The sequence below is a fragment of the Mangifera indica genome, chromosome 8 (assembly GCF_011075055.1).
Source record: "Mangifera indica cultivar Alphonso chromosome 8, CATAS_Mindica_2.1, whole genome shotgun sequence".
NCBI lineage: Eukaryota > Viridiplantae > Streptophyta > Magnoliopsida > Sapindales > Anacardiaceae > Mangifera > Mangifera indica.
Window position 1 is genome coordinate 12,501 of NC_058144.1, and position 62,500 is coordinate 75,000.

Below are 62,500 nucleotides of genomic sequence, written 5' to 3' on the forward strand. Positions count from 1 at the left end.
TTAAATAACTCAAGACACAAATCTATGCATCTTTAAATCATTACATTCATCTTTCAATAACTATGCACACACAAGATCTCCTATAAGTATCCTTTATTTTTTATTTCTACACTTCATTAAATTCATCCCAAAGTCTTTCATTAATCTAACAATCTATTAAAAATTTTGAAGTAATGTTAGTTTTTAAATATTTAATATTAAAAAATAAAATATGTAATACAATTCAAAAGAGATTTCGTGGATAGGAATTTGTTTTTTCAAATTTAAGTGGTCAGAATTTACCAGTTTAACAAATCTTAGATGGGAAATAATCTCTTCGCCTTTTTAAAATTATAAAACATGCTAGTGTTACTTGTGTAAGTGGGGATGGTTTGTGGCTCCGCTATTGCAAAGAATTAACGGGTGATTGGCTATAAATTTGGTAAATACGTATATAATGATAGCATTTTAATCATTTTACAAATATTTAAATAAATAATACAAAAACAAATATTAAAGGCGAGTTTCATTCGGTGTGAAAAAGTTCGATTTATGTGTCTAGAGTGGTGGAAAAATGTTTTTGGCCTATGCTGAGTGAGAAAATGTTAATTACACCGTATGGATCCTTATCCAGTCTTGGTCTATCTCACACAAACCTGTGCAAGAATTAGGACAATGTTATGTCATGCTTTAAACGTTCAAACTTCACTTTCCCAAAGCAGGGGAAGAAATGGTGAGCATCAGTAATTTTCAACAGCTCTCTCTTCTTCACAAACTGGAATCATCAAATTCTGTTGACGAGCTTAAACAAATCCATGCCTTAATCATCAGAACAGGCTTTCCCCAAACTGAACTCTTGTGTGATAAAATCGTGTCATTCCTGGATTCTCCTCGCAATGAAACGCTGCACTACGCTGGCTCGCTCATCAAGCACTTGAAAAATCCGAAAGTCCACCAGTATAATTCAATAATTAAATGCCTTTGCAGGTCTAGTTCCAAGTCATCAGAAGCAATTGCGTTATATAAAGAAATGCTGGGAAAAGACCTTCTTCCTAACTCTTATACCATACCCTATGTCCTCAAGGCGTGTGCGCAATCTCGGGCTCTTAGAGTAGGCCAGCAGATTCACGCATATTCTATCAAGACGCTTCTGCTATCCAATGTGTACGTGTTCAACACTCTGATGAGGCTATATGCTGTTTGTGGGCTTATCGGAGCTGTTCACAATTTGTTCCACTTCCACCAAGGTCCTCAAAGAGATGTGGTATCATGGACTACTTTTATCCAGGCTTACGTCAAGATGGGATATCCTAGAGAAGCGATTCAGACATTCTTTGACATGTGCCAAGCCAACCTAAGACCCGACGGGATGATATTGGTCATCGTGCTCTCCGCCTGCTCTAAATTGGGAGATATAATTTTGGGTACAAAAATACATACATATGTCCATGATGATGGACTCGATCTCAGTCGAGATGTTTTTGTGGGAAATGCATTAGTCGACATGTACTTGAAATGTGGGAATGCCTATTTAGCTTGTAAGGTGTTTGATGAGATGCCTGTTAAAAATGTTGTTTCATGGAATTCTATGATAGGGGGACTAGCTCAGCTAGGTGAATTTAAGGAAGCATTGGAAAAGTTCCAGAGAATGCAAGTTGTAGGTCTTAAGCCAGATGATGTTACATTAGTTTGCATTCTGAATTGTTGTGCTAATCTTGGCTTGCTCGAATTGGGCCAGTGGGTTCATGCATACGCAGATAAAAATCATATCAGAGCAGATGGTTTTATAGGGAATGCTCTGGTTGATATGTATGCCAAATGTGGAAGCATAGACCGGGCCTCTTGGGTGTTTCAGAACATGAACTGCAGAGATGTCTATTCATACACTGCTATGATAGTTGGGTTAGCAATGCACGGTGAAGCTGAGAAAGTTCTCCATATTTTCTCCAGGATGTCTACAATAGGAATAGAACCGGATGAAGTAACATTTGTTGGTGTCCTCTCTGCATGTAGTCATGTGGGGTTAGTGGAGGAAGGCCGCAAGTATTTTGCAGACATGTCAAGGGTTTACAACCTGAAACCTCAAACTGAGCACTATGCTTGTATGGTTGACCTCTTTGGTCGTGCTGGACTAATAGATGAGGCAGTTGAGCTTATAAAAGATATGCCAATCATGCCTGATGCCTTTGTTTGGGGTGCGTTACTTGGAGCTTGTAAAATTCATGCAAAGGTGGAGCTTGGGGAAATTGTTATGGAAGAACTGGTGAAAGTTGAACCTGAGAGAGATGGCGCATATATGCTCATGTCAAACATATATTCCTCTGCAAACAGATGGGAGGAAGCATTGAAGTTGAGAAAGACAATGAAAGAAAGGAACATGAAGAAAACCCCTGGTTGTAGTACAGTTGAAGTTGCTGGTGAGGTTCATGAATTCAGAAAGGGAGACAAATCACACCCCAAAAGCATGGAGATTTACAAGCTCCTGGAAGAAATGATGAGCATTTTAAAAAATTATGGGTACTTAGCCCACAACAGTGAATTCATTCCACTAAATATTGAAATGGAGTGATCTGACAAATGTCCTCAGCTTGTTCACCCCTTCTATTACATAAAGGAGTCCGAGGGCTTTCTGCACTATTTGAGAGCTTGTAAAAGAGGATTGTGATCAATTATGTCACTCACATCAAAGGCGATGTTCAGCTCAATATTCATCTGATGAGTCAACTTGATTGGTTGAGTTTTCCTCGTCAAAACTTGTATTTCATTAACGTCACTACATATTGTAACTGTAAAAAGATTTCAGGTTGAAATCATTTAATCCAGTTTGAAATGTTAAGACGCATTTGCATATTGATGTCGGAATCAATGGTGATGCAACTATATTTATGCATTGAAATTATTGTTTTTAAAAAATTGTGAAATCCTTTGATTATTGTAAAGATTAAGATCAAGGGTAGTTTTTGCTACCAGCTGAGCTAAAAATGAAACACATTTGTGCAGGATATTTGTTATTCACTATGAATTCAATTTTAATGTATCATACTATAGTTGAAGAATTGGAGTTGAAAATAAATAACATACAAGGGGATAAAAAATCTAGATGTGATAATTTGTAGCAACGCTGAGGGAAAACTCCCAAGGGCTCTAAATTTCCATTATAACATTAACACTTGCAATCGGGCATTCCCATTTACAATATGCAAAAGACTGCAGCCCTTCTGAAAATTGACTTCTCGCATAATTCTGCTTAAAGAAACCAACCAACAGCCATGAGACGAGTTTGAATTCTGACACTGGATGTCCTAGGTATAGCAGGTTGGATGAGAAGAAGACAGTTTGATTTACAATGAATTCCCAATTTAAGTTTTTGGTTGACGTAAAAACCATCCTTCACTACCAAAAAAAAAAAATAAACAAGGTTTTAATAAGGAAAAAATGATAATTAAAAGTAAATATCTCATTGTTAAAAAGTTTTAGTAATTAAAAAAATTTTATCGTCACCCGTCACTATAATCTCTACTGCTAAAGGTGTTATTAAATATGATAATAACGATTAATATACTTATCATGAAAACAATATTTTTATTCATTACAAATAATAATAATGATGAATATCTATGTAGTTGTAACAATATTTACTGATCATTAATCATAATATCAACAATGTCCATTTCCATTGTTATATTATTATTTATTTATCATTAAACATAATATCAATAATAAATATTTCTATCATTGATAAATATTTACGTTACAATAGCTATATTTAGCAATCATCAAAATAGTAATAAACGTTTTATCATTATGATAAGAGGAATATTGATAATGTAAATTTGATTCTCAAAATATGAGCATTGACATTGATTATATACTAATTAAAGTTATCTTAAAATCTCCACATAATTCACAATCATAAAAAATGAAAAAAAAGAAAAACTATAAGTTTCCTATTAGGATAATTTCTCCTTATAATCAGAAGTAAAAAATTGTTACAAGTACCATACAAATCCATCCATTATGCACACTCAAGTGTTTCATACTTGACTTGTATCCTCATGTATCTACAAATTGTGAAGAGAGAAGATATGATTAAAATGTGCATAACATAAATACAAACACACACACACAACATACATAATTCCAATACTTAGACTTTTGTTCAGGGCAAAGGACTATTTCCCACCCATGTTTTAGCCGTTTCTCAATCACATATCCACGCCAGATGAAAAACCCAATCACCCACCCAAAATTTAATCTGTTTGTTTTCACCCACATTTTTTCAGTTAGATTAAGGGGCAAATTAGTAATTTCATCAATAAATTAAATAATTAAAATTTTATCTCATTTTTCCCCCTTTAATTTAAAAAACTAATATTTTCCCCTTAATTAAGTTTTAAAAAATTCACTTTTCCCCCCTAAAATGCAGCCACTTTTTTCGACAACGGCTGAGAAGATTTCGTTCAGAGGTCGACCACCTCTGGACGACGATTGTCGTCCAGAACGGTCGACGCTTCGTCCAGATTTGGACGACGCTTCGTCGTCCAGATCTCGACGACGAATCGTCGTCCATTCTGGACAACGAAGCATCGTCCAGTCTGGAAGACGAATCGTCGTCTATTCTGGACGACCGAGTGTCGTCGAGAGAATGGACGACGAGCGTCGTCCACAGAATGGACGATGCTCCGTCGTCCATAGAATGGACGATCGTAGTCCATTCCAGGGACGAGCGTCGTCCAGAGAATGGACGAGCCCTCGTCACTCTCCCTCCAGCCACATCGTCGCCGGTGGTCGGAGAGAAAATGAAAAAAAAATTAGGGATTTGAGAGGGTGAAAGTTACTTTTTAAAGTTTAAGGATGGGGGTAAAGTGAAACTTTTAAAATCGGAGGGGGAAAAGGCGATAGAATTAAATCAGTGGAATATAAACAGTAAATTGACGGTTTTACCCCTCTATTTAATGAAAAATTTAACGGCAGATGTGGGTGGATGCAAACAGATTAAACTTTGGGTGGGTTTTTGGGTTTTTCATCTAGTGTGGGTATGCTTTTAAGATTCAACTAAACAATGGGTGGGAAATAGTCCTTTCCCCTTTTGTTCATTATATTACTTAATACCATCTAATATACTTGCTACATAATATCCCACTCGAAAATATGTGAATCTGTCCTTGATGGAAGTGTGTAAAAAGGTTCTGAAATAAAAATCTCAAAATAGCTATGAATTCGTAAAGTGATGAAAAAAATAACAGTAGTAGGTAGTATCATATCAGTTTGTACACAAGATATGCAAATATGTAAACAATTGAGGAATCAGAAGTTCATCGAGAAAATGGCAACATCAAGGAAGGTTTAGAATAAATATCTCATTACAGCTATAAATTCATATTGTGATAAAAAAGGGCTAACCTCAAAGCATTTCAATACATAGTGTCGCTGCTAAGATGGATTTCAATAGGTATCAGTTTCGCTCATACATGTTACAGTCCAGAGAATATGACTACAATAAGTAGAGCTTACCCATGGTTAATACGAAATTGGTATATGTTAGGTACCTGGAGGATGCAGGAGCTGGTTCAGCCAAGTTACCTGGCCTCGTCAACCAAAAACCAAAAGAGTTGGTAAATCACAAATATTTGTGTTGCTAGCAGTTTATTAATGTATATTGAACCGACAATGAAACAACAAACTCTTTGTATAAATTATATTATAAAAGCAAAAACAAACAATTTGCATTTAAACGTTGTTTCTCTAATATTCATAACAAAGAACATGTAACTTGGAATATAACTACTAACTGAAATCCCTTACGGAGATGTTCATGACACAAAAACAAAACAAAACAATAACAAAAGATGAATTAAATCCATAACACAAAACTCAGACGCATCTTCTAGCTTTCAAGAGGTTGATTCTCTCCTCAGACCCTTTCTTCTTCAAATGATTTTCTCTCCTCCTCTATGCTCTCCAGGCCTTTTTTTCTCCCTTTGCTCCTCACTATTGCCCTTCCAATCTTGATACGCCAACTCAGCATACAATGCATCTATGGTTCCCTCTTTTTTCTGCATACTCCTAATTTTTTGCCGATGGTTTGCAACTTCTGTTGTCTCTGCAATGTTGTCATCTATTGATTTCTCAACATGTCCACCTGTATTAACATTATTGGTGTCATATATCAACTTCTCAACTCCACCTATGTTGACATCATTGGTTATCATCTTCTTACCTTAATTGCATTAACGTTTCTCTTGACTATCTTCTTTACATAAACACGAGCTCTAACATTACCCCTCCCATCCAGAGGCACCTTGTCCTCAAGGTGTAAATGGGGAAAAGTCTGAATGAGGTTCTTGTACAATTCCCACGAGTTCTCATAATCCAGTAAGCCATGCCATTTAATAAGCAACTCTAAATCCCTTTGTGGCGAGTATCTAAAATTCAACACATCTTCAAGTTTGGCTACCAACTCAGCCTCCTCATTTAAGCAACTCGAAAGGGGTAGACTCAGGACCAGGGGTCTCACACACTTCTTCAGTTGTGATACGTGAAAAACAGGGTAGATTCTTGTTGTGGCGGGGAGTTTTAACCTATAAGCAATAGATCCAATCTTCTCCTCAATTTCTAAAGGACCATAGAAACAAAGACTAAGTTTTTCATTAGGTCTCATAGCCAAAGATCAAAATTGATATGGTTGCAGCTTCAACAAAACTTGATCGTCCACTGAAAATTCTAAGGCCAAACGACTATTTCCCACCCAAGGTTTAGCGTTTTCTCAAAAGTCCCCCCTTTAACTATGGAAACACCAAACACCCACCCATGGCCAGTTAGATTTAACCAAACCCTAACGGTGGTAGGGGTAAAATCGTCATTTTAGCTATAATATTAAAAATAAACTAAAATAGAATCTATTTTGCCCCCCTAAACTTTAAAAACTGAAATTTTCCCCCCGCCTAAGTTTTAAAAAATGGCAGTTTCACCCTAGGGTTTGGTTTTGAAATCTCCGGCGACCTCTCCGGCTCCGTTGCCGACGGCCGCTCCCTCCGGAAGCAACCTCTCCTTCCGGCGATCTCTTTCCTCCCATTTGGAGGTCCGATCGGCGCCCGGAGACGCCGTGGGAGACGAAGACTTCGTCGGGAAGACGAAGAACTTCGTCTTCCCGACGAAGTCTTCGTCTCCTACGGCGTCTCCGGGCGCCGATCGGACCTCCAAATGGGAGGAAAGAGATCGCCGGAAGGAGAGGTTGCTTCCGGAGGGAGCGGCCGTCGGCAACGGAGCCGGAGAGGTCGCCGGAGATTTCAAAACCAAACCCTAGGGTGAAACTGCCATTTTTTAAAACTTAGGCGGGGGGAAAATTTCAGTTTTTAAAGTTTAGGGGGGCAAAATAGATTCTATTTTAGTTTATTTTTAATATTATAGCTAAAATGACGATTTTACCCCTACCACCGTTAGGGTTTGGTTAAATCTAACTGGCCATGGGTGGGTGTTTGGTGTTTCCATAGTTAAAGGGGGGACTTTTGAGAAAACGCTAAACCTTGGGTGGGAAATAGTCGTTTGGCCAAATTCTAATTCCCTACGATTCTTGTCTGCCATTTTTTTCATTCATTCTTGTGTAAGATAGAGGTTCTGCTTTAATCTGTCCAGGATTTCATTCTACTGTCAAATTAGTGCATCTACCTCCTCTATTTTTTAAGGCTCCTCCACCAACCTTAAAAGAGGCAAGGGATCTCTCCCATAAACAGCCTTGAATGGTGACATGCCTACCGACGCACTAAAGGTGGTGTTGTACCAATACTCAACCCAGGGTAACCAATTAGGCTATGATCGTTTCTATTGAAAACAGAAACATCGAAGATAAGTCTCTAGGCTTCGATTTACAACCTCAGTTTGCCCATCAATTTGGGGATGGTAGATCTAGCTAAAGCTAAGTGTCGTATCCGATACGGCCAAACGACTATTTCCCACCCAAGGTTTGTCGTTTTCTCATGTTTTCACCTTTTAACTATGAAAATATCAAACACCCACCCATAGCCCGTTAGATTTAACAAAACCTTAACAGTGGTAAGGGTAAAATCGTTATTTTCTCTATAATATTAAAAATAAACTAAAATAAAACCTTTTTTGCCCCCCTAAACTTTAAAAACTAAAATTTTCTCTCAGCCTAAGTTTTAAAAAATCGCAGTTTCATCCTAGGGTTTCGTTTTGAAATCTACGGAGACATCTCCAGCTCCATTGCCGACAGTCTCTCCCTCCCGAAGCATCCTCTCCTTTCGGCGATCTTTTTTCTCCTATTTGGACGCCCGATCGACGTCGGAGAAACCGTGGAAGACGAAGAACTTCATCGGGAAAGACAAAGTTCTTCGTCTTCCCAGTCGTCGTCGTCATCTGGGAAGACGATTTCTCTTCCCAAACGATATCTCTCTGCGTCGAATGGGTTAAGGTGGAGTTGAAGGGGGCCGTCGGTGGAAGAGAAACCGTCGAGAGGGGGAGACGACCGGCGATGGCGTCGGAGAAAGTGAAAGGGTTTGGAAATAAATCCTAAGGGAAAAATGCGATCTTTTCAAACTTAGCTTAGGGAAAAATATTAGTTTTTAAACTTTTAGGAGAGAAAATGAGATTAAATTTACCACCGTTAGAGTTTTGTTAAATCTAACCAGTCATGGGTAGGTGTTTGGTGTTTCCATAGTTAAAGGGTGGAAACTTGAAAAAATGGCAAACCTTGGGTGGGAAATAGTCATTTGGCCTACCCGATGCCATAAATATTTCAGACCAGAAGCTACTCATGAAAACATAATCTCGATTAGAAACAATAGAGCGAGAAAACCAGTGCAACCATACGATCTCTCTGACGAAGATACCGACAATATCTCTCGCTGTATAAGGGTGACGTACAGTGATAAAATGCTCGTATTTTGTTAATCAATCCACCACCATAAGTATAGTGTCGAATCCTTTCACTTTAAACAACCCCGTAATGAAATCTATAGATAAGTCCTCCTAAATTTTTGAAGGAATGGGGAAAGGTTGTAGTAAATCGACAAGAGAAGTTGCTTCGTATTTGGCTCGTTGGCCAACCTTACATTCGACAACAAATTGTTTAATGTCATTCTTCATCCCTTCCCAATAAAGAATTGAAGAAACTCTTTTGTACGTTCTAAGGAACCCAAAATGCCCACCCATTGGAGAGGAATGAAAAACTGTTAGAAAAAGTGAAACCAACCTGGAATCACATGGCACTACCATTCAACCTTTGTACAACAGACTCTCATTCTTTAAATCATATCCACTATGAGAATTAAAACCCCTTAGTAAGTCCTGCATGATCTGACAAAGTTCATCATCTTTAACCACTTCTTCATGTATTTCATCTACACTAGCTAATTTTGTTGTTCATGCCCAATTAAGTTTTGCTCAGTAGGAACTTAACGCTTCTTTGGTCTATTCTCACCTGAAAACGTTGTCCCAGTAAATAGTGTCACCCTTTCTAGAAAGCCATAACAACATTAGCTCACGTTCATAAACTGATTTTCCTCTATTCTGAGGCCTTACTTAAATAAGAGGTAGGTCTTTCAGCTTGCATAAAGACAACCCCTAACCTCAATTCAGATACATCAGTCTCGACAACAAACTCCTTTGAGAAGTCAAGCAGTGCCAAAACGGGGACAGTCACCATGACCTTTTTTAGGTCTTCATGTACTTCATTACTCCACTTAAAAGAATTTTTCTTTAATAAATTAGTCAGAGGCTCCACAACTTTCCCATATCTGTGCACAAATCTCCTATAATACCCGATCAAGCCTAAGAAACCCCTCAAGTCTCGCAAGTCACGGGGTCGTGGCCAATTTTGGATATCACTGATTTTTCTGGGATCGACTTCAACTCATTCTTTTGACACAATGTGACCTAAATAATTCATCCTATCCCTGCCAAATTGACATTTCTTTTTATTGCCCACAAGCTGATAAGCTCGTAACAACCCTAATAATTCTCAGAGATGTTATTGATGATCATCGATCCTCTACTATAGATTAAAATGTAATCGAAAAAGACTAACACAAACTTACGCAAATAAGGGCGAAATATGTCGTTCATCAAACTTTTGAAGGTCACACGCGCGTTAGACAATTCGAATGGCATAAGGAATTCATAATGGTCGTCATGCATTCAAAAAACCGTTTTTTCTATGTCTTATTCCTTAACTCGAATATGGTGGAACCCCGATCATAAATCTAACTTGCTAAAAATGTCTACGCCAACTAACTCATCAAGAAGTTCATCAATCATCGAAATAGGAAATTTATCAAGTATGATAATTCTATTCAATGCCCAATAGTCAACGCAGAATCTCCAACTCTCGTCTTTTCTTCTTACCAACAACACCAGACTTGAGTATGGGCCCACACTAGATTATATTATACTTGCCATTAACATCTCCTTTACAATTCTCTCAATCTCCTTTTTTTGGAAATATGGGTAACGATAAGGTCTCAGATTCGATGATTGCGCTCTTTCTACTAATCGGATAGCATGATCCCTCCCCCTTTTCGGGGGTAAGCCATAGGGCTCTCTAAACAAGTCCTCAAATTCACTTAGCAAAGGTATCAAGGCATGCATAATTTCTTCAACTTTGGCATCCAAAATTTTGGTCTTATACTCTGATTTTAAGCAAAACCCGTCACTCCCATTGGTGATAAGTTTCAGCACAGTCCCCACATATGATTCAAGCATAGGCAGTGAGACATCTACTCTTATCTCTGCTTTTTATCCATTCTATTCGAACCTCATGATTTGCTTTCCCCAATTTGATTTCACCTCGCCGAGTCGACTAAGCCAATCAATTCCAAGTATTACGTCCACTCCTCCAAATTTGAAGGGAAAAAAGTTTTGAATTATTCGAACCCCCTGAATCATTAACTCCACTTCCTTACATCTCTCTAGCCCCTTCACTCTCCAGTTATCCTCGAGTACTACTGAGAATCTGGCAGGTCGAATGGGAATCTGTAATTCAGTTACCACTTTGTCTGAAATGAAGTTATGGGTTGCACCACTATCTAACAATACCATCACCTATTTCCCTTTTACAGTCTTTATGAACTTCATAGTTTTGGGTGAATCAATTCCTACTATTGAGTTGGAATTTAAATTCGTCTCTAGCTCCCCCTTTTCTTTCATCTCTCCTTCCATTACCCCCACTCCTTCCTCCTCCTCTGTCTCTTCCTCGCAAGATATCATCACTCGAAGCTATTTAAATCGACAAAGATGTCCTGGAGTGTACTTCTCATCACACCTAAAACATAACCTCTTCTTTATTTTGGAGCGATACTCTTCATCAGATAGTCGACGTGAGTTGTTATCCCAACGTTGATTGGAGGATGAAGCCATAGAGTTGATTGGAGCCCTAGATGTTAATGCTACATTTGTGTAAGGGAAAGCACTTTCTATTTTATTTTGGTTGAATGGACGAAGGTTAAGTGGAGGACAGTTTGGGCCAATTGGTGGAGCTCGGGGCAAGTTAAAGACTGGACGGGTGGGTTAGTTAAAAGAAGTGTTAAGGGAGTTAGAGTTAAGGGAAATATTAGGCCGAAAGTTTGCATATGGAGTTGGGCTAGTGGAAGCTGACATTGGGCTGGAATGTGATGGAAAGGAAAGGCGGGTTGTTGGGTGTTGGGCTTTTGGGTAGGACTTTTCGAGTCGAGTACCTGTTTTTACCTCTATCACTGTGTTCTTTCTCTCAATCTCCTACGCCCTCTCCATAGCTTCTTCCAACATTGTCAGGCAGAACAGTCCCACTTCCTCCCTAAATTCCTCTATCAAACCATTCATAAAAATAACCATCAGTGTGTTTTCTGTCAACTCCTTAACCTCCGTTAATAGCAACTCGAATTGGTATTTGTATTCCTTAACTAAGTCAATTAGGTGGATGGAGAATAGCTCCTCTTGAGCTGTGTGTTCGTCATCTGGCTTGAAATGCTTGAGAGTTACACTACGAAATCCCCCTAATTGGCAAATGGTCGTCTTCTCCTCCTTCAGCAGAACCAATGAAATGTTGCTCCCTTCATACACACCCCCATGACTGTAAGTCTCTCTCACTCCGATATTCTATTAACGTCAAAATAGCGTTCAATCTTCTCTAGCCATTCTAACGTTTTCTCTCCATCAAACAATGGTAAATCTAGTCATCGAAATTGGACATCTCTTCGAGTGCCTACCTAGTAAACTTTCTCTTCTCTTCCATTTTTAATGGCGTCTTCGTCTTTGCCTATCTCCTTCATTCTTATCCGCGAAGGTGTTGGCGTTTCCCCTATAGGTGGGTGACGATATGGAGATGGTTCTCTTTCAACAGGTGTTGTCTTCTCTTGGTTCAGAGTTTGCAACAGAGAGGGTCCAGTGTTCATCGGAGCTTTCCCTCTGTCACCTCCATCCTTCCCGCCCATGGCTTCTTTAAGATCTCGGAGATATCTTTTCATGATACCTACACTATTCTCTAACCCTTCTAATCGGGTCTGGTTATCGTCCATCTTAGCCCTTACATCTCTGTTAATCTCTTCCAGTCGATCACCCATTTTTGTCATCTTCTCATAGACCATAACCATTTCCTTCTTAAGTCCATCTACTCGGTTTTCCATTCTCGTCATGCTCTGATACCAAATGTTAGGTACCTAGATGAGGTAGAGCTGATCCGGCCAAGTTACCTAGCCTCGTCAACCAAAAATCGAAAGAGTTGGCAAATCACAGATGAAGCTCGTAAGGATATTTGTATTGCTAGCAGTTTATTAATGTCTATTGCAACGACAATGAAACAACAAACTCTTTGTATAAATTATATTATAAAAGTATAAACAAACAATTTGCATTTAAACATTGTTCCTCTAATATTCATAACAGAGAACATGTAACTTGGAATATAACTGCTAACTGAAATCCCTTAAGGAGATGTTCATGACACAAAAACAAAACAAAACAATAACAAAAGATGAATTAAATCCATAACACAAAACCCAGACGCATCTTCTAGCTTTCGAGAGGCTGGTTCTCTCCTCAAACCCTTTCTTCTTCAAATGATTTTCTCTCCTCCTCTATGCTCTCCAAGCCTTTTTTTCTCCCTTTGCTCCTCACTGTTGCCCTTCCAATCCTGATATGCCAACTCAGCATACAATGCATCCATGGTTCCCTCTTTTTTCCGCATACTCCTAATTTCTTGTCGATGCTTTGCAACTTCTGTTGTCTCTGCAACGTTGTCATCTATTGATTTCTCAACATGTCCAATTGTATTAACATTATTGGTGCCATATATCAACTTCTCAGCTCCACCTGTGTTGACATCATTGGTTATCATCTTGTCACCTTACTCAATTGCATTAACGTTTCTCCTGCCTCTCTTCTTTACATAAACACGAGCTCTAACAGTATAAAATCAAAGAGATAAAATTTAAAGAAAAAGCACTTCGGATTAGGATACACTATCTAAGGATTTCAAGATATTATGCAAGTTACTATAAAAGAATTTAAACATTTGAAGTTCATAGTGCATTCCAAGGTTGTCAAAATGAATCCAACCAAAGTACTTAATTAAAGATCAAGAGAATGCAAGATTTCATGTGATGCAAAAAGCAGTTGAATGTAGTATTGACTAGGCAGTCCAAGATACATGGTGCTCTTTCCACTTTAAAAAAATATACTGGTATAACTACAAAGATAAAAAAAATTTCAACAAAGAAATAAATACAAGCTACTACAGTATTAAGAATAAACATCGTACCATCCTATGTTAGTCAATATCCATTTCCGGAATGCAGCGAAAAACTATATCAGCCATTCCATCACCTTCGACACCAATAAATTCCTCAAAGAAGAAAGTATTCCTAAGTTTCACAAATTAAACCCATTTATATTTAATACATAGTGCAATAGTATGGCCACATAGTTCTTTGATGGAAGTAAATCATATTAAATCAGGTCATTCATTACTATATAAACCGCTTGTGCTAAAATTCTGCAACTTATTAAAATTCATAAAAAGGGTTCAAAAAAGAACTGGCTTTGCACAAACCTATAGCACATGACATAATCTTTTATATTTGCTCTTAAGGAATTAAAATGTCATGGTAGTTTGATTTGTAATTATGGATTCAAATATTTTTTAACTTCTTTCCATTATTGAAATTTACTGTTCTTCATCCAAAAAGGAGTAGCATATGATAAAATGATCTGAGAACCAAGCCATTTCAATTAAACTCCCAATGCAATACATCCAGCATTCTGGAACAGGCTAACATGCTAAGAATTAAGATATCATGCAATACATAGCATTGAATAAATTCACAGTATAATTCGTAACCAGAAGGGTGGTTTCAAAGCCCAATTGATATTCCCTTTTGTAATCATAACTGCAGTAAGATAAAACAGACATTAAATCATCATGCAACAAGTTCCACAAAATCAATCCACTGCATGAAATTTTGAATTCACCTTATATTGCAGAGCTCTCTTTGATTTGACTAACAGTCTCAAAATCAGAAGTCTTACTCATTGCATACCTACAGGACAAAAATTCAGTACTCAATAAAAGTATAATATGAATTGTAATTTTATTGCTAAATTATTTGACAAAGTATTGAACCTTACCCTCTTCGTGAGAGTAATCAACAAAATAAGATGTTTATGTGCTAACCACTCACCAGCTACATTCATTCGCTTGGTAAGATGAGGGTATGAGTAGCCATCAACTGTTGGAACCTAGGGAGGAACATTATAGAATTTATGGTTTAGGATTACCCTTATGGGTGTCAGCAAAGCACTCTACATTGTCATATTGCCAATAATTAATTTTCCATTTTTCATTTTTTGAAATTTCGTTCTGTTTATATCCAAAAACAATGACAAGTACTTACAGGTGCCAAGCTGAAGCCTGATTGAGTGCACAAAAAGGGTCAAGAAAAACAAATTTGAAGAGCCAATTCAGTATACACGTTCTCAGTTATGTATATACGTTAAAAAAAAATCCATATGCAATTAAGAAATGAAAAGGCAAATGTCAAGAAATGAGTCAATAAAATTCCAAGTGTAGAAAGGATATAATATGATTGGAGGAAACAAAATCAGGAAGAAGAAATCCTTGTGGAAATTGAACCATTCGCTGCCAAAGTCAAACAAGCTATGAAAGCTGCTGTTTAACTGCCAGTGGAGGAGAATAAAAAAAATGGAATAGAATTGAAATGAATTAAAAACCTATGACAAGAGAAGCGCTGGCTTCGGGGAGATAACAGAAGTGATGACGACGGAGGACGTGACCGAGGAGGCAAGAGAGAACAAGCACCATGATCTGAAGGAGTATCCCGACTCCGGGTGCTTGCTGCTCTTTAACTGGACCTCCTCGGGGATCGTCGGCTGGAGATATATGCAATGCCTCCACACTCGTCGATTGCGATTCCATTACCTGCTTGACCTAATCGACGGAGGATTGATTGTTTCTGATTTGCGTTTGACTATTGCGTCACTTCGTAAATTATACTTATTTCCGATGAGTCCCTCAAATGTTTATTACTTTTGGGACGAAACAGAAATTGTCCGTAAATAGAAATGCTAAGATTTGTTGAACGAATTCAATTTGAATAGAATCAAACATTTCTTAATTTAAATTTGATTTAATTTTAAAAAAGGATTAATTTTTTTAGTTCAAATTCAGTTTAAATTCGAATCAAATAAATTTTAATCGAGTTAAAATAGATCGAGTCAATTTTCAAGATCGAATTGATTAGTTTAGATTTAACCTTAATCACAAATTAGAGTCACATATTTGAATTATATATTTACGTTTAAATATAATCGAATTTAGCTGAATAATTTATTATTTAAATAAAACTCGATTCGTTCTTAATTTTAATTTGACAAACTTAAATCAAATATAAACCTAATTATTTTTTATTTAAGCAAAATTCGGATGTTTTGTTCACCCTTATAAATAAAGGCATTAGGGATGAGGGAGGTTTTTTTTATTTGACTTTTTTTTATGTTTATTGTATATTTTAGATAAGTAATGTGGTATAAAAAATGTTCTCATTAAATATTAGTCTAATAATGAGGGATTTATAAATTTATTTAATTTTAATGAGAAATATAGATAATTAATCACTAAAATTATGAAAAGATATTTACAATGATGTAATAGTTATACCCTCATTATTTTTTTCTTGCTAAAACTATGTTTTTTTTTTTTTTTTTTTTTTTTCTAATGGCTTGTTATTCACATTTGAGGGCTATCTGCAAAATGTTAAAAAAAAATAAAATTGAGGGGGTTCATAAGGGGGGACAAAAGATAAATGTCAGCGGGGGACTCGTTCTCAATGGCAGTGTACTGAGGGAATAATGCAACAGGGAGACTGTCATTGGTGGTGGAATGAGGCGGTGGCAAGAAAAAATGAATGAAATGAAACGAGAGAAGAATGGAGAAGTTTATAAAAGACCAACGAGATTCAATTCCAACTATTGACAAGAGGGGTAACGGGGAGAAATTGTTAATTGCATTTAGTAAGGGTAACATGGTGAATTCTGGAAAAGTGAAACAATTAAGGTTAATAATAATAATAATAATAATAAATAACGTTTCAATTTTCACATATAGCTCTGGAGTTTGATTTGCTCAGGAATTCATAAATTTTCCGAACATTTGTATTCCAAGTTTCGAAGGTAGTGGTAAGACATGGAATATGGAATGTTGAGGTTCTCGAGTTCTAGTATTCAAGACAAAAACGATAATTCCACCCACGGAAAATGTCTAAGTTATATTCACAAAACTTCTTTAGAATTGTCCTAGTCTCATCAATTGTTTGAACTGTCAACTTATTTCACTTTGTTCCTTTGTTACGTTTTCAGGTGTGCCAAACAACAACATATTGTTGCAATGACATCTTGATTCATGTCCCTGTAGCGAGGACGTCTATATGAGCCCAACATTTGCAGATGACCTTATATGCGGTTGTCCTGTATCCTGTTGCTCACTTCTATTATGTGTCACTTCTGTTTTATACTTGCTCATGAACTTCGCTATAAACTCTGTGAAAGAGAGAAATTTTAACGTTAGAAAATTTACTGCAGAAGACCATTTTCTCTCTTTTTTTATTATATAATTATCATTTTTGAAATAATGATTTTTATATAGAAACAGAGGTAATAATGTAGAAACGGGCAATCGGTGTTAAAAATGAAACCTCAAACTTCAACTAAAGTGGTTTCGAAGTTGGACTTCGTAACTTTCACTTTAGTTGCTAAAGGTAGTTGTGGAATGTCACAATCTATTTTCGATGAATAAGAAAAGTAAGGTTTATATGGAGGTTGGTTGCTGTCCAGTGATAAACAGAATCTGGTCTTAGATTGTTTTACCTTCGATCTTAAAAAAATGTTCAGCATTCTTTCTCACTGGGTCGTTTAACCTCTTTCCAATTTCCTCATGTCGACTACTGCGTGCAAAGACAAATGGCTTCTCGTCGTCAAACATCCTTCTATCGTCTATCTGGAATGAAAGAGCACAAAATGTAGCCGTCATGATACCTTTTGCATTTAATACGAGGAAAATACGAAGGATATCAACCTGATAATTTAAACTAGAATTTTACTATATCTTGAGGGTAACATTGGTGTTCATAATCATACATTGTAATCACCGTATAAATTGTCAATACAATTGTGTAATCCCACATCCAAATGCTTTTTTAGTTCTTCAACAAGAGACTACATGGAAAAGGAATATGTTATTTTCATTGAGAGGAAAATTTAACTAGCTACACTAACAGAGCCATTTATCAAAATTGAATTAAACTTACCTTGAAAATGAATTCAGGAGAAACGTCGTGCTCTATTAGATTTTGAAGCTTCCCCCGGATAATATATAACCTACGAGAAAGACTTAATGACTAGTGACTAATTTATATGAAAGTTCACAAGTTTTGCAGTTACCCAAATGGAAAAATCGGCAGCTTTTATGCATATATGATCGTTCATGAAATGCGTACGTGCAACATGCACATAACAATTAGGGAAATTGCGCGCTTATCGTGAAACTTACTGTTTTGGGCTTTGCTCTTGAATAATTTTCTTGGCAATATTTGTAATGACATCTTCCCAGCCAGTTAATATTTGTTGGTCATCCTTAAACGGATAACTGCACTTATGTCATTGCATATCACGTTTAAAATAAAATACACATAGTTAAAGAAGAAATGAAAGAAAGAATCTTTATAAACTGCAGTACTTTATTTCCTTACTTCATCTGCCAAGAGGCCTCAAATGAGCGAATAGCTTGACGAAGATTATTCTTGGATTTGTTAGCAAAATTTTCAGCAAATTTTTGTTGTAATTCTACGCCTTCTTGCTTAGCTATAAATTCCAGAACTTTAACTATCTAAACATGTAAGAGAAAACTAATCAGACTACCTATGTATGCGTATAACTTATTTATACACTAGAGACCTAACCTCTTCGTCCGAAGGAGGAAAAAGCTGAACAACAGTGCAAAGCGACTTAATGGGTTGAAGCTTTGAGGCATCAGAGCAGCAGAAAAAAACCTTATTTAACCCTTTATACCTTTCTAATAACCACCTGATGTATAGCAAGGTATCTGTTGATAGCTTGTCTGCTTCACATAAAATAATTGCTGCAAAAGTAATTAGCAAAATGATACATGCATCATTTGTACGTTTACATTGTTAAAAAGCAATTTTAAATTTATACCCAAGTCAGATAATCTACCTTTGCTGTTGTCAGGGTTTGACTGCAAACCTTTATTTGATAGCTTGCTTTGTTTTTCCTTCATAAGTTCAAGAATGACATGCTTTTCATATCCTTTTAAATCAGAGACATTAACTTCTACATGTTGGACAGATTCCTTTACATTTACTTTGATACTACTTATTAATTCTCCCTGCAACACAAGTTTTTAGTGGTTTTAATTAAAACTGACAACTTATTTAACTAGAATAAGTGATAATCTCAAGTAATTTTTTGGAAGATAAGAATCTTAATCCTATATTTAATCAACGAAAGGTATGTATAGAAAGAATAATAATTTCAAGCTGATGAATCCAATATTATTGATTGTACAATGAAAATTACCTTCAAGTCGAACACCATGGACGCCTCCCTGGTCTGTAAAATAGAAACAAATGCATTGTCTTCAATAAACATATATATATATATATAGATAAAACTCGAAAGATTATAAATTCTTTATATAAATATGCTATACCTGGACTGTGTCCGGTCCAAATTCTTCTCGAAGCATAGCACAAATCATGGTTCTTTTTCCCGCCCCTGGTGGTCCTTCAAATATAAAATTCCGGCATCCTCCCTCTTCCACCTGATACATTATTTCTTATTAATTAGAGTCCGTGATTAGACTAAACATACATACATACAGATATATAAGTGAGACATGAATTGGCATCTCACCAGGCCCTGAAGTTGAATCACTTTATCTCGATTGCAAATAAATTCTTTTAAAGTTTTGGGCTGGTACTTGTCTGCCCACACAAACTCATTTGTATCTCTGGATGGGGTTGTGGATGATTCTGATACTCTCTCCCTCAATGGCTTCTCCGCTTTATTCAAATTCATCTCCTTAACCGAAGTTGATGTTGGTGTCTTAGTTGAAATTGAATATGAAGAGAAAGTAGGATGATTATGGTTTATTAGTGGAACAGAGGTAGTAGGATTTAGTGATTTAAAGGTAAAGCAAGAACTCCATCCTTGCATCCTGAGCATGAAAGAGGAAAGAGAGCTGGAAGAAGAAGTGGCCATGGTGATGGCATGACTTTCACGTCCAGGACTAGATGCAAATCTTTCACGATTGATGACAAGGGACGCATCAGTAAGTCCTTTGTAGTAGGGACTGCATTTCGAGTTCTTTTCATGGGCAGTGATTGTATTATGAAGAATGGGCGCGTGTCTTCTATTATGGGCCTCGAGACCCTGCTCCGTTAAGTCGGAATGCTTGGAGCAGGAATCGCTGCTCTTCCTTCCAGGGATTATAAAGTTTCCAAGTCGCCGATAGGAGAGTTTGGGTTGGGAGCGAGCGGAACAAGCAGAGCGGCTGGAGGGAGGAGGGATAATAGTGGGAGTTTTGGGTGATGAGGAGCGTGGAATTGGTGGACTCGGCATGGCATTTGCAGAGCTATGTCATAAGGTAGCAAATGAATTACTTGAATATCAATTGAAATATAAGACAGATGATGGCATGAAGGATGATGTGATGGGTAGGATTTTCTTTGGTTATTCCAAAGGATGTCACGATGAAATCAACAACTCAAATAAATTTTATTTAGGGCCGGCTTAAACAGCTGGTAAAGATTCAGACGACGTGCTAATGTTTCCCCCTCTCCCTCATGTGATTTTAATTAACATCCTGAGGCTGAGGCAACCACCTTTCAGTCGGGCCTTGTGTACGACCAAAGCTCTGTATTCACACTTACCCTCCAGCAAGACGAAATTGACGATATCATTTATCGGTTTATAACATCACTGTAGCATGCATGAGGAACACAACATTTGAAAGACCAAAGTAAAAAGCTAAGATCAACTTGGAACGCATTCCAAATATTTAAAATTTCCATAAATACAACACGGATGTCAATACAATCATTTACTTTGTATTTTGATCTCAAGAAACTTAAGACAGTACTTATTTATAGCAACAATTATATGGGCAACAAGGCAAATTAAATAGAAATATATCTAAGTGCGTTGCATGACGTGGCATTTGATGAGGGTTCAAAGAGTCCATACGAAATAGGCAAAACACAGTGACCACAAAAAAGAAAATTTTGGTTGGCTGAGAAAATGATGAGATTAGACATCGATTAGGGAGTGGCGGTAGGAGGTGATACAGTTACATCAGACAACGAATTGGTGGCATTATCACTGCCCTGCTTTGCCGTTTCCCTGTCTGCCATCATCCCAGCCTTTGCCACATGTAACTCCATTTTTGCTTCTGCCTCTCTTGCTAATCTAGTCTCGTGAGCTATCTCCATTCTGGCTTTCGCCATTTCCTTCTCAGCCTACGATATAACATTGTATACACAAATTTAATTCAATTTACATGTAAACCAGCAAGAATGTATGTATGTACATACGTACGTATGTGTGTGTGTATACACACACACACACCCCCCACCCCCACCCAAGGCCTAGTGAAATTCTAACTTTTTACCCGCTAACTTTTAAAAACTCAAAATCCTACCCATCATCAAACTTATGTTAAAGTCAAGAGGAAAATCGTAATTTTACCAGTAATGTTAAAAAAATTGTTATTTTATCTCATTTTACTTTTCAAATTTTAAAAAGTAATATTTTACCCCAATCTAAAACTTTTTCAGTTTCAAAAAATGGTTTTCCCCCAAATATCTAGGGTTTCTATCTTCCATCTCCATCCACCATCTCTTGCGACAGCAACCGTCAAATAGGAGAAGAAGAGACGGCAATTATTTTCTGATAGAGACGATTTGTCGTTGATGAAGACGTCCCTTCGTTGATAGCAAATCTCCTCTGTCGGGAGATAATCAATGTCTCTTCCTCTCTTATTCAATGGTTGTTGTCGCCAAAGATGGTGGTCGAAGATGGAAGATAAAAACCCTAGAGATTTAGAGGCGAAATAACCATTTTTTGAAACTGGAAAAGTTTTAGGTTAAGGTGAAATGTCACTTTTCAAAGTCTAAGAGGGCAAAATGAGACAATTATAATTTTTTTAATATTAACGATAATATGACGGTTTTACCTTTAGCCCTAACAGAAGTTTACTGATAAATGAAACTTCGGATTTTTGAAAGTTTAGTGAGAAATTGGGATTTGACTAAACCTTGGGTGGGAATAAGTCTTTTGGCTTATCCTATATACCTTCTCATGAGCTTTTGCCTCAGCCTTGGCCTTGCGCAAGGCGCTGACATCCTGTAGCTTTTCCTTTACAGCCTGCATTACCCTCTCCCTCGGACAATCTCAATACCCTGCACAAATATAATGAATCAATTCCCTTCAACTGAAATATATACTAATTTAGCCAACCAACAATTATTATAATCTGTGCTATATGCATGACATCTGTCATTTCTGTGGAAGCTATATATTCCTTGCGGTGCAGTATAGGACTATGGTTATTCAACAATCTAACTATTCAACGGGAGGACTCTATTGTCCGATTCTCAAGCTCCAGAAATAAAGGAAACATAATTCTTAGGGCCTAAGTTTAGGGGTTCAGCATGACCTCCCAAATAATTATTCTTCGCGCACCTTTTTATTACAATATATAAACAGAGTCAGAGACAATGAATGATCCACCCCAAATTATGATGAATACGCGGCCACCGGCCAGGGACTCACAAATTATTGAATTTAATTTGCCCCAAATATCACATCAGATAGTCCGGATTGTACACTTTTTCTATTTATCCTCACTTTTTCTGTTTATGGATGGTATAGGGCAGTCATGTCAACCTTTCGTAAGTAATGGACAAGACTTAGGCATCCCGTTGCCCATGAATTGTTAAGCTATGACAGTAATTAAATGAGCCATAATTCTCATCAAACAAGATAAATTCCAAGCTACTGAAACAAATTGAAAGACATTACTAGTTTTGGCACGCTTATAAATATCCAATCAAATGCACATTTGCAATATGCTGGATAAAGTTTCTAACAGTCGAGTTCAAAGTTGTTAAGCAACATTTTATGACATGCTATTTGTTTGTTTATTTGTTGGACAAATACAGTGACTGGACATGCTGTGTAACAACACACTCCTAATACATATCTGCAAAGTACAGATTCATTTGTCAACTGCTTACCAAAACCTTAAATTTCTAGCTTCCACGGTAGGTTTTGAACGAGAATGGTGAAAGTAGCAGAGGAACATAAAAGTGTTCAATGCTGTGATTCTTTGATCTCAAACACAATAGAAACATAGGGAAAAAATCCTGCAGGAAAATATTTACTAGTGTTAAATGTTATCTTGTAGAATCCTAGGTTTAAATCCTCGACAATGCTCATCAGTTGACCACTTCATCCATCTTTATCTGTTGTTGATGACCTCTGGAATACCCACCCACTTTTATCCACATCACCAAACAAGGGGCGTGGTTGTGCGCCTTTCCATATCTCTAAAAGCACCTCCAAACCAGCAGCTGGAGACCCCCGAGAAACATCCTAAACATGGGTAGTAATTGGTGGACGGGTTCGACTAAGAATTTGGGATGTTATTCCAGCTGAAGTTTCAGAAGCAGAAATCAAGTGTCCTCCAATGATACTCATACGATCTTCTAGAGTTGAAAAAAGAACAACATGAACTGAAACAGTAGCAATGCAACAAGAGACCTGTTCAGGAATAGAATAACTTAGGAGTTGCTATATATTAGAACTGAGAATAAATTGATAGTTGGAAACGAAAGAACATCAGTAATCATGACAAAATTCTTCTTTCATCTCCTTTTTCACTTTCCTTGAATGGCAAACTTACTACTACTACTACGGTAAGTTCAAGCAGAGTAACTTGGTGCCTATGTCACTAATCTGTACTTCAATTAGTTTCCTCATTTGGGTCTCATAAAACCAGATTAACTTGGTGCCTATTTCACTAATCTATACTTCAATTATTTCCTCATTTGCGTCTCATAAAGCTAGATTAATTTGGTGCCTATGTCACTAATCTGTACTTCAATTAATTTCGTCATTTGTGTTTCATAAAACCTTTATTGTAAAAAAATGTTATCTTCTGATTGCAGGGTGAAGAGGTAAAAAAATAATTCCCATGAATATATGGAGAAAATTATTACTTGGTCTGTAGAGTTGGTAGATAGAATGTTTAGACATGTGAAAACGGAAGTAACCGGAAATTTTTTTTTTTTTTTTGGTCTTTTTCAAAAAAGAACTATGTTAGTCCACATAGTAGACCAATAGTTGTTTATTTCCTCATGATTATGACAATCAATTGACCCACAGGAAGAAGTACCTTCCGCTTACTTCGTACCAACTGCAGTATCCGAGGACGCAGCTTTTGGTTTAGATGAGAAGAGTTATGCTAGGTGTAATTCAGTTATCTTCATTTGCTCCTGGGCAGCGATTTCAAACTCAATAATGGGCGTGTTCGCATATTGTTTCTGCAAAGAGCAATGATAAAGAAAGCAGCATAAAGTGTTAAGTGATATTGAATGCATTAGTTTTGAAGTAAATTAGGCAAAGTTGATAGTACAGAACACAAGTTTCACACAATGTCAGAAGAAAAGTGGTTTGGCTGAAATCTGATTAGGCAAAAAAGAATATAAGAAATCCAGTTATACTGGTTGATGGTTTACCTTCAGTTCAGCAAGTATTTGAGCAGTAGTCCTCCCAGATGCACATCTAAGAAATATAAAGTGAATCGATATTTAATAGTTGAGAAAACATCATTCTGACCCGTAGAGTAGAATCAGTAGCGGTGGCTAAAGCAGTAGATTGCTCTCCTTTACACCGCCTACACAAATCACTTTTCAAAAATGTAACAGTGGCAGTAGATGTAGAAGAGAGAGAGAAGAGAGTAAGAAACACTACTCTGAAGAAGTGGATTGACCGAGCTGAGGATCAGCTGAAAATGCTTGAAGCCAGCCATTCACATCAACCTATAAATTAAAAATTAAATTAAAATATTTAAAACAGTGAAATAGTGAAATGAAAGCTAACTAACGCAAGAACAATGCGGAGCAAATAAACTAAAATTCCTCTCTTTTTATTTCTTAACTAACTTTCTACAAAGAAACAGAGTTCTTATACAAAGAAAAGAGCGGAAAAAATTATACAGATGTTTCCAGCTGTCCTATGTGATCAATACCGTTAGCCGAAAATCAATCGGATAGTCATCCGAGCTCATGCTTTGACACCGTCAGATCATCTACCTTGCCAGATCTTCTGATGATAAGCAAAAAACGCTTAAACTCCAGTTTTCCCTCTTTTTGTTTTTCTTTTCGAAAGGTTCAAATTATTCCAATTCACTGCCTTGGATTATTAATACAGTGCGTTTAACCAATGCATACCATTTTACTTATTTTCTACTTTTCCACTATTTCACTCTACAGCTGCTCCACTCAACACCTCGCCTTCTTACTACTAACTCTTAATTTTACTCTTCACATCCTCCCTCAATTCTGACTGCTAAGTTAGAATTGTTCAGAAGAGTAAAATTATAATACAAACTGCTCACATCTCCTAACCCAGTAACGCAGCTTATTCCTCCCTTAAGCATACTTCTCCTATGCTCCAGTGCTACCTTCCCTATCCTCTGTTTTGCGAACAACAGAATCAAACTCTCTTTTTAACTTTTTTTCCTTTTCTTCAATATCATCTACTGTTGGCCTTTCTATAACCCCCAGCTTTTCTCTCAACATCTCAAAACGTGCAGCAGACAAGGCCTTGGTTAGTATATCAGCTACCTGGTGTAATGTTGGAACATATTGTATAGACACAGCCTTCAAACTTACCTGCTCTCTAATATAATGCACATCTATCTCAATGTGCTTAGTTCTGCCATGGAACACCGAATTTGCTGGCAATGCTGCTGCACTTAGATTATCACACCAAATCACAAGTTCTCCAAACTATTCTATTTTCAATTCACCGAATAAGGTCTTTAACCATGCTAGCTCTACTACTGTTTGACTCAGTGTTCTATATTTTGATTCAGTGGAAGACAAAGTCGTAACCTTTTGTTTTTTGGAGCTCCACTGAATCAGATTTCCTCCAAGAAACACACAATAACCACTTGTCAATCTCCTGTCCTCCAAGTTCCTAGCCTAGTCAGCATCCGAAAAAGCTTCTAACTTCAGCAAAGATGCAGGCTTAAACCTAATGCCATAATTCAAGGTCCCCTAGACATATCTAATTACACGTTTTACAGCTTGTCATTGCAGCTGTGTTGGCTCCTTTAGAAATTGACTTAGCTTATTCACAAAATATGACAAATCTAGTCTTGTAAGAGTGAGATATTGCAATGCTCTAATCACACTTTTGTACATAGTAGATCTTTCAAACAGAGGGTTGTCACCAGTAAACAACTTGCCTCCTACGGTCATAGGGGTTGTTACTGCATTGCATTCTTGCACACTTACCTTCTGCAGCAGCTCCATTGCATACTTAGCCTGGCATAACCATAGGCCATCATCACTCCTTCTTGCTTCTAGCCCTAGAAAGAAACTCATCTCACCTAGATCCTTTAGTGAAAACTGATTATTCAACTCTGCTACCATCCCTTTAATAAACTGTGAATCAGGTCCAATAAGAAGTATGTCATCTACGTAGATCAACACATAAACTAGTACCACATGTTGAGTACTAGAAGCTGGAACTAAAATCCATGTTTGATTTCTTTTTAGGGCTTCAGATTCTGTCTGCATTGCCTGAAACCACAAAGGATCAACAATAGCTTCGGTGGCATTTTTAGGCTCTATAATCTCTGAGGACACCAGATGAGCTTTAGACTGAGGTAGACTTCCTGTCTTCATCTTGGTAACCATAGGGTACAGTGAACATGTTGGTGCTCAAACAAGTGCTAGATCACTTTTATTCTCTTCAACATTTGCACTAAGTTCCTTAGAACTCCCTGTCATACTTTCACTCAGACTAGGAAACTGAAGTTCCAACTGAATAGTGGCATAGGTGTCTTTGGAGTCAATGGTTTCTGGTGGTTGAAGAACAATAGAAGACTTGTTTACACACGAGTTTTCTTGAGAATTGCTAATAGATTGACGTTGTGATATTGTTGGTATTGTACTCTGACTCTCACATGAATGATCAAAACTATCAATGGAAGTATTGGCATGTGGGTTGGTTAAAGAATTGGGCAAGACATTGTCGAGAGGTTGTTGAATTTTGTTCAAGGATATAGAGCCTTGCTTAGTGTTTTTGGAGTTCTTTTCTGGAACTATATCAACTTGCTTAAACTGATCTTGAGGAAGAAACATGCTCAAGGTTGAACTAGTATCAAGCAAGACTATTACACTCTCTCTAGCATACTTCTCACCAAATTTAGGATTAAGATTAAAAGGAAAATCAGCCTCATCAAACCTGACACTAGCAAACACATCAACTTTACCACTACCACTCAAAACACTTGTTCCCCTTGTGACTAAAACTATACCCCATAAACACATATTTTTGCGTGTGGAATTCTAGCTTATGTTGGTTATAAGGTTTGAGGCATGGGTAGGAGGCACATCCAAAGGTTTTTAACATTTTGTAATTAGGAATTTCATTGAATAAGGTTTGATAAGGACAGTTGTAATCAAGAACAGAAGATGTTTGTTTGTTTATCAAAAATATGGCTGTTTGGAAGGCACACCACCAATAAGACAAAGGTAAAAAGGCTTGAGACAATAACACCAGTCCAGTTTCCACCAAATGCCTATGTTTCCTCTCTGCTCTTCCATTTTGCTAGTGTGTATATGGACATGGATACCTAAACTCTATTCCATGGGACTGCAAGTAATTGTTTAAGGATCTGAACTCACCTCCCCAGTCACTTTGCACAGCCTTTATTTTCCTATCAAATTGCCTCTCTACAGCCTTATGAAATTGAACAAAAACCTGATACACTTGAGACTTAGACTCTAGAGGATAAAGCCAAGTAAACCTAGAGAAGTCATCCAAGAAATGTATGTAGTACTTATACCCTTCTTGAGATTACATTGGGGCAAGCCTCCCAAACATCAATATGGATTAAATCTAATGGAGTCTTAGCTCTTCAGCTTGAGACAGGAAAGTTAAGTTGACAAATTTTGCCATGTTGACAATCTACACGAAAAAACTCTTTATTATCAAGCTTAAAACTAGTGAATACAATGCCAAGCACTTTGGACATGGCTTGCTTACAAGGGTGGCCTAATCTTCTATGCCACATAGCAAAGTCAACTTTCTATACTTGAAAACTATTTGAACTCTGACACTTAACAGAAGTATTTCCTTGAAAGGAAGTAACATGACAGGACTGACTAAGTAAAGAAACAAAAGTTGAAATCACTAGCTGATATAACCCTTCTTCGGCAACTCTATAGCAAAGCACTAGCCTTGTTTCCCTATCCTTGACAAAACAAAAGTCATCAATAAATTCAACAAAGACTAGATTATCCATCACTAGTTTCAACACACTTATAAAATTTTTTGTTATTCTCAGTACACACAAGATATTTAATAAAGATAAGCTTTTGTTTGCAATCAGAGTGGGTTAATGAACAAGACCTCTATGTGTAATTGGCAAGCATTCACCATTATCAACTTGAAGCTGTTGTTTCCAGTATAGAGTGAACTGACATCCATTTTGCTAAAGTATGAAAGTGTGTGATCTGTCACCTTTGAGTCAAGATACCAATTTGGATCACTCACCACTAAGGTTGGATTCGAGCCAAACCGAGCTCAAGCTCGGCTCGACTTAATAATAATACAACTCCAGCTTGGGCTCGTCGAGCTCATTGTGTTTAAGCTCGAACTCAGTTCGACTCGTTTCGAATTTGAATTTTTAATTAATTCATTATTAAAATAACGTCGTTTTAATACATATTGGTCAAAACAACATCGTTTTGTATCAAAATTTTAAATTTACAAACTTTGACAAGCAAGCTCAAGCTCGCTCGAGTTGGTTTAGGGCTAGCTCATTTTGAGCTCATTCGAGCCAAGCTCGAGCTCGAGCTCGAGCTCGAATGGGATCGGCTCAAATCTAACCCTACTCACCACCTCTGGTTTTGCAATGAACGACTTAGCTGATATGCAAGCATGAGTAGCAGTTGCTTTACTCCCAATATTTTTCATCTTAAGAGTTTCTTGTGGAATGTTTAAGTCTGTGAAGCCTTGCTATTGGAACTCTTTTTGTCTTGACTGAGGAAGATTGGAAGTCTGTGACATATACAGTGCGGCCGGGGACTTTTGGACCTCATCACCACCAACTTCAGAAGACATTTTATTGTTTACAGTGTAATAAACATCAAACCTGTGATAGCAGTATAAAGCAACATGTCCTGCCTTCCCACATACCTAACATATTACTTTCAACTTTTGATTAAGCCTTTCTCTAGCTCTCTCATTATTGTCAGCACTTGTTGTGGTCTGATTTGTACTAGTCTGATTATAAGCTCTAGACTTCTCAACATTTTTATCATAGTGATTCCTCCATACCTCTGTATTATTCACCATAGTCTGACTTGCATAATTGACTGTGCTACCATAGACATCCAAATTCAACAGATTATTCTTGTTGATACGCTGCTCAAACTTTTGCAAAATGAATTTTACCTCAGCTAAAGTAATATTGCCATCAGGAGAATCTAACTTTGAGTGCACATGAACTATAACTGAATCATATTCAGCACCTAATCCATCAACTGCAAATGCAATCAGTTCTCCCTCCGAAATAGATTGACCACTAGTATTTATTGCATCAGCTATTTCTTTCATTTTCTTAGTGTAATGACTAATACTCAGTGCACCTTTCTTCATTGTTTGCAGAGTATTTTTCAAATGAACTACCCTAACCTTAGTTTCAGTAACAAAATAGGACTCCAAGGCTTTCCATACATCACTAGTTGTAACACATTTGGCCACATGATCAAACACTAACTCTGAGATCGAGGCCAACAGCCAACTTATTAAGAGCTTGTCACACTTCTTCCACATATGATAATGAGGATTAGGTTGTTTCATTTTACAGTTCTCATCATCATTGTTGACAAATATAACAGAAGAAGGACATGGAGATAGACCTGTTAAATGATCTTCAAGATCATGTGCTCCCACTATGACCAGAGTTTGAGATCAGCTGCAAATTTTTTCTACAGGGAATACTTGTTAAATTTCTTGATGGCGACATACAGTAAACCCCAGGTGACACAATCTGCTAAACAATTTTTTATTCTCATTCTTATAATTTTTTTATTATTACTACTGCAAGTAAGAACTTATTCTTATACGTAGCTTACCATCATTCAAGGTCTCAATTCTTAATGGAATTGTCATGGGAGGTGGCGCTGGTGCTTCAATACATGGTAGATTCAGCATTGCAACTGAGAATTCAGTATGTACTGTGTCTCTCTTGATTTCAAGATTCAAACAATTAGATTTTTTAAATGCCTCAGCAACTCAGTCTAATATTGATTATCTGTGATGATTTATTCATGTTGTTACTCTATAGTTGTTGGCATTGAATAGTACTTTTTTTTCCCTTTCTAATGCAACTGACCAAATAATAGGAGGGAAGCTAATAGATTTGCCTTAAAATTAAATGGCTCTAATATTCTCAATCACATCTTTGTATTTGATGTTTTGCAGGTCTTTGCAATGCCAGAAACAGCTTTAGGACTCTTCCCAGATGTTGGTGCCTCTTACTTCTTGTCAAGACTGCCAGGTTTCTTTGGTAAGGCTTGTTATATTCTAGATTGTCTTCAACATCCTTGTAACTTAATTTACTGGTCTGTACAAAGCCTTCAAATTCTGACAATCACCAAAGATTACATCATGTTCCTTTTCATCTATAATATGTAGGATTTTAGTTGCATGCACCCTTTGGGTCAGATGGCATTTCATCTCCCCATAAAGAAAGGTAGAGAATAAAATCATGAGTTTGCACTCCATTTGGAGAACTCTTCAGTTCAAGGGAGAAGTGAGCTTCTCCTGTTGTTGATCTCCAAACCTACATCTAACCTTATGATCAGACAGACCTTATTCTTAGATCTTGTAATTAGAAAATGAAAAAACAAAAACTCCTAGTTTCCATGGTATCGTTTACAGAATTTGGGAGCTTCTTATCTATGTTGTCTATTGTGCATTATCTAGATAGTCATTTCTGTAGCCTACTCTAAACTTGAGGATTTTATTTGTACATAACTATCTCCTAATATCTTTTCAGGAGAATATGTTGGTCTTACAGGTGCAAGGTTGGACGGTTCTGAAATGCTTGCTTGTGGCCTTGCAACTCACTTTGTTCCATCATCAGTATGCTTCCTATATGATTGTTGTTATTGAACTGTATACTCAGTGAAGTTCAAATTAAGGATGGAGTTATTTACAAAATCAATTCATCTATTGAAGTTAATGGGGTGTTTGAACTGGTGTGGTTTTACAAGAGTCTAAAGCTCAATCTTCACTAGCATTGGTCTTGTCGTTGCAATTAGCTTGTCAATGCCCACTCAAATATACCTAAATTTAGAGATTTGGGAAGACATCTTTTTATTGTGTTAAAATTTACATTATTTATCTTGTCAGTGATTAATGAATGGTTGCCTTGGGTGCACCTTGGTCTCTAATCTAAGCCATGTATCCTTATATATAATTGCCACTTAGATGTTGCTACTTACTTGTTTTTCTTGGTTTCCAGAGGTTATCTTTTTTGGGAGAAGCATTTGCAAGATAGATGCTAGTGATCCAACAGTCATTTCAGCGATTATTGATAAATATAATCAACAAACTTATTTGAAAAACTATAGTGCTTATCATTAGTTAGGTTATCTTTCACAGTTGCAATTATTTCTTATTGATGAAGAATTATATGTTTAGGCTTATTGAATATTGTTTTCTTGTTCAAAGATTTTGAACATTGGTTGGATCAATTCTTAAATTAATAGTTCTACAATTATCCTATTATTGTAAATTTATAATCATAAGCAGAGAGGGAAAGAGAGAAGACTATTTGTCTGTTAGGGTTAAGACAATTATCCTCATTTCATAGGTTAAGTTTTACAATAAAAATGGTGGTTAGGTTTCAAATAGGGGAGAAAAAATTATGAGGGTTTCTAATATTTTCAGCAACCAACTTTGGTCGATAGTGGGAGATCTCCAAACCTTTCGAATAGTTAGAGATCCCAAACTCCTCAAATTATCCAGTCTATTTTTGTATATGTTAGGATTAGGATACTTGTTCTCATTTCATAGATTAGGTTTTACTATAAAAATGGTGATTAGGTTTCAAATAAGGAAAGGAGAAAATTGTTAAGGTTTTTGGTTTTATGGGCAGCCACCTTTTGGCTGATTATGGGAGGTCTCCGACTTCTCAAACAGCTAGAAAATAGGAGATCTCGAACTTCTTGAATTATCTAGTCTATCATTTTATCTTTGTAATTTCCTCTAAACGAAATCAATAAAATAGTGTTCATGTTATTTTGTTTATTGTTTTATTTTTCTGTTTTTGTTGAATAAAATGTGGAAACTCTATCAAATGGTATCAAAGCAGTATATTCAGTATGAGAAACTGATTAGCAACCGAAAAGTTGTGGAGTTACCAGAGTCAAGGATTTTGGGATCTCTCATTTTCCAGCCGTTCAAGTCATCAGATCAGTATATGTGAAGCTTGCTTTTGATTACTTCATCTGATTAATGCCTGAAGATGCATATAACAATGTCAGTTTTTCTGGTGATTGGGATGTTTTAATTAAATGTTCCTGTAGATGTTCATTAAATAAGTTACACTGTTTTCTACTGTCTGTGCAAGTTGATTAGTTCTTTATGACGTGCATTTGCTAGTATCGCCTTGGGATAACTCAGGTTGTAAGAGGTGGAGTTGGGATAATTCTAATGTTCAAAACCTTCTTACTACAGAAAATAGTATTGATTTTTCGTTAAACCTGTCAAGTATGATTCTGCAATCGGTGGGGATGTTGTACTTAACCTTATTGTCATTATATGGGAAATTGTGCAGTCATTTTTATATGTAACCCTTTAACAAGGATGCTAGAGTCATTGGTGAACTTTTGATTCAATTGGATGGATGTTTAAGCAGTTATTTTTTAGGGTTTGGACTTTGAAGTGCTTTTTGCAGCCCTAATTAGCAAATATTGATTGTATTTAGAGATCTACTGGAATATTGGTATGGTCTTGTAGACACAGGTGTTCTACAACAATTTCAAGTAGGTCCCTGGTCTATGTCCAATGCAAGAAAGTGTGGTAATAATTTGTGCTTTGTTTTTTCTTTTCAAAAAAATTATAGAATGACATAAAAAGTTATCATAAAAGAATTTCAATACTTATTATGTGGATCTTGAATTGGTGGCTGTTTGACTTGCTTAATAGTAAAAGTTTTGAATGATAATTATATCATATCAAAAAAAAGAAAACACTAGACCTTTCAAATGTAACTACATTATCTACTTTCTAAGCTCGCTGAAGGCCAGATGATTAGTTGCATTAAATCAATTATTTTCTTGCCTGCTGAGAACTTCAGTTTCGTAGAGAAAATGGGTAAATGCTGGGATATGGAAACTTTTATGAAGCACATGAAAGTTTGAACTTAAAGGCTAATTTTGCTCATGTTAATTCAGATTAGAGAAGGAAGGCTCCAAGGCGTTGGTCAATGCCTTATTCGTGAGTATAGAATGGTTTGTCATGTCATGAGGGGAGAAATTAGCAAGGACTTCTTTGAGGTTTTCAGTCTACACAAATATATGTTCTGTAATGTTTTTCTTTCTTGTAATTGTCTTTTAAACTCTTCTTCGAATGCAGGGCTGTAGAGCTATACTATTAGACAAGGACAAGAACCCAAAGGTTCGTGAACATTTTTTTCTCTCTATCCTTGCATTATAAATTACATTCTCCATGAATTTTCATTAGATTAGGTTTCTTTTGGGTAAAATTGACACATCTTTATTGGGGGTTGGAGATCCTTTCTTTTCCATTCAGTGGCAGCCATCTAAGTTGGAGCTTATCAGTGACATTATGGTTGACCGGTACTTCTCCCCATTGAATGATGAAGAGTGGGAAGATCTTAAGCTTCCTGCTAGGTTCAACTTGCCTGTTTCTGCCACTGCAAAGCTTTAAAAATTACTGAAAATAGTGGTGCAGTTATCTTGATAAAACTTGTAACTTAGCAAATTCTGCAGGGTATTTATGAACAGGCCAGAAAAATAAGTTTGCTGACTTCTATAGCACTGAACATGTATGTAGTGGAGATAAAATATAGTGTAAATTATACTTAAATGAAGAGAGATGATTATTTGATATCCTCATTGTTACTGATAATGCTGCCCCTTAGTTTTTTTGGTAGAAAATAATAAAATCTGCGTAGGAAGAAATTATATGTTTCAAGTTAAAGCTGTTGATTTTTTAATGAAGATCTGGAAGCAAAGAAAGCAAGAAAAATGAAAAACAGAGGAGAAAACAGAGAGCTGAAACGGAGGTCTGCTTATTTTCTGTTTTTGTGACTTTTAAAACCTATCATTTCTTTGCCATACATGTATATTTACATAGCTTCCTAACCCCTGTACAAAAGCAGCTTAAATTAAGCTTATCCACACAAATTCTTACAAGCTAACCAAACTTTAAGTCAAAGTACACCTAACATAACAAATACAATTTAGTTTGGTTGCATTCTAACTAAAAACATTACAAAATGGTTAAGGAAGTTTGTCACTATTTTAAAGGCTGCAAAAATAATCCATATCATCTTCAGCTTTCTGCACCAGAACCATCTTCAAAAAAAAAAAAAAAAGTGCAGAATTTTCAGCAGCCAACTTCACTGCTTCATAACTTCAACACTCCTCCTTGACAAACTTGCTTATCATTCCCAGCTTCTTTCTCATTTGAACAAACCTTTTGGTGTTTAATGCTTTGGTCAAAATGTCAGCTAATTGCTCATCTGAGCTGCAGTGAATTAGCCTCACCTCTGATTCTTCTTCTGCTTGTCTAATGGCATGATACTTGATCTTGATATGCTTTGTTTTACCATGGAAAACAGGATTTTTTGTTATGGCTACTGCAGCTTTGTTATCACAATAAATAGGTGTAGGTTCCACTTGCTTTTCATGCAAATCATCTAAAATTTTTCTCAGCCAAATGGTTTGATTTACAGCTGAAGCAGCAGCTATGTATTCAGCTTCTGCTGTACTTTGAGCTACCACACTTTGCTTTTTAGAGTTCCAGCATATAACACCTGATCCAAGAGAAAATATGTAACCAGAAGTGCTTTTAAAATCATCAATTGAACCACCCCAATCACTATCAACATAGCCACATAAATTCAGCTCCAATTTTCTGTTATAAAAAATTCCAAGATCTACTGTATTTTTGACATATCTAAGTACCCTTTTGGCTGTTTTGAAATGTTGTTGGCTTGGCTTTTGCATAAACCTGGAAAGCAAACTTGTGGCATACATTATATCTGGTCTAGTTGCTGTTAGATAAAGCAAGCAGCCTACCAAGCTTCTATAAACAGATGGTTCAACCTCCAGAAATCCATCATTCTTTTCCAGCTTCTGGTTTAGCACTAAAAGGTTGTCAGCTCCTTTTGCATTTTCCATGCCAAACCTTCTCAATATCTCCTTTGCATATTTTTCTTGACCAATAAAGGTCCCAACATCAGATTGAATTACTTCAATTCCCAAAAAGAAGCTGAGCTTTCCCAAATCTGTCATTTCGAATGCATTCTGCATCTTCAATTTCAACCAAGCAATTAATTCTTCATTGCTTCCTGTGACCAGAAGATCATCCACGTAAATGGATACAATTAGCACATTTTCTTCAACAAATTTCACATATAATGTAGCCTCATTTAAGCTCTTTACAAAGCCAAGCTTCAGCAAGTATGCATTCACCTTGCTATACCAGGCTCTTGGAGCTTGTTTTAGGCCATACAAGGCCTTTCTAAGTAGGCACACTTTATTTTCTTCACCTTTCTTTACAAATCCAGGAGCTTGTTCAATGTGCACTTCTTCACTTAATTCACCATTGAGAAATGCTGATTTAACATCAAGTTGGTAAAGATTCCAACCTTTTTGTGCTGCTAATGCAATAAGGAGTTTAATGGTGTCAAACCTTGCAACAGGAGCAAAGGTTTCAGAGTAGTCTTCACCTTCCTTTTGAGCATACCCTTTCACTACAAGTCTTGCCTTTAGTTTGTTTACAGAACCATCAGCATTCATTTTTGTTCTGTACACCCATTTAACCCCTATTATATGCTTATTAGGAGGTCTTTCTACAAGCTTCCAAGTCTGATTTTTTTCAATCATCTTTATCTCCTCCTGCATTGCAGCCCTCCAACTAGGAAACCTTGATGCTTCCTCAAATGTTGTAGGCTCTAATATGGTTGTATTACACCTGCTATAAATTTCAGAAAGTGATCTCATTTTGGGTGTTTTATCTTCATCATCACTGCTAGCTTGAAGCTTATCTTCTGCCACCTTTTCACTTTGCAAGTTAGGCTCATTTTTCACCTTCACTTGAACTTCATTGGCTTCCCAATTCCATACTGAATCTTCATCAAATTTTAGATCTCTGTGGAGGCTAATTTTTCCAGTTAAAGGATGATAGACTTTATAAGCTTTTGACAAGTCACTATAACCAACAAAGATGCCTAATTCAGCTTTCTTACTTAACTTTTCTCTCTTCATTTCTGGTATATAAGTCCAGCAAATGCAGCCAAATGTCTTCACATAACTCACATTTGGCTTTGAACCAAACCAAGCCTCATAAGGTGTCATTTCTTTCAAGGCTTTTGTTGGTAATTTGTTGAGTAAATGCACTGTTGTATTCACAGCTTCTGCCCAAAAGCTTTTTGGCAAATTAGCTTCAAACAAAAGACATCTTGCCATTTCCATCACAGTCCTATTCATCCTCTCACTCACCCCATTTTGCTGAGGGTTGTAAGGAGTTATGAGTTGATGTTTAATGTCATTTTCCATGCAAATTTTTCTGAATTTTTCACTGGTATATTCCCCTCCATTATCACTCCTTACCATTCTTATTTTGCATCCACTTTCATTCTCTACAAGTCTCTTAAAATTCAGAAACACATCTGAAACTTCAGATTTCAGCTTAATGCAGAAAACCCAGCATATTCTACTAAGATCATCAATAAAAAAAACAAAATACCTACTGCCATTTAAGGAATTTTCTGTCATGGGGCAACACACATCAGTGTGTACTAACTGTAGCTTCTCTTTGGCCCTCCATGCTTCATTATTTGAGAATGAGAGTCTTGTTTGCTTGCCTAATTGACAAGTTTCGCATACTTCTTTCATCATTGCCACCTTTGGCACTCCAACAGTGAGCTCTTTTTCATACAAAAGTTTGAGCCCTTTTTCATGAAAGTGGCCTAGTCTTTTATGCCACTTAATTGACTCTTGATCACTACTAACAAGTGCTTGAGCATTCAACTCATTTAGCTCTAAGCAAAAACTTCTATGCATCATATTTACCACCATTAATTCTACTCCTTTTGAGTCATAAACATGACATTTTTTATTGTCAAATTTTAAGGAGTAATTCTTCTCTAGCATTTGACCAATACTCAATAAGTTAAGAGCTATACCAGGCACAAACAAAACATCATTAATCATTTTTGTACCTGATGATGTAGTGATAGAAATTGTACCAACTCCTTTCACTTGCAAAAAATCTCCATTTCCAATTTTTACTCTAGAGATTCTGCTCTTCTTCATGTAGACAAAAAGGCTTTCATCTGAAGTCATATGATTGGTGCATCCACTGTCCAATAACTAAGTTTGAGAATGGACTTGAGCTTCATAGCAGCCTGCTGTAAACAATTGCTCTTCAGGTTGCTCTTCCTTCTCCTGTAACTTTTCAGCAACTTGAGATTGCTGCTGATTTGTTTTACCTTTGTTCTTGCAAACTTTCTCCATATGACCAAATTCTTTACACCCTCTACATTGTATTTCAGGTCTATACCAGCAGTACCTCTCTGTATGGCTGGTTTTTTTACAATGTTGGCAGGGTGGAAATATACCTTTCTTCCCTTTTTGTCTTCTATTAAAGCTCTCCTTCTTTTCTTTGCCTTTCTTGCCAAATTGCTGTTTATTTGAACTGGAACCAGCATGTATTTTTGTTGTTTGGTTTGCAACAAAAGCTCCTTCAGATATTATGACTCCATCTCTAAAAGTTTGTCTCAATTCCACAGCTTGTAAAGAGTTTGAAAGTTCTGAAATTGTCATGGTGCTTATGTCTTTCGAATCTTCCAAAGATGAGATCTTTGCCTCAAATTTTTCTGGCAAACTCACCAATACTTGCTCCACAACCTTATTTTCAGAAATCACCTCTCCAAGAAGAGTCAACTGGTTCACAATTTTCATTAGCCTATCAATGTAGTCTTTAATTGATTCACCATCTTTCATTCTAAGCAGAGCAAATTCCCTTTTTAAATTGAAAATTTGCATTTGCTTTGATTTGTCACTTCCATGGAATTCCAATCTCAACTTATCCCATGCTTCCTTTGTTGTCTCACAAGCCATGATCTTTGCAAACATCACCTCTGAAACTGCAGAATGGATACAAGACAAAGTTTTGTATCTCTTAGCCACTTCTTCAAAATGATGCTTGATTTGATTCAGTGTTGGGTTTTCTAGCAGTGGATTTGGTTGCTTATCTATCTCAACCACATCCCACAAATCAAAAGCTCTTAAGTAGGCTTTCATCTTCACTGCCCATGCTGCATAATTTTCACCAGAAAAAACTGGTGCAGATACCCCTGTAAAACTGCTTGAAGCCATGGTTTGTGTGCTCAGTTTCTTCTCCTTTTCTTCAAACTTCTTCCTTGGCACAGGTCTTTACAAAGAACTGAAGGCTCTGATACCAATTGTTGATTTTTTAATGAAGATCTGGAAGCAAAGAAAGCAAGAAAAATGAAAAACAGAGGAGAAAACAGAGAGCTGGAACGGAGGTTTGCTTATTTTCTGTTTTTGTGACTTTTAAAACCTATCATTTCTTTGCCATACATGTATATTTACAAAGCTTTCCTAACCCCTATACAAAAGCAGCTTAAATTAAGCTTATCCACACAAATTCTTACAAGCTAACCAAACTTTAAGTCAAAGTACACCTAACATAACAAATACAATTTAGTTTGGTTGCATTCTAACTAAAAACATTACAAAATGGTTAAGGAAGTTTATCACTATTTTAACGGCTGCAAAAATAATCCATATCATCTTCAGCTTTCTGCACCAGAACCATATTCAAAAAAAAAAAAAAAAGTGCAGAATTTTCAGCAGCCAACTTTACTGCTTCATAACTTCAACAAAAGCTACTGGGGTTTTTGCTTCCTCTCCCATTATGGTAATTGCTATATTCTCCCGGATTGCTCCATTTGCCATTTGTTTGGTGATTTCATTAGGTTGCTTTCAAAGCGTTGCTCCCATTTTGGTGGGATTTGGTGTTCTGCTGTCATATAATGGAGCTACTGTCTAAGAATAACATGGAGTGACTGTGCATATATAATGTAGCTATGTTCTAGCCTTTGGGAGGAGTGAAGCAAAGCCTCATTGCAGGACATTGAGACGTTCTAACTCTCATGCAAAATAATGTGGTGTTTTGGCATCCAACAGCTTTTGTAGTCAATTTATAAATAATAACGATTGAGTGGTGAAATGTGAAGCAGTAATCTTTAGGATTGTGTAGTGGGTTGTTTTGGTGGTTCAACTAAGATTCTGGTTGACCTCGAACAGCCATACTCAGCTATCTCATTAGTTTAATATAATTCCGATATGCTACCTTCGTCACTTTTTAGTTGAGTAGCTACTTCTGTTTTTTAAGGAAATTGATAGGTCAATCAGATTAGTTCATAATCCAACATCAACATATGCAGGCAATTCAACTGACAGCAAAATACGTGGGGTGTGATGTGATGTTAATTACGGAGCAATCAATTAAACCCAAGTTTACAGACTCCTGGGAAGTTGAATGGGTTTGTGCTTAAATATTATATTTGGTTCACCAACACGTAAAGAAAGTATGTGCCCAAGTAAACACATTTAACTAATTATATGATTTCTATAGGATGGAATGAGTTTGGCCATTTGAAATTGTAGCAGTAATGCCTATAATTCCAATGAGTCTGTTACAAGAATTAAGCACAGAAGTAGCGAAATATATTAAGGTAAATTAAGAATAATGCTTAGCAAGAAAGTAGACCCAAATACTCGTTCAACTCACAAAGGAAACAGGGGTATCGCCTCCAAGAATTTGCGTGCAACTTGAACATTTTGATCACACCCTTTCCTTTGTTGAGGATCTACCTTCCATATCCAGCAAAGCCACGAACTTCTTCACCGTTCCATATATCAACATTTCTTCCAAAACCCTTTCACTTTGCAGAATACTACTAATCAACCACAATATTTTCACCCCCGTCTTAGTTGTTGTATTCGATACATGCAGTAATTTTTTTGTCACTGCTGGAATCCCCATTTTGTGCTCCACAAAACACATTCTTCCCTCAGCGCATTCACGCAGTATCTTGTCGCACTTAGATCCGCTTGACTCTGGTAACAGCTCGATCAAGACAGTAACTGCACCCACTTCGATGGCCTTTAATCGACTCTTCTTTGACAGACTTAATATCTGAATGAGAACCTCCAAGGCACATGAGCTTGCCTTGCTGCATATCTCATCGATACTAGTTCTAACAATGATTTGAAGAAATCAATACCTTGATCTTTATCGGAAATATATATTGGGTTTACAAATGTGAAGATTGAAACTCATATTATACAAAACCAATTGGTTTGTGTTAAAGTTCAATCCACAACATTTATATACCACTTTTTTATGTTCTATTTATTAGATGTGAGACTCTTTTTTTTCCTTTTTATTTGAGTCTCTGACAACCCCGCTTAAATGCAAGCACCTAGGTTGTTAGGTATGCCGTTAGGCTCAACCGGTTTGTGGCTAGGTGTATTGTCACTTGTATCCAAGAATACTTATACTGTTAGGGTGCGTTTGGTTACGGGTATGTAAGATTACCTCGGTAATCTATCTTTTATTTCTTTGTTTGGTTTGTCAGTAATAAAAGATTACAGTAATCTTCTATTACCAATGCTGACGTGGCAGGTAATATAGGTGGTAATCTGATTACCACCTTCACCTTAGGTATTTAAAGATTACTGAGGTAATCTTTAGTTTATTATAGAAAAATTATTATTTATTAATTTTTTAAGATAAAAATAAATTTATTTTTAATTAATATGAAAAATAATATAAAAAATATTTAAAAATAATTATATTCAAGGGCATTTAAGTAAAATAATTTACTAGTCATCTTTTATTACCTTTAACCAAACACAATAATTATTTATATCTATAAAATTTTATCAAACATAGTAATCATTTATACCCAGTAATCTTCTAAGTAATCTATCTTCAAGGTAATCTTTCTATTTTAGTAATCAAACATTACCTAAACCAAAAGCCCCCTTAAACCTATCGTTTGGCTCGTGCTCTGATACCATATCGAAAATATATATTATACTTACAAGTGTGAAGATTAAAACTCATATTACACAAAACCAATTGGCTTATGTTAAGGTTCAATTCATAACACTTATATACCACTCTCTTATGTTATATTCATTAGATGTGAGACTTTTTTTCTTTTTCTTTTGTATTTGAGCTTCCAACAATCTTGTACCATGAAATTCCAGTTGAAGTAGTAGTTTTGGCTATCTTTTGAAATACAGCAATAGCGTAAAGTCTGGCTTCAGCGCTTCCACTTTGAAGAATGATTACCATTGATATGATAGATTCCCGGCTGGTCAAAATCTCCAAGGCGGCTTTCTCGTCCGATAAGGGGAGTTGATGCAAAACCCCCAAAGCTTCCTCACTGGCTCAAAAGGCAACAAAATCTGAGCTTTCAGCAAGAATCTGTACAAGTATCTGAGCAACAATTTGGAGGCCTCCAGATCGAATGAATTCGGCTTTGGTATGGTCAGCTGCTTGGAAAATTGATCGGAGTTTCTTTAGAGAAGTTACCTTGAATGAAGTAGAATGGAGGTTGGAGAGTAAAGAGATTAAATGGTGATGATGGATGGAGATTGTTGTTTGTTAAGCCAAGCTTGGATGAGACCGGTGAGAGTGTGACTAGGTGTGATGTCAAAAGTGTGGATGGATTGCATGGTAGCAGGACAAAGTTTTCTTCTTGTAAATGACTAACCATTTTTCGATGTTCTTCCGTTCGTAGGTAACGCCCGTTCAGATGATGACAGGGTCTGTCATTAACTCCATTGATATGGGGCATCTGAAATCCAATGGATATTCTTTAATATCCATCTCCATCTCCCTGCTAGAGGCCTCTTATCAGATGCATATATATATATATATATATGTCGACTTGGATCCCACAAGGAAACTTTTTCAATTTTCCCAATTTTCTAGCAGTGCTTTATATACACACCACCTCTAGCTGTCATTGACTAACCAATATAATATAACCCAATTTTTCATCCCCCAACATTTTGTATTTGCTATCTATGCCATAATTAGAGAAGCATGACCTATCGGTGAATATTTTGCAAATATAGTCAGTCTACTAATAACCATAAGGAATGACTAAATGACTACCGTAATATATTGTAGTATATGAGATTGCGCAGGAAATGCTGTATGTGCTATTTTCAAATTCAAAACAACGGCGACGACTGCGAGGTTTTGCCTGTTCACTGGAATGGGCTGTTGAGCGCCTTCGCCGACTCTTTCTTTTCTTATGCATCCATGCATCCATCCATCCATCTGTTCTCAACTTAATTTGACCTCAACGAAAAAATAATGAAAATTTGGAAAGCCATACTCAATACAGGAAAATGAAATATAAAAAATCATTGCGTCATGCCGCCATCAAGTGTGGAATATGTTGAATTGATCCAACGCAGAAAGAGTAAAGTGGAAGACGTGAAATTAATGTTAATATTTTTGGTCAAACCTTAATTATCCATCATTGTTTTGTTTTAAAGTCAAACTATGGAATATGTCATCCATGTGGATGTGGCAAGGTCCCTTGATATTTTTCTAATAATGAGCTTTTAATATATAGATTAGTGCTAATTTGGACATGTATGATTAAATACATTTTATTGAGGTGAATGTCCCAACCCAAGCTTTTTACATAGCTGAAAATGATTTCCTAAGTCTTGCCATGCAATTATCTTTAGGCCTTGAATGGGGTAAATACATAAGGGGACATCCAGGATTAAGTCTTTCCACCCTGTAACACCAAATTAAGTTAGTCACTGCAACAATATAAATCTTAAGATATATATTATAGTCACTCAAACTCACCCATAATTCAGGAGAAAATGATGAAGAAATACAGCAATTTCAAGTTTGGCCAGATCATTTCCAGGGCACAATCTGCTTCCTCCTCCAAAAGGAAGGAAACTTCCAGCTTTCGGAGTATAACCCTATGGCCAATCAACCATATTTTCACAACTTATTTTTATATAATTAAATAATTAAACTTCTAATGTATAACTGTATACTTACCTCCCATCTGTCAGGATTAAATTCTTTTGGATTTGGATAAATTTCAGGATCAAAGTGAACACTTCTGAACCATACTAGAACTTTCCAACCCTTGGGAATGGTGTATCCTGAAACCCAATCAAAATCAGTTAATTTTCATGCCTTTTAGTTTCTTTTACAATATAATATGCCTGGTAAACTTACCACTTATATTGATATCTATTTTTGCCTCTCGAAAAACAGTGAGCGAAAATGTTACCAAACGAAGAGTTTCATCAATCACCTTCAAACAAAAAGATTTTATTAAACCTTCAAAAGAGAAAATACACATTGATCTATATAGTGAATCAAAATCAAACATAATATATATATATGTATATGTATGTATATATGTATATATGTATATGTATATGTATGTATATGTATATATGTATATATGTATATGTATATGTATGTATATGTATATATACACGTACCTTGTCTAGATAAGTCATTTCTCGAATTTCTTTAAGAGTCAAACCCTTCTGTGTAGATGGCCTCTTTTCAACAATCCTCTCTTGCTCCGCCTACAATGCAATCAGAATCTCACATTAATTACTTAAAATGAATCGAAATTCTGCCAGTAAAACATATACCTTAGCTTTTTCTAAAAATTCAGGGTGTTGTTGCAAGAAAATAGTAGCCCACATCATGGTATGACCAGAAGATTCATGGCCTGCATTCAAGTACATCACAAGAACATCAATGATTTCCTCATCTTCCAGTTTTCTGCCATTTTCATCTTCAACATCCAGCAATGCATCCATCATGTCTTTCTTTTCTCTAAAATTATTAATGTTGTAGTTGTTGCCCTTCCTCTGATTTCTTCGCTCGTCCACTATGGATTGTAAAATAGCCACTAGATTTTTCCGAGCCTGAAATAATAATCAGTTAAATTTCACATGTAGAGTATTAACATCTTCAATGATAAATTAAGAAGAAGGTTGCATTGCATTCAGTACCTTAAGTGCTTTATGGTAAGCAAATCCAGGAATATTAATGGCCATGGCTCTAACCCCGTAATTAAGTGCAGTATATTCCCTCTCTAAAGCCTCCATCACATGTTCACTCTCAGAGCTAAGAAAAATATACATAATTATCTTAAAAGTAAGCTTTCTGAGTTGAGTCAAAAATTCGATTTGTTCCATATTTGCCCATTTTTCCAAAGCAGATTTTACACTTGCTTCAATGTATTCCAAGTAGACAGATAAAGCTTGGTGACCATTAACTGGTGCAGCTGTTAAACGTCTGAGACGCTTATGTTCTTCAAAAGAAATCCCAATGAATGATTTTTCGCCTATGAGTTTCATAGTACAGACTGGCCAACCCGGCTTAAACCCATCGTCATCCGTTAAAACTCTTTTGCATGTTTCTGGCGCTGTTACTATCACACTCGGTTGCCCAAACATGAATGCTTTGTACATCCCAGTACGCCCATATCTGCAATTTTAAACATTTATTGCTACTGTTAGTCTGAAATTTACTCTCTTCTAAGTAGTGGGACATGAATGATGAGTATAACTGAATCGGTTATAATTAAGTCAAATTTGTCATCCAGTCCTAATTGATCTATATTCTCATCAACACCCATATAAAGATATAAATAAATGAGACATGTTCATTCATATTTGATTAATAAGTTAATGCTTCATGAAGGATTTATAATAGCTAGATTAAATCGGGAACTTGGAACTCAATAAATGTAATCTTATTAGAAATAAGAATAATTATTATGTAATATAAAGAAATGGAAAACAGATTAATGCAGAGACAGACAGGTGAAAGAAAGTGACACCCAAGTAAAATAGAAATTTTGGATAGGATGGACAAGGACAGAGAGAAGAAGGTGGTGCAAGGACCCTTATCTTAGTAAATAAATGACTTGGGTTGGGGATAGTTATGATGTATCATGAAATAAACATATAATTGTGATAATATTATAGAGCAGGTAATAAAAAGCCAAGATGAATATATAATAGTATATATGAGGTATTTGATTCCGTAGTTACTAAGAAGACAAAGACAATATAGGGTAGAAGAGACGACAGATAGACTAAGACACACACATTCCGGACCAAACTGCTGCTTTCAACATCATACCAAAATACTCAATAATTAAATCTATCTATTATTCTCAATCTACCCAATTTCATCAAACAATAACATGCAGAGCAGAAACCCAAGAAAGAAGATGAGACCTGTTAACGTAGCTATCCATGAAAGAATCAGGATTAGCTGACTTGAAAGCTCTAAGAAAAGGCCACATATTCCCAATGAAAGGCCACCCCAAATCTCCTGGAGGTAGAGAGTACCGCTTTTCTTCAAGTTTTTTCTCATACAACCACCAATTTGCTCTTTTAAGAACCCATTTAACACTGATCGAACCGCAAAACATGCATACCAAAACTCCCCAAATCCAACTCTTCATCAGCATCCTCTCCCCGTCCGCTTTCCTCTCTTTCCGTCTTTCCTAATCCTATTTTACCCAAATTTATTGACACACACTCAACTCAATTACAGTAACTAATATACGTGGCGCTTATTTGAAAACAGCACTAAACAAATATCAGAATTTGGTGATTCATAGAGTGTCGACACAACAAAGGTAGTAAATGAGGTGGAGGCAGTGCTAGCCGGCCTATATATTTCTTGTTTTGTAACTTTCTTTGTCTTCTTGTCCTCACTCTCCTATTCAATTCCTATTACTTTTCTTTCTCTTATCTTATTATTCTGGGTCCTGCTTAATTTTTCGTACGTATGCCCGCATAAATTCATCATGTGCATTATATATATAAACACAATCCATGTATAATCAATTCTGTATTTAAAATTGTTACAGTGAATTAAATTTCCAAAATAGTTCACTATTGGAGCAGACATTTCTTTCTGAAATATATATATATATAAAAATTCTTTTTAAAGGGTAAAATACATCTATTACATGCCATTTTAATATATATATTTTTTTAAATTTTGGGTATTACTTATCTGTTTCTTAAAACATTAATTTTCTATTTTAACATTGAAAAATACTGGTTTGATTGGATCTTTGTCATTTCAATTGATATAAATACAGATGAAGAAATAAATGAGGAAATCAGGTAAGCCTCCTTTTTGGTTAAAGGGCAGATCCAGGGTTGTTCCTTTGAGAAACAGCCATAACCAAAGTTCCTTAAAGTTACAACACAGGAATGCCTTCAAAATTTGTCCCTTGATTTCTCCTTCAAATTTACAATTTTCTTATTTTTGTTATGTTTGTAATTTAATCACATTTAATTTCTGCAAAATCAATTTATTTTATTTGTCTGAGGTCCACATGATAAGATGTTATGTTTAAGAGCTTATGAAATTCTAACTAGATCAAAGGACTTATTCCCACTTAAATATTGTTGCTTTTTCAAGTTTATAGCCTTTAACTTTGAAAAACTCTTTTACTCTCTCATATATTGTTAAGTCTGTTAGTTTTAAGGACAAAATTATTATTTTACCTATAATATTAAAAATAAATAAAAATTTTATCTCTTTTTGCCCCTAAACCCTAAAAAGTACAAATTTCCCCCTCCAACGCAAGTTTTAAAAAACAATATTTTCTGCTCTAGGGTTTACTCTTCAATTTTCGGCGGCTTCTCCCTCCCTGTCACTTCTTCCCCCTCAGTCAGTTTCTCTCCTCTCATCTCTCCCTCCAGCCAGCATTAATCTAAATTAAAAAGACAAAGATAAAGATCTCATCTTCATATAAGAAGACAATCATCTTTCCAAAAGAAAACAAGCATCTTTCTCGTCTTCTTTTGGGAAGACAATCATCTTTCTAGCGTAAAATGACTTTGTCTAGAGGAAGAAATGAGGAGAGAGAGACCACCTAAGGGAGAGAAAACGTAAGGAGGGAGAGACTGTCAACAATTGTTTAGACGGGAGAGAATAAACCCTAAAGGGGAAATGCTATTTTTTAAAATTGAGTTAAGGAAAAATTATTACTTTTTAGGGTTTAAGAGCAAAAAATAGATAAAATTTTAAAACTAATGGATTTAGTTAATTTTAATAACTCATAGGTGGGTAAAAGGGTTTTTTGAAGTTATAGATAAAAACTCGAGAACGCAATAATCTTCAGGTGGGAGTAAGTCCTTTGGCCTTCTAACTAATTTTTTCTTGTAATTATGAAATGGCATGGAATACCATACAGACCCAACTTATTTCCCATAATAATATTTGTCTATAAATGTTACATCTTCGAATGTATAATTAGGTTGATGATAATATTTGTATTACACCCTTTTACAATTTTACTATTTTAATCAATATATGTTATTTTATTCTTTTTAAAAAATAATGTTGAGAATACATCATCATATCATCAATCTCTTTCCATTTTATGTGCTCATTCTTTGTGATAATACTCATTTGAAATTATTTTACTTTATGAGATCACTAAACTCCATTGGTAGAAATTCAGTATGCAAGAATCAATCAATTACTAGATTTAATAAATGCTCAATTATTGACATCCTTTAATTTGTATACTAAATTTGTGTGAGTGTCCATATCATCCTACGTAGAAATAAATAAACCTTGTGATCTTATGGATATGCCATTTTGCGTCACAGATATAACCTTATGAATAGAATCGAAATTTTGTCATATGGAAGGCGCTAGATCATGATTTTGATTGGAAGGGAGAATGAGTTAATGTATTGGTAAGGATATGCTGAATATAATAAAATTCTTGCATTAAGGCATAAAGCAAACCTTGAGTGGGAAAGAATCGATCTCTGTAAGAAGAAGAGAGACTAGTGGAGGTCCAAAGCATACATGAACATAATGAGAGCTTTGCGTATGCTGCCCTCTATAACTATTTCCATACCCAGCTAAAAATGCCACATTACTAATTGTAATTACTAAAACTTGTAAATCTCAAGTAAAAATATTCGTTCAAGTGTTACTTAGAGAAGTGGCTTGATACATTTATGAAATTCTTGACTTTTAACAAACTCAATAAATTAAACACCCATAGATGCTATAAGCTCCCACTAACTTTTTCTCCCAAGTTAAACTGAGTTAGCATTTAAGAATTTCTTGTTAGGTTGCGTTTTCCTCCATATAGAGAATGACCCAAAGTTTACTTGTTAAAAAGTAAAATCTAAGTTTTTTTTATCACTTGGAGGAGGGCTAAATTAATAATCTTGTTGACTAATTTAAGTGATTAAATGAAAAAAAAAAAAAAAAACAGGGCAGTAAGCAGTGTGAGAATCAACTTTTCACGATAGAAAGCTGAGAAGAAAAACTACAAATTTTCTGGGTAAGAGCAGTCCATCCAAATTTGATCAACAACCTCAATCAAATTCAATCCATAGTCCGATTGAGCTAAAATTTTATGAGCATATTCAGGACTCATTGATTATCATTCTGAATGTTGAGAAAAAGCAACAGAGCATAGGTGTTTCAAACAATATAAATGTTCCAATACAAATAGAAACTCATGATATTGTTCAGGAACAATTATTAGCACCAGAGGTTCCCTTAGAGACTCCATCAGAGATTCCATCAGATATTCCACTTAGAAGATCTACTAGAATTCAAGTACCCTCCACTAAGTATCTCACTAGTCAATTTGTGTTGTTGACTGATTCAGGAGAACTAGAATGTTATGCAGAAATGATGGAAGATAAACATAAAAGTAAGTGAATTGAAGTCATGTCGGATGAGATGCAGCCATTGCATGAGAGTCATACCTTTGAGTTGGTAAAGTTACCTAAAGGAAAGAGAGCTTTGAAAAACAAGTGAGAGTACAAGGTGAAGCAAGATAAGATTACTTCACAACTCAAATACAAAGCAAGATTGGTAATAAAAGGATTCAGTCAGAAAAAAAGCATTGACTTTGAAGAGTTATTTTCATCAGTTGTGGAGATGTCTTCTATTTGTGTAGGGCTTAGCAACAAGTCTAAACTTAGAGATTAAGCAGATAGATGTCAAGACTGCATTCCTTCATGGTAACTTGGAAAAGAAAATTTATATGAATCAGCTAGAGGGTTTCATAGTAAAAGGAAAGGAAGATTATGTGTGCAAATTAAATAAAAGTTTTTATGGTTTAAAGCAAGCATCAAGGCACTGGTACAAAAGGTTTGAATCTATTATGGGAGAGCAAGGCTACCATAAGACAAATTCTGATCATTGCGTATTTTGCCAAAAAAATTCTGATGTTGATTTTATCATTCTATTACTTTATATTGATGAAATGTTAATTGTTGACAAGAATTCCTCTAGAATTGACAGACTAAAGAAGCAATTGAGTGAGTGTTTTGCAATGAAGGACTTGGGGCTAACAAAGAAGATTCTTGGCATTCGAATTGATTGATATAGGAATAAGAAGAAGTTGTATATGCCACAGGACTAATATATCAAAAAGGTTCTTGGGAGATTTAGTATGAGTAATGCTAAGATGGTTAGTACACCTCTTGCTACACACTTTAAATTAAGCTACAAGCAATGTCCTTCTACTGATAAGGAGAAGGAAGATATGGCTAGAATGTCATATATGTCAATTGTAGGAAGTTTAATGTATGTGATGATTTGCACAAGGCCAGACATAACACATGTCATTGGTGTTATCAGCAGATTTCTTTCTTGCCCAAGAAAGGAGCATTGGAATGCAATAAATTGGATCATAAGGTATATGTGTGGCATTTCTAATATGAGACTTAGTTTTGGAAATGGTGAGCCAATGTTAGTTGAATATACAAATTATAATATGGCAGGTCATGTGGATACCTGCAAATCTACATTAGGTTATTTGATCACATTTACAAGTGGTGTTGTTTCTTCGCAATCAATGTTTCAAAAATGTGTTGCATTGTCTACAACAAAGGCAAAATTCATTGCAGTAATTGAAGCTTGTAAAGAGTTGCTATGGATGAAGAAGTTGTTAGGAGAGCTTGGTTTCCGTCAAGATAAGTATGTTTTACTTTATGACAACCAAAATGTTATTCACCTTGTTAAGAACTCTGCATTTCATGCAAAATCAAAGCATATTGATGTGAGGTATCATTATATTAGAGATGTACTCAAGAAGAAGTTATTAATACTTGATAAGGTACACACCGATGATAATGGTTCAGATATGCTAACAAAGATTCTATCAAGGGAAAAGCTACAGAAATGTTGTCTAGTCGTCAAGATGGCGAATCCCTCCACATAGTCAGTAAGGAGGAGATTTGTTGGTTTGGGTTTCTTTTCATGTGGAAGATGGCTCAAAGTTCACTTGTTAAAAAGTAAAGCCCAATTAAGTTTTTTTTTCTCACTTGGATGAAGGCTAAATTGATAATCTTATTGACCAATTTAAGTGATTAAATATCAAAAAAAAAATTAGGGCAAGAAACAGCATGAGAATCAGTTTTTCATGATAGAAAACAAAAAAGAAAAAGTACAGATTTTCTAGGTAAGAGTAGTCCATCTAGGTTTGATCAACAAGATCAAGGTCAATCCATCATTCAATTGAGCAATAATTTTACAAATATATTCGAAACTCATTGATCGCATTTTAAATGATGGAGATCGGATTTGGAATCCTGAAAAGTTGTCTTTCAACCCTTTGAACACACCTTTGTTTTGGTGGGATTTTTTTGTAATTGTTGTAAAAACTTGTTGCTTTTGCCAAGCAGATTTTTTTTTTTTGAAGAGTCATGGATTTATGTCTGTAGTTTTATCTAGAAAAAATTTGTATCCAATCTTTTTGATAGTGGAAATTTGTTAGTGAACTACAGTCCTATGGCTTTTCCTCTCTCATTTTGAGGGGGTTTCCACATTAAATTTGTCCATGTTTTGTGCTGTTCTTTTGACTGCTTCCATATTTTTTAGTTCACACAAATTGAGAGAATTATTATTCCGTTGAATGTTGATTGATTGTGTGATTTTTCAATTAGGTTGTGTCTTTGTGTGGTTTCTCCCAACATTTCTATTAAGAATCCACATTCAATTTGAGTGTGGGGCACCCAACCCATAAAAGTCACAAGATCAAGTATATCTAACTGAAAAAGAATACTGATGGAATATAAAGATACAAGAGACACACAAATCTACATTCATTCATGAACAGAAGAAAACTTCTCCACAGAAATCCCAGAAATCTGTTTTTAAACTATTGAAACCAAGCATCGCATTTGGGCAGTGCCCATGTACAGATTATAATTTGATGCACACAACACAATACAACAGAATATGACACCAAAAAAATAAAAATAGAAGAGAGATTTTGCAATAAAACAGAACCTGAACCTGCTGTCTCTATTAGTCCAGTCTAACCCTTCAATTCTCTAAGTGTGTCCAATTGGCATTAATGTCAGCTGACTCTAAATATGTTATTGAAATCAGTTCGGACCTAAACTTCTCGGCTCCATCAAATCCTCTGTCGCCCAGCTTTTCACCGTTTAAACATTCTGATGAGAGTTTAAAAGCAAGAGCCTTGTCTGGTACAGAATAAGAGATAGCAATCAGTGACTCCCGCGTGATTTCCTCACGAGCCTCCTTGCCAAGTGCTGATTTATCCATAAAATGACTATCCGCTTTTCCTACATCAACCCATTCTTTTGGAACTGATCAATTGAAACATCGAAAGTAGAATAACACAAAACTTGCATCACCAAAATGTACAGCCATTAGAAATAACTTTATCCAGCAGTATATGGGGTCATCGCCGGTGAATATGCAATAATTTTCATGAATAATTTACTGAAACCAAACTAATCTGTAGAAAATACAACATGGGAATTGATAGAATTATTGAAATTGGCATCATAGAATTTCGGTTGATAGCAAATGTATTATATATATAATTTTAAGATATACGCCTACATCAATGATTACTTAATGTTGTTGTTTATTAAAAATTAAATTACACTTTATGCCACAATTAAGCAAGATTGTAGGGTGATAAAGCATGGCAGGTAATTGAAGAAAAGAATATCATTCATCACTGCTTGCAGATTCTAACAAGATGATTAGTTTGGTCAAGTATTTGAAGGCAAGGACAAAAGAAATTTAAATGAAGAATTAAAAATAAAAATCCATAACTAAAGTTACTTTAATACATGCAGTGCAGCCATGAATATACACAGTTAACCTGATCAACTCAAATAATCAATTATATTAATTAGAAACAAGTCAATAATGAAGAGACAGATAGCCATAAACCCTAACACGAAATTATATTCAACATATCAACGATTAATAAACATAAAGATGAATTAAAGATCAGAGAAAGAGAGAAAGTACCGAAGAGATGAAGATTCCCGATACTTGAATGCAAACAAACAAGCACGGATACTTCTTTCCATATTTAAGGACAAGAAACTTATTGACCTATCAAGATTTTTGAATTATCTTTTCCATGTCACTGCCACGTCCATTTGACCAATGAATCAATCTATCAATGACCACTTGTCCTGTGCTGTCAGTGTAGCAAACAAACATTTGGGCCTCACCTATCCACCGGCCCATACTATTTCAGTTTTTAGAAATCCGACAAGATGACAAGAATCATTCCATGTACTATTTTAAATTTTCTAATAATGAAAATCAATATGAATCATGCATGCTAGTTGAAAAATTTTTTAAACTAAATGCTGATCTGCCAATTCGTTCACTTGCACTCTCAATTCAACTCATCAACAAATCAATTTCAAAACCAAAACCACATAATAATAATAATAATAATAACAGGCCTACCCCCATACACTAAACTTTAAGTTGAAGCTTGTCGGTCGCTTCTCTTCTTATTTCTTGCTATTAATCATCTTCTTTTATACATTTCTTGTATGTGTTAAAAATATTTTGCCCACAAGACATCAACTGAAAAAGAACCCTTTAAAATAATCATCTAAATCCGCCAGCTATTCTGCTTCTTTGCTTCAAAGGATGCTCCATCATTAAGCATATCCTGAGCATCACTTTCCATCCCAAGCTTGTTTAGTGCAAGAGCTTGCATGTAGAACGCAGTAGGCCACTCTGGTAAGCACACCTGAGCCTGCATTGCATCTCTCAAAGCAAGTTCTGCTTGTTCAATCATCAGGTATGACAATGCTCGTCTCACAAACACAGTACCCGAAGGAACAGACATCATTGATACCAGCTGAATTTAGAGAAATATAAATAAATAAATAAATAAAACAGTAAGAACATTCACATTTCAGTGAATTAACAAACTTATCCACCGTATAGGAGTAGCAGTTGATCACCAAAATAGAGATCAAACAAGAAGCGCACACTAAACAAAAGATTTCCAAGAGAACACACATACCTAAAACTTAAAACTTTTAATCAACTTATTATGACCATGAAGTGCATAAAAATAGATTAATATCGGGGATGCACCTTTGGACACTAAATGGTGAAAAGTGAAAGCTTAACCTGTGTCATTAACATGTCAAACCCACAGACCAAGTTCAACTTGAATAGGTTCATAAATACGGCCTAGTAAACGATATTTGTTCTTTTGCCATTTGCTCAGTATATGATGCATTATTTTTTCTATGCTTTGTGGGGTGAGGTAGGTGGAAAGGAGGGAAAAGGTGTAATGCTAGGAGTTGAATGAATTAAAAAAAAGGTTTTTTAACTCAGGCCCCTGGTATTGAAGGTCAACAAGGAATCAAAACACAGATACAAACTATTATCCAATTTCAGCTATCCAACTAATATTGGGAAATAACCAAAAATACAAATATTTAGGTGTAAGCAAAAGTTACTTTTACCCAATTGACAAACCTCCAAATGTCAACCTCAATCATGACAGTAATCATGTCCAAGAGTAGAGAAAGAGGAAGGTACCTTTGAGTAATAGTCGATAGCATTCTTGAAATCCTTGTCTCTGAATGCAATATCCCCAAATTTTTTTGTATTCAACATGTCTTGAACTTGTTGCGTCCATTCTTGAAAAGAGAGCTTCAATAAAAACAGATTTGCAGCAAATGAGATCATTAAAAGAAAAAGACCACCAGAACACCACACATGAAGAGATCATTGAAACACAATAGTAATCATTTCACAATACAAAGGGACCACATTTTCACCCTATATTATAGAGAATCCGCAAACACTTAATAGTACTGTTTAAAAAACCCATGGAAAGTTGCTGGCAGTTTCATTCAGGTAAAAGGAAAAAAAAATCAATAAAGCCAGTTTGCACTTCTGAACACTCAAAAACAATGCTAATTCATTCACTTCATTTTTTCTAGTCCACGTGTCCAACAGATAGTAGAATAACATAGTAGCAATGCAGAGAGAAGATCAAGGTGCACCTCATTTTCTGCACCTTCTTCATCTTTATAACCAGTTTTAAGCAAAATATCATGCACTGCAGTAAGATTCATCCTTGCACAAGCTTTCCCAAGGGGGGATAGCATAGTTGGCAACGCCGCTTGAGTTTTCAGTAGACCCATTAGAACATGTGATGCAACCTAAGAGAATTTTAGCAAACAAAAACACCTTAATTAGCAGGCTCTGTCAATAATGCATCTGTGAATCAAGAAAAAAACAGTACACCAACTTCCAGCTATGTCCAAAGGCATTTTATATTTTACCTCCATCTGCTTTTGGAGGGGTGCCACTGCCGAAACAAGAAACTTAACATCCGGTCGATCTTTAGCCTCATATTGGAGACATTTTGAGGCTAGTTCAACCAATCGAGTAGCATCATCATTGGCATATTGTCCTTCCAATGACGAATCCATTAATAATAACAAATTTTTGCCCCTTATTAAGTCTAATGCCTGAGAAACAACAATGATGTGATGAAGTCAAACATAAATCATACCAGTTTTAGTCAAGGCCTAATTATAATTGATTACTATATAAAATTGACTGAGCCTGTGTGTCAATTTCTGTGAACCAGATTTCCTATCTGTACATCACATACAACTGAAAACACATCAAGGTAGCCTACCTACGACTAAGAGATCCAGTTACTGCAATACCATTTACAAAAAAAAAAAAAAAAAAAAAAAAACCCACCTCTGATTCAAAAAGAATCTGGATATCTTAAATTTTCTTTGTTGTCACATTATTCTATAAAATTCTTGTAACCTATCCAAAATTTGCCAATAACAACTCATTTTTATGCTAAAATGGTTGTGCAAATACACCTTCACATTGGTAGGCATAAAATGGCAAGAATTACTTGATCCAACTGGTGTTTCTATCTCAATAATAATCCACATGCAGAACCAATAGGAGACATAAGACTGTTAAAAATAGTACTCAGTAAAGAGAATTGAACTAAAATTCAAAATTAAGATCATATGGCGAATGAATCATACATGGCCTGGAGGTATATGCTTTCCACTCAAAAGGTCCAACAGAACAGTTCCATAGCTGTAGATCACACTCTCTGGAATGACCCTACCTGCAGCATTTGATCACCCAAATTAGAGAGAATGGATATATAATTGTGTGGTCAGAAAGTCTTAGCTTTCTGAATGATTATCTAGAACATGATTCACTGATTTTAAATGCCTCGGCGGAAACAATGACAATGATCTATTCTTGTTTTCATCACAAAACAGAGATCTCAACAAATAAAGTTGCATGGATGGATCACCATGAGTGCCCATGGAGAAGAAAACAATCCTCCCTAAAATTACTGTTTCTCAATGACTTAATATGATAAACTTAAAATTACTTAATCAATTCTAAGTGACTTTTTTAATTGAGAAACACAAATCTTAAACGAAATTTTTTAAAAAGTAAACAGCCAGTCAGATAACTTCAATGTAATTTTAATGTACATAAATATATAAGTGAAATTAGAATGATTTACCTGTCCTTAGAAACTCTGGTGGAGTATAAGCTAAGTTTGTACTGTAGCTTTTTCCATCTCTGCTATTTTTCATAAGACCAAAACTGGATAATCGAGGGCCACCATCCTGCCACAACGATTTAATTAAATTTGACACCAATTTTATTGAGTTTGTTGACACAAGAAAACGGTTCTATAATCAAATGGATGAAGATAAAACCAAATGTGGATTATAAGATAATTTGAAACTTAAATGAATAAACGTTGTTAAACATTTTTCTAATCTCAATAGATAGAAAAGGAAATACTATTCTAGCAATAAAATTTTTTAAAGGAAAAATACTCAAATGGATAATAAAACCAAATATGGATTATATAATACCCTTTTTCTTAGTCTCCAACTTCCTCTCTTAATCTCACAACTTTGGAGATCTTCACAACTAACAATGTCAAAATAAAAGACAAATGCAATAAATATTTTTGAAGATACACGTTGAAAACTGATATCCAAAACAGTTAGATTCAACACCACCAAAAAAATTTATGTTTATGCACCAAAAATTGTTGCTGTGCCAAGTTTTGTAAAACCAACCATCAAAGAGGATTAAGTAAAACAATCTAGAGTTGATGAAAGAATGCAGTTAAATTATAGAAATGTAATAGCATCAGGTAGAATAAGGAACAGACAAGTGGATGTAGTATTGTATTGTAGTATCATCTAGCAAGTCCATACTAAGATAATAGGAATAGTGAAGTGGAAAAGCAACCTCATCGAAAAGAACCCTGTAAGCATTTAAATCATGATAGATATTACGGTTTTGAGAATTGCAATGATCAAGTGCTTGAGCAATATGGTAAGCAACTCTGAGACGCATTTCCCAAGGGAATGGTTGTTTTTCCCAATGAAAGAGGTGCTTGGAGAGGGTATCATTAAGCATGTACTCCGCTACTAATAACCGCTCATCTCCCTCTGCGCAACAACCAATCAAATTCACCAATCTCTTATGCCGAACTTTCCCCACACCACCAGCTTCAGTCTATAAGTCATTATACCAAAGATTGAACATTTATAAATAATGTAATTAAAAAGGAAAACAAGAAAGTGGGTGCTTTCGTTACCACGAACTGATGAGGGTCGGGCCATGACTGCCTTGAGAAGCGCTTGATGGCAACAACACAATTGTTCTTGAGCTTTCCTTTGTAGACAACATTGGGAGCTTTCTCTCCACTCTCCGACACAATTAATTCGCTGCTGAAACCATTGGTGGCGGTCCGGAGTTCAGCCAGGGCGAACTCTTTGAATGCGGGGAGTTGTTCCTCTTCATTAGCATCACCTTCATTCATTAAATAATATTGATAAGTAGAAAAAATATGACACAATTTTACAAAAACAGAGAGAAAGAAGGAACCGTACCTAGATCTGGATTGGGTTCAGGAGGAGGAGGTTGTTGATCAGGAGATGGTAGAAGTGCAGTTTTGGACTGAAAACAGCCCATGACTTTGCTACAAAGACAATAATAGTATTAGTTATCTTCACATTCACATACAAGTGAGTAGTGTCAGATTGCAGAGTGTGAGATGGAGGATGCCTTGAGGGTTGACTGAATGGCTGACTTGGACGTGGGGTGATTGATGTGGAAAGTCAAATTTAGAAACAAAGCGAAGTTGGGTTAAAAGGCACATCAGATAAATTTAATTTTGTTAATACGCCATAAGACTTGTTTCAAACTCTTATCCTAACTTTTAAAAATATAACGTTTTAATAATAAATAAAATTTTATTAAATTTTTCAATTAAAAAGCATGGTAAAACGATTATTTAATAAAATAATTTTAAAAATTAAAATTTTTTAATATTTTTTAATTAAAATTTTTAATTTTTTTATTATTTAAAATTTTTAAAATATTAATTTCATCCTTAGAATTTTAAATTTATTATTGAAAATGATGAGTTTTACTGTTTTTAATCGTATTTATTCTCTCACTCATACTATCTTTTTTTACCGATTTATTTTTACTCATTTATTAATGTAATTACTTTTATATTAATTAAGTTTTTTAATAAAATTTTATTTATAAATAAAATTTTAAATTTTAAAAAATTAAAAAAATTTGAGTTTGTGTGCGCACTTAACTTTAGACGGAAACAAATCCTTTGGCCTTGTTAATAATTAAGACATCAGAGACAGACCGACAGTCACATGACAAGCTTACCAAATAACAGAGTCACGTGAACTGTCTACACTCGACGCAAGTTTCTCTGTTACTGTTATTATGTTATGTTTATGTGTAACTATTTAAACTCTTCTCTGCCCCTGCCTCCTGCGCGGCTACACATGCACTGCACTGCACTACCCTGCTCTCCACTCTACGCTTTCCTCAAAATACGCTGTTATGCTTGTGAGCAGCCCATCACTTTTTGCTACCCCTCCACTCAACAAGTCCAATAGCAAGCCTCCATTCCGTGGCCCAACAACTGCAACATTGTTGGGCCACTCCATTTCCACATACACAGTGATAAGCACAGGCTACACCTCTTTTTATCAATCTGAAAGCTGGAGTTTATATTTGGAAAGCTGAAGGATTATTTTCTATTTAAGTTTTAGTTTAATTTTAAAAATATATTTATAATAGTTTAAAAATTTAAATATTTATTTATGACCTAATTGTTAATAAATTTTTTTATTAAAGATAAAGATAAAATCGTTATTTTATTATTAATATTAAAAAATATATAATTCATTATATTTTCTTCCTAACAACTTCAGTTATCCCGCATAACTTTTAAAAACAGCAGTTTTACCCTCACTCTTGAACTTCAGTTTTTACTATTTCTTTCGATGTCATCTCTGTCCATCTTTGGCCTCCTCTTTCACCTGAATCTAGGGGTGTTCAAAATTATCCGATAACCGAATCGAACCGATTTTTAAACCGAAACCCTAACCGAAAAATAGGTTATTCGAAAAATCGGTTCGGATATCGGTTCAAAAATATATAAAAATCGAATTTTCTGTTCGGTTACCGGTTTGCCAAATTTTCAAAACCGGTTAACCGAACCGAACCGGTTTTTAAAAAATCGAATAAAAATTTAATAAAATATTAATAGAATATTGAATAAATTTTCAAAAAATTAGAAAAAAATAATAAAATATGATAATTTTTAAAATTCGGTTCAAAAATTGGTTAACCGAAAATTCGGTTTGGTTAATTGATATTTTCGGTTCAGTTCAAAATCGGTTAATTTTTAAATCGGTTCGGTTTCGATTCATGATTTTTTTCAAACCGAAAATTCGGTTCGATTCAAAAAATGGGCAAAGCGGTTCGGTTAACCGGTTTTTGTTGTCTATTCATCGCTCTACAGTACAACGCTCTACACCCCAACCTGAATCGATGAGAAAAGATTGTGTAATGAAAAGATGGAGATCTTTTTGTTGTCTATTCATCGCTCTACAGTACAACGAAGAGATTTCTGTCTTTTCATCACACTAGCGTTTCCGTCAACTCAAGTGAAGAAGGAGGCTAGAGATGGATGAAGAGGAAGTTAGAAATTGAAGTTCAAGATGGGGTGCAATTGCTCTTTTTGAAAGTTTTAAGGGGCAACTGAAGTTTGAAAAAAAAATGAAGACCCTAGATTTGGGAGAGGGGGGAGGGGGAATGTTATTTTTTAAAGTTAGAAAACTTTAGTCGGAGATGAAATTATTAATTTTTAAAATCTAAAAAATATATATAATAAATTTATATTTTTTAATATTAATAATAAGATGGTGATTTTACAAAAAATTTATCAGCAACTAGGTGGTTAAATTATACCAACTATTGAACCCTAAATCATTAAATTATATTTCTAGTTTCAATCGGTGGTTATCCAAGACATGATTCGACAGAGATTGCAGCTTGCTGACAACTAATAAACAAGCTTAGTCTTGGATATTCAATTGTGCTTATTTACTTTCTTTAGGCCGCATAAGCTAGTATACACATTTGACAATTTTTAATTTTTCTCTATAAAAACGGAAAACATAAATGAATTCGAACTTTATGTAAATAGTTAATAGAGGAGGTCCTCCTTTCACGATAAGCAAGAACTTTGCATCAAGAAAGCTGGCATCATCATATATGACTGTTTGTATCCAACAATGTATCCCAGCTCTCTGCCCCCAGCAGTTCCTTCCAACACATTTCCTTTTTCTTCTTATGTTATCTCAACCCTTCATTCTTCTTCTTCACCACACCACACCACACACACCACCCCCCCCCCCCCCCCCCCCCTCTTTATGTACACTTCTTACACCCACGTCTTTCGTCGTCAAGCTTTACTGCTTGTTGCTTTTGCCATCTCACTGTCAATACCACTAGCGAAGCCTGTTTTCGGCTATATATTACTGGTTTTTTTGTCGATGATGGGTGCAGAATGCAAGCATGTGTTATCGAGATGTCGATTGACAACTTTAAAAGTCTGCAGACCGAATGATAGTTAGAGCATGTAGAATGTCCGTTTACAGTGCATAGTATATGGTGTCTTAATAATAGTGAAGCATGCTTGGATATATCATAAATGTTGGGTGAGAAGTCTTTTCCTACTATCAGTATCACTCGTGGGGTTGGACGCCCTGCTATCCGAGAAAGATCTAGGACATGGATTTCTGGAATTCTTATCTTAGGTAATTATTTAGTGAATGATATTTATTTATCGATCAATATGAGTTTGCAACTTAAAAGCTTAGACATCAAATCATTCTTTGTCCTGATTTGGTGATGGAAGGCTTGATGGTAATTGACGTGATTGTTTTGAAATTTTATATCAGACGCGCGCAAAAATGGATCAAATTTGTTAGTTAAGATAGGAGCACACAATAGAAAACTTTGGTCTTTATGTTGTAATATCATTAATAATTACTCAAATAATATCAAGGGATTATCTCTTAATATATTGATAATTAATTCCTTTCTTCTGAAAAAAATTCAGTAAATCAAGGACTGGCCACGTTGGCAATCTTTCGAGTAGGTGTCAACTTGGGTATTGGGCCAGAATAATGCTGATGCGGCAAACAATGTGAGCAAATGGACAGGGAGCGTATATATTTTCTCATCTCATTACTTGGGGCCTTCCTCAGTGACTCTTTACTGGGGAAGATACAAGACTTGTGCAATTTTCCAAGCCATCTTTGTCACTCTAAGTTGCTTTTAACAATTGAGAAATTCTAGTTCTACTGTATCCAATATATAAACTTTTCATTTAATTTGATGATTAAACTCCATGTCTATCCCATTTAACCATCCATATCTGTGGGAAATTATGTAAGTAGCTTGGTTGTAACAATTGTGATGAAAATATCAACATGAGATGATATGCCTGGTTGGATCCCAGGAAATCTTAACAAAGGTCATGTAGACAGACTTTTACTTTCTTTTAGCAGCTAGCTGATCTCCTTATCTGCGCAAGATGGTATAAGTGCATCAAGTAGTGGAGGTCTGGCCAACAAAATATCATCACCACTCTGTAGGCTGGTCTAAGAGTTTGAAGTTGATCCATCTTTTAAATTAATTTTGTTTTAAAGTATAACAATAGTTTATCACTTAGTGGACGGCCCCTTTCATTGCGTTTAGTTGAGCTCTAGTTTTATATATATTACAATAAGCAAGTTGTTCATTGTCATATCTATGTAAACTTAAGTTTAATACATACGGAGTTGCTCTTTGTAATCGCTAATTCACAAAAATGGTGCCGTTTTGTTTTCTCTTGTCCTCATACCTATTTTAGTTTCGTTAACTTTCTTTGTGGTGAATTATGAGCATGAACAACTTGCTCCCAGACCTTTCTGAGGTCGCTTTATTCAAACTTCCACCTTAAGTGCAAGGCTTTTTACAAGTTTCTGTAGTAAGTTTATCTGCAAAAATAAAAATTAGGCTTGAGGAGAAGAAGGAGATCAAATGATTAGATGCCCATTATCATCGGTTCAATTTCAGCTCCAACTCAACTAGAATATGGCAATGAGACAGGGAGCTGCGGCAACATGGCCAAATCTGTTAGAAAACCTAACGAAGGAGTTCCCAAAAGCTAGGCCATATCAGCCATTGCCAGCCCATCACTGAGACGGGCCAATGATCCGTGATCAGCTCCAATTTTAAGGGGTTCCTGCTTTCCCCTTTGTTTTTCCAGCTTCACTGGGGTCCAATCCTGCTCTTGTCTGGTGTGATTATCACCTATCATTTATGACCCTTAGGTCTGGTTGGTGGTGTCCCTTTCCCTTGGCCTTTAAAGGTTTGGCAGCGAAAGTAATTATGTAATAAATATCGTGAACATACAGTATAGTGTGCGTGTGTGTGCGCGCGCGCGCGTGTGTGTGTGTATATATATATGCGCACATAACATACAGGCATTGCATTGTATTTAAGAGGCATATTTATTATCTCATACCAAACCAGCCATATGCTTTGCTCCGGCAGACGTAAATTCAATGCAGCCCAATTGTCTATGCGCAATTAATCTATAACT

General features: G+C 35.7%; 5 protein-coding genes, 1 long non-coding RNA gene and 2 pseudogenes across 10 annotated transcripts; 2 read left to right on the top strand and 6 right to left on the bottom strand.

The window, feature by feature from the left end:
• The first annotated feature begins 617 nt into the window (after nt 1–617).
• Nucleotides 618–2,829, top strand: LOC123222627 (pentatricopeptide repeat-containing protein At1g08070, chloroplastic-like). The gene has a single exon (XM_044645485.1). It carries the CDS (start codon nt 710–712, stop codon nt 2,546–2,548), a length of 1,839 nt encoding a protein of 612 aa, XP_044501420.1. The 5' UTR covers nt 618–709; the 3' UTR covers nt 2,549–2,829.
• Nucleotides 2,830–3,811: 982 nt separating this feature from the next.
• On the bottom strand, nt 3,812–6,693 carry LOC123224398. Its single transcript, XR_006503955.1, has 2 exons — nt 5,383–6,693; nt 3,812–4,040 (listed from the first exon to the last, which is right to left on the bottom strand). It is a non-coding gene; the product is annotated as an uncharacterized LOC123224398 (long non-coding RNA).
• A 9,991-nt stretch (nt 6,694–16,684) lies between these two features.
• LOC123224489 (replication factor C subunit 3-like) lies at nt 16,685–20,300 on the bottom strand. Its single transcript, XM_044648169.1, has 11 exons — nt 19,414–20,300; nt 19,211–19,321; nt 19,078–19,110; nt 18,715–18,886; nt 18,441–18,619; nt 18,231–18,367; nt 18,032–18,127; nt 17,790–17,859; nt 17,620–17,697; nt 17,350–17,479; nt 16,685–17,022 (listed from the first exon to the last, which is right to left on the bottom strand). The coding sequence occupies exons 1-11, from the start codon at nt 20,119–20,121 to the stop codon at nt 16,907–16,909; spliced, it is 1,830 nt and encodes a 609-aa protein (XP_044504104.1). The 5' UTR covers nt 20,122–20,300; the 3' UTR covers nt 16,685–16,906.
• Nucleotides 20,301–20,522: 222 nt separating this feature from the next.
• LOC123223195 (late embryogenesis abundant protein 6-like) lies at nt 20,523–21,968 on the bottom strand. Its single transcript, XM_044646290.1, has 2 exons — nt 21,853–21,968; nt 20,523–21,017 (listed from the first exon to the last, which is right to left on the bottom strand). The coding sequence occupies exons 1-2, from the start codon at nt 21,928–21,930 to the stop codon at nt 20,820–20,822; spliced, it is 276 nt and encodes a 91-aa protein (XP_044502225.1). The 5' UTR covers nt 21,931–21,968; the 3' UTR covers nt 20,523–20,819.
• A 7,837-nt stretch (nt 21,969–29,805) lies between these two features.
• On the top strand, nt 29,806–33,765 carry LOC123223284 (annotated as a pseudogene).
• A 5,994-nt stretch (nt 33,766–39,759) lies between these two features.
• Nucleotides 39,760–42,006, bottom strand: LOC123223285 (annotated as a pseudogene).
• Nucleotides 42,007–42,783: 777 nt separating this feature from the next.
• Nucleotides 42,784–45,826, bottom strand: LOC123222953 (ent-kaurenoic acid oxidase 2-like). The gene is made up of 8 exons (XM_044645983.1): nt 45,426–45,826; nt 44,190–44,667; nt 43,824–44,102; nt 43,665–43,754; nt 43,393–43,471; nt 43,210–43,316; nt 43,006–43,127; nt 42,784–42,931 (listed from the first exon to the last, which is right to left on the bottom strand). Exons 1-8 carry the CDS (start codon nt 45,659–45,661, stop codon nt 42,829–42,831), a joined length of 1,494 nt encoding a protein of 497 aa, XP_044501918.1. The 5' UTR covers nt 45,662–45,826; the 3' UTR covers nt 42,784–42,828.
• Nucleotides 45,827–51,282: 5,456 nt separating this feature from the next.
• LOC123223847 (serine/threonine-protein kinase BSK2-like) lies at nt 51,283–57,700 on the bottom strand. Of its 5 annotated transcripts, none has more exons than XM_044647258.1 (10): nt 57,420–57,700; nt 57,125–57,339; nt 56,773–57,042; nt 56,027–56,132; nt 55,527–55,612; nt 54,792–54,980; nt 54,524–54,668; nt 54,040–54,153; nt 52,489–53,344; nt 51,283–51,785 (listed from the first exon to the last, which is right to left on the bottom strand). In XM_044647258.1, exons 1-9 carry the CDS (start codon nt 57,499–57,501, stop codon nt 53,274–53,276), a joined length of 1,278 nt encoding a protein of 425 aa, XP_044503193.1. In that variant the 5' UTR covers nt 57,502–57,700; the 3' UTR covers nt 51,283–51,785; nt 52,489–53,273. The 5 variants fall into 5 exon arrangements, with proteins under 5 accessions (XP_044503193.1, XP_044503192.1, XP_044503189.1 ...); XM_044647257.1 differs by having other exon boundaries at nt 54,510–54,668; nt 57,128–57,339; nt 57,420–57,699; XM_044647254.1 differs by having other exon boundaries at nt 54,510–54,668; nt 57,420–57,698.
• Between the last annotated feature and the right edge of the window lie 4,800 nt (nt 57,701–62,500).

Coding starts and splice junctions, on each gene's coding strand:
- LOC123222953 (XM_044645983.1), bottom strand. CDS start 45,661: ATGCTGATGAAGAGTTGGATTTGGGGAGTTTTGGTATGCATGTTTTGC. Junction 43,755..43,823: donor AATTTTTAGAAAAAGCTAAG/GTATATGTTTTA, acceptor ATTGCATTGTAG/GCGGAGCAAGAGAGGATTGT. Junction 42,932..43,005: donor CATTTTCTCCTGAATTATGG/GTGAGTTTGAGT, acceptor TTGGTGTTACAG/GGTGGAAAGACTTAATCCTG.
- LOC123223195 (XM_044646290.1), bottom strand. CDS start 21,930: ATGCAGGCTGTAAAGGAAAAGCTACAGGATGTCAGCGCCTTGCGCAAG. Junction 21,018..21,852: donor AGGCAAAAGCTCATGAGAAG/GTATATAGGATA, acceptor GTTATATCGTAG/GCTGAGAAGGAAATGGCGAA.
- LOC123222627 (XM_044645485.1), top strand. CDS start 710: ATGGTGAGCATCAGTAATTTTCAACAGCTCTCTCTTCTTCACAAACTG.
- LOC123223847 (XM_044647254.1), bottom strand. CDS start 57,501: ATGGGCTGTTTTCAGTCCAAAACTGCACTTCTACCATCTCCTGATCAA. Junction 56,133..56,772: donor ACAGGGTTCTTTTCGATGAG/GTTGCTTTTCCA, acceptor TCGTTGTGGCAG/GATGGTGGCCCTCGATTATC. Junction 53,345..54,039: donor CTATCGACTATTACTCAAAG/GTACCTTCCTCT, acceptor CTCTAAATTCAG/CTGGTATCAATGATGTCTGT.
- LOC123224489 (XM_044648169.1), bottom strand. CDS start 20,121: ATGCCGAGTCCACCAATTCCACGCTCCTCATCACCCAAAACTCCCACT. Junction 19,322..19,413: donor TGATTCAACTTCAGGGCCTG/GTGAGATGCCAA, acceptor ATAATGTATCAG/GTGGAAGAGGGAGGATGCCG. Junction 18,620..18,714: donor AAACCCTGACAACAGCAAAG/GTAGATTATCTG, acceptor TTACTTTTGCAG/CAATTATTTTATGTGAAGCA.